Source organism: Salmo trutta, chromosome 35 (assembly GCF_901001165.1).
Source record: "Salmo trutta chromosome 35, fSalTru1.1, whole genome shotgun sequence".
Taxonomy (NCBI): Eukaryota; Metazoa; Chordata; class Actinopteri; order Salmoniformes; family Salmonidae; genus Salmo; species Salmo trutta.
Genome location: NC_042991.1, coordinates 12,653,387 through 12,714,780, shown reverse-complemented (window position 1 = coordinate 12,714,780; position 61,394 = coordinate 12,653,387). Strand labels below are relative to the sequence as shown.

The 61,394-nt window shown below is 41.8% G+C and overlaps 2 protein-coding genes across 3 annotated transcripts in view; one reads left to right on the top strand and one right to left on the bottom strand.

The window, feature by feature from the left end:
* Positions 1 to 27,711, bottom strand: part of chga (chromogranin A) — a 28,684-nt gene extending 973 nt beyond the window's left edge. The window contains exons 1-7 of one of the 2 annotated variants that reach the window (XM_029733362.1): positions 27,570 to 27,711; positions 14,632 to 14,681; positions 12,785 to 12,878; positions 11,194 to 11,262; positions 10,690 to 10,782; positions 5,325 to 5,708; positions 1,568 to 2,049 (exon numbers count right to left, since the gene is read on the bottom strand). In XM_029733362.1, coding sequence (XP_029589222.1) covers positions 1,568 to 2,049; positions 5,325 to 5,708; positions 10,690 to 10,782; positions 11,194 to 11,262; positions 12,785 to 12,878; positions 14,632 to 14,681; positions 27,570 to 27,690 — 1,293 coding nt within the window. In that variant the 5' untranslated portion in view covers positions 27,691 to 27,711. Of the gene's footprint in view, positions 1 to 1,567; positions 2,050 to 5,324; positions 5,709 to 10,689; positions 10,783 to 11,193; positions 11,263 to 12,784; positions 12,879 to 14,631; positions 14,682 to 15,108; positions 15,408 to 27,569 lie in introns of those variants that run through there. The other variant, XM_029733364.1, reaches the window with a different exon arrangement.
* An 8,199-nt stretch (positions 27,712 to 35,910) lies between these two features.
* Positions 35,911 to 59,994, top strand: LOC115174634 (guanylate-binding protein 1). The gene is made up of 11 exons (XM_029733361.1): positions 35,911 to 36,414; positions 39,209 to 39,426; positions 45,222 to 45,349; positions 45,608 to 45,717; positions 52,005 to 52,195; positions 52,654 to 52,896; positions 53,967 to 54,247; positions 58,268 to 58,480; positions 58,620 to 58,722; positions 59,025 to 59,218; positions 59,690 to 59,994. The coding sequence occupies exons 2-11, from the start codon at positions 39,231 to 39,233 to the stop codon at positions 59,906 to 59,908; spliced, it is 1,878 nt and encodes a 625-aa protein (XP_029589221.1). The 5' UTR covers positions 35,911 to 36,414; positions 39,209 to 39,230; the 3' UTR covers positions 59,909 to 59,994.
* The last annotated feature ends 1,400 nt before the right edge of the window (positions 59,995 to 61,394 follow it).

Below are 61,394 nucleotides of genomic sequence, written 5' to 3'. Positions count from 1 at the left end.
AAAATAATCAGTCAAAAACAAGGAGGGGGAATAATAGAATGGAAATAAAGAAATGGAGGGAGACAGAGAAATGGATAAATAGAGGAAAAGAAAGATTAACATGGGTAAACAGTGGAAGATAAAAACGAGACAGACAGAAAAGAGGGAGGTGAAAGAGCGAGATGAGAGAGAAGTAGAGGTCAGAAGAGAGGGAGAGGAAAGGACAAAGGGCGATGATAAGAAAGGGAAAGGAGGGAGTGAAGGGAGGAGGTCATTACTCAATATTACCCAATGTTACCTTCTTCTGAGTGCACTTAAACAACTCTACCCAGAGTGCCATGTGTCGTTCTCTAACAGGCTATATTTGTGTGGACAACAAGTGTGTGCGCATGAGTGTATGTGCGCATGCCAACTAAGGCATTTCTGTATGTCAGTATCTGTGCCAAAACTTACCTGCATAGGCGTGTGTGTGTGCATATGTGTGTTCCCATATGAGAGCCCACAGGCGGTGAAAGCCCTGTGGATGAACCATCCATCCAGCGTGGTCCGATTGCTCTAGTTAGTAGTAGAGGCTCCTGAGGTGGAACCAGCACACTTTTCCTACTTTTAGACAAGTGAGGGACTCTAATTGGTGTTGCACTGCTGTATGTCACAGTCATATTCACTAAGAAGTAAACAGACAAAATGGGGAGGGACTACCTTAACTTGTCCAATAAGAAACAATACATTTTTTATTTTGGTTGCAAAAGGTTTTGCTACGATGTGCACTAATATTAATACAACCAAGTTGAATCGGCCAAGAAGGTGTGAAAAAGCCTCAGGGGCCAACACATTACACAGCGTTCTACCGAGCGGCTCCTCTACAGGATGAGTTTAAGGAAGTGGACAACGACAGCCTAGCGTACCGTGACAAAAAGAACAGACAAATGTCAGCTGTGTTGTTAGCCTGTTCAAGTGATGCACTGTGATGTGTCATGAAAGTGGACTACAGTAGACCGAAGAGAATACAGCATTAGATGCGAGGTGGGTAGTGAACATACCCACTGGGCACAGACGTCAATTCAACGTCTATTACACGTTGGTTCAAAGTCCTTTCATTGAAATGACGTGGAAACAACGTTGATTCAACCCGTGTGTGCACAGTGGGTAGGCTCTCAGAGCACAGAGTGTTGTGTTTTTTGTTTAGTTCAGCGTTTCTTCTCGATGCATTCTCAGTGTAGCCCAGCAGTTACCCATCAGGGGCCTTATGTATTATGCGTCTAAGAGTAGGAGTGATGTTATAGAATGTTGCCTTTTAGATCCCAATTATTAAGATTACATGGACATGGGGGACCTGATCCTCAATCAGCACTCCTACTCTTGACACGCTTGATACATACGGCTCCTGATTCAACTAATCCATCGCATGGTGATTAGTTGATTTGTTGACGAGTTGAATCAACAGTGCAGGGCAAGAACAAAAATGTGCACCTCTCGAGGTGGTTCCTGATAGGGGATTGAGCGAGAATGCTAATATAGCCAGGTACCATTGCATTTCATTGGATTTGGGGATAGTTCATCCAATTTTAATAATTGGGGGGGAATGTACCTCAGTCTTCCTGCTGGTGCTCCCTTCTTCCTCCTCTCCCATTCTCCTCTCCTGCAGTTCCCTGCGTGCCATCATCTGGAGCGCCTTCACTTCGGGGCTCTTCCGTGCCTCTCCCACCTTCCTCCTCTCCTCCACTTCCTCTTCCACCACCTCCTTGGAGTGATGGGGCACTTCACGTTGACCTCCGACCTCCAGTTTCTTCACTTCCTGCAACTTTTCTTCCTCTCCCGCTCTCTTCTTTGTTTGCAAACTCCGGGCTAGCTCATTCATTCTGCTCCAGTGATTCACACTGGCGACCTCGCGTTTCACCTCCCCCTCATCATCCTCCTCCTCCTCCTCCTCCCACTCCTTCTTTGCCTCGGCACTGTCTTGCAGAGGCAACGCAGACCTCTTCTCCTCTACCTCCTCTTCATTTTCCTCTGCAGATTTCTTCTCCTCAGATTTCTCTTCTGGTGCATCCGTAACCTCACCAGACTCTGCCCCTGTGTAAATAAAAATAATAGAATATACACTATATATACAAAAGTATGTGGACAACCCTTCAAATTAGTGGATTTGGCTATTTCAGCCACATTCGTTGCTGACAGGTGTATAAAATCGAGCAAACAGCCATGAAATCTCCATAGACAAACATTGGCAGTAGAATGGCTAAAGAACTAAAGAGCTCAATGACTATCAACGTGGCACCGTCATAGGATGCCACGTTTCCAACTGCCTCTGAAAGCAACGTCAGCACAAGAACTGTTCGTTGGGAGCTTCATGAAATGGGTTTCCATGACTGAGCAGCTGAACACAAGCCTAAGATCACCATGCGCAATGCCAAGTGTCGACTGGAGCTCGCCGCCATTGGACTCTGGAGCAGTGGAAACGCGTTCTCTGGAGTGATGAATCACGCTTCACCATCTGGCAGTCCGACTGACAAATCTGGGTTTGGCAGATGCCAGGAGAACGTTGCCTGCCCGAATACATAGTGCCAACTATAAAGTTTGGTGGAGGAGGAAGAAGGGTCTGGGGCTGTTCATGGTTCAGGCTAGGCTCCTTAGTTCCAAGGGAAATCTTAACACTGCAGCATACAATGACATTCTAGACGATTCTGTGCTTCCAACTTTGTGGCAACAGTTTGGGGAAGGCCCTTTCCTGTTTCGCCATGACAATGCCCCATGCACAAAGTGAGGTCCATACAGAAATGGTATGTTGAGATGTGTGGATGAACTTAACTGGCCTGCACAGAGCCCTGACCTCAAACTCATCAAAAACCTTTAGGATGAATTGAAACGCTGATTGCGCGCCAGGCCTAATCACCCAACATCAGTGCCTGACCTCACTAATGCTCTTGTGGCTGAATCGAAGTAAGTCCCCACAGCAATGTTCCAACATCTAGTGAAAAGCCTTCCCAGAAGAGTGGAGGCTGTTATAGCAGCAAAGGGGGACCAACTCCATATTAATGCCCATGATTTTGGAATGAGATGTTCGATGAGCAGGTGTTCACATACTTTTGGTCATGTAGTGTATCTTTATTCATCCATTTGCATGGACATTTCATTGTTTCTTGATAAAATCTTCTGCTGCCAGTTGGCTGAGCAGATCTCTGCCTTTTACATTCTAAATTATGGACACGTGGTCAAGGGCATCATTCCCGCAAAAACCTGAGGGGGCACAAAGTATTTTTCAAACACCCGAAACAGCTTTTTTCCTGCAATCTAGAGCCATAAACATTATGCTTAATTCTATGTCATAAATACATTTCATTATATCCAAGCATACTTCTTGAGTTGTCTGTATCCTCCAGTAGGGTGGATCTTTTTTTTAAAGAAAATAAATATGATTTTCTGCATCTCTGCCTCAATCCGGGTAAAAGATTGAAAGGAATGTGAATCTTATTCAGTACATTAGTAATTGCTTGCTTTTCTAAAATCTACCAAGCTAGCTACTCTAACTTGATTGCCTGAAATGGCTTATTGGTAGCTAGTTATGAGTTTGGGAGATTAGGAACCTATCTGGACTAGCTAAAGCAAACTTCATAAAGTGGCTAAGTGTCTGGTAGTATACAGAGAAACAACAAAAATGTAAAAGATAAATCTATATTTAGTTTTTTAAACATGACACATCTGAAAGGGTCTGTGCTTTCTGGGATCCGTGGGACGTCCCTACCCCCTATTAAAATGGTTAAGGTTTCTAGTTATGGTTAAGGTTTATGGTTAAGGTTAGGGTAGGGATTAGGGTTAGGGGACACGTGCCCGTGTCCCGTATGGGCATGACACCTCTGCATTTGGTTACAGCCCTTAGGGAGCCTCCTTCCCTGCATACAACCTATGGAGGTACAGAGATCATATTGTACCGGCCCTTGGAGTGACCTTTGTCCAAATGTTCCCTTATGCTCAGTTGAATAGTCACTAGGACTTGCTGGTCATGCTAGAACCTTATCCTGGCCTCAACCTTAGAAATAGCCAGTTGGCGGGTGGGCGGTTGAAGGACTGGGGATGTCTCTCTGTCCTAAAAATCTAGAAATAAAGTATACAAAAATAACATATGGCCTAGTTCACATGCTTGCTCATCGCTTATGATTATATTTTCATTTCTTTCCTTTGCCTAAATCTAGCCTTTAGATTTTAATTCCAGGGGCGTGCAGTCAATCCGTAGCCATGGAATGTATTCCAAATGGCACCCATTCCCTATATAGTGCACTACTTTTGACCAGAGCCCTATAGATCCTGGTCAAAAGTAGTGCACTATATAGGGAATAGGGAACATGGTGTCCTTTGGGAGGCAACCCTGCAGTCCAAGTGCTCTGTCTTGTTGGTAATGTTCCAGTATCCATTATCTAATCAAACCGGGCCGCTGTGCGGGGAGCACTCAAACTCATCAGATAGATGGAGCCGCTCCTATCCATCATCTGCTCCCGCAGTGCATGGTCACAGTCTCACCATCAGTCTCCACCTCTTTTTCTTTTCCCTCCCTCCCTGCATTCTTTCTCTCACTGCAGTGCGTCTCTCGTTCTATTCTCTTATATTTGATTCATTTTCTCTTTCTCGTACACACACACACACACAAACAATGCCTCCCTCCTGATCCTGCTTTCTCTGCCTGACTGACCTCAGTACCCCAGAGAACAGTGTTTATCTAATGGATTGATTTGGCACTTAGCTAGAGCGGTCCACTATTTAATCTTTATGACACCTCATCATCATAGTTAATCCTCCTCCGGGTGTAGTGTACTAGTGAAGTGTAGTCGAGAGGGAAGCTAACTGCAGCCACGTTCATGCTCACTTCAAAGCTTGCAAGTGCACTTACAAGATGATGGTACCTGCCCGCAGCCTGCATAGCTACCAGATACCCATTAAGGTAGCTAGTGAGAAGCGGGTAGACTAGCGATGTCTGGGTTTTTAGAAGAGTCTTTGCCTCCCTTTTTTTTCTTGGGTTCAACTGTGAACAATAGCCATGTAGGACATTCAATATATATGTCTAATTGGCCAATCATATGGTTCATTACAGCGCAAGTATTCAATTCGCTCCGCGGTGAATTTTCCCCTAGGTACAGATCAACTCCCACCACCCCAACCGCCAATCTTAACCTTTACCAGTAGTGGGTTAAAATGCAAAACTGACCCAAGATCAGCTTTTAGGGTCAACTTTACCCTACTCCACTCAATTCTACAGATGTGGTGTAGTCAAGAGATGTCCATGTACTCAATATGTGAAGGCCTGAAGACCTGCGTCTATAATGTCACCGTCAATGCGCTTGTACAGCAGTTCTTACCTTTCTTATCCAGAGTCACGTTTCCTCCCTCCGTTTTAGCCTCCTCGCCGTCTTCTCTTGAGCTCGCACGCTTCTCCTCATCCCCCTCTTCTTCTTCTTCTTCTTCTTCTTTCTTTTCAATCACATCCACATCCTTTCCTTCCTCTTTCCCCTCCTTGTTCATGGCATCTGAGATACGGTTGTCAGGGGTCTCGTCCTTTTCTCGCTTCTTCTCTTCGCCTTTTCTGATGATCTCGTTCCTCTCACGGGATGACTCTCCGTCCCTCTCCGCACTGTTCTCCGCCTCTCCTTCAGCCTCCCCTTCTCCCTCTCCTCCGGTCCGCCTCTTCTGGGACAGGATAGACCTCTCGCCGGGTCCCCCCAGAGCAGCCAACATCGATCGATCTACGAAGGAGATGAAACATAGAGAGATACCATTTCTCTAAATGATTTTGTCAAGGCAGCAAAAAGACATTCAATGAAGTTGTAAATCAAATCGACTTTTATTGGTTGAAAACACAGTTTAGCAGATGTTATAACGGGTGCAGTGAAATGCTTTAGTTGCCAGCTCCTTAAAATTGAAGTAGAATGTCAAACATTAGTAATAGTAAAAATAACTAAAGAAAAAACAAATATCAGAAAGAATCCAAACTACAATCCAAATAACAGACAGTATAATCATTTTTTTAGCCACTGTGCTTCTACATCTACATTGCTTGCTCTTTGTGGTTTTAGGCTGGGTTTCTGTATAAGCACTTTGTAACATCTGTTGATGTTGAATGATTGATAGCTACTTCTGAAGCACATGTTGTGTTCTAGAAACTAATATTTAACCCTGTAAAGACATTTGTTTATTATAAAAAGCTAAAATGTTGATACAAAAACCTTTGTCCTTTGTGGCCTTTGTGTTATAGTATACTGTGTGCTACAACGCGCCTCGTATTGAATCCCGGCCCTAGTGTTAAGAGTGTGAATAGCCACTGTCAAGGACAAGGAATTAAAAGCAGAGCACACGGACCTCCCTGCCTGCCTTTCAATTATGAAACTGGGAGCAATGATCCATTGCACTGCCCAAACATCCATCCAACAGATGGACTACATTTAGAAGGACAATAGATTGACTACACTTCCCAGCAGGCAGTGCAGTTAGCAATGCGCCACAAGGGTGTGAGGTGAACCGTTCTGAATGTTGCATATAGATGTTTTATGAATAGAGCGGACACAATTCCCTATCCTACCTAACCAACAATCACATCTGTTCTATACACTATATTTCGATCTGAATAGTCATGATTAATCTGAAATGTGAAAAGGAGAGGGTGGCCACATCCTCTGATGTCACAGAATGTGCAGATATTTTCTCTTTCATAGTTTAGATATGACATATTTAGAAATATTATATTGACATTTTGACATGTTGCTATGACATATTTAGAAATATGTCATAGCAACAACAGAAAGACGCAAAGGATGACGGTCACGTGTGGCAAATGGCTTCAGACACAGCCCTATGTCCCAAATGGAACCCTATTTCATATGTAGTGCAAAATAGGGTGCTTTTCATATCTAGTACGAAGTATGTATTTTTGACTATGGGATAGGGTGGCATTTGGCAATCACTTTTGCCTTTACATCCCCTGACGTACGATCAGACAGCATGCACAAGTGGCCGGCTTTAAAGCAGCGGCCAATCAAAATGTAAATGTGCTCTTTGACTGATGGCCAAGAGGCGAATCCCCTGTGTACTTACTTATCCTGACATCAGCAGAACTAAAACTGACGGTGAATATACTACGGGAGCTGCCGAAATTAAATTGGAAATGCAAATTGAATAATGAGTAAACCTTGTCACTTACCTTAATGCAACCTATGGCAACGAGCCATAAATAAGTCCTAGTGCTGTCATGACATTGTGCATCAAGGCCCGTTTTCATAAAGTGTCTCAGAGTTGGAGTGCTGATCTAGGATCAGTTTTCCCTTTTAGATCATAATGATTAAGATTGTATGGACATGGGGGACCTGATCCTAGTTCAGAGCTTTTGTAAATACGGGTTCAGATCATTTCAAGTCCCCTAAGCTTACTTACCATGTGGCGCATAAGGCCCACAGAATTAAACAGAACACAGTATATTGTATCTCTACGATAAGACCTCCACAAGGATGTGCTAGAATACCATATTAGGCAGGATCAAAGAACTTTCTATTCCCACAAGAAGAAAAAAAAATCTGCATGATGATTAATCATATCCTGACTTTTGTGTTGTTAGGTAATCTCTCGTAGACAGACCTAGTAGTTCTGGGTTGCTGAGCTTAGTTGTTAGGCAGTGTTCATGCTTAAATGTGCCTGTAGATTAACAAACCTCTCGTGTGTGTGGGCAGTGGGCCATGTTGGATGTACCATCTGGAAAATTTGATGGATGAAATCTTATCACAAACATGTTACCTAGTACCTGCTAAAGTTAAACAATTTGACTAAAGTTAGCCAACGTTTGTGAACTTTGTCTGGCTGAACAATCCTTTTTAATTCTATGGGGTTTAGAGAAGAGAGAGAGAGAGACAGAGACGCCCTGTCCCAATTCTGTCTATCAGAACCTTTGGAGCCTGTGTGTGTACCAACAGCTCCCTTCTCCCAGATGCCATCTACTCCACACAGCACTGTGGTCAGACCTGCTTAGCTGACACAATGTCCCAGAACATTGCACAGCAAAAATAAGGGATGTATCAATTTCATAGTGTGCCTTTTGGCTTGTCCAGAATTGAACTGCATCTTTGTCTATAAACAGGGTCTGTATCTCTCTCTCTCCCCCTCTCTACCGCACCTGCTGTCTCGACCTCTGAATGCTCAGCTATGAAAAGCCAACTGACATTTACTCCTGAGGTGCTGAACATGTTGCACACTCTACAACCACTGTAATTATTATTTGACCCTGCTGGTCATCTATGAACATTTGAACATCTTGAAGAACGATCTGACCTTAATGGTCATGTACTCTTATAATCTCCACCCGGCACAGCCAGAAGAGGACTGGCCACCTCTCAGAGCCTTGTTTCTCTCTAGGTTTCTTCCTAGGTTTCTGCCTTTTCTAGGGAGTTTGTACTAGCCACCATCCTTCTATATCGGCATTGCTTGCTCTTTGGGGTTTTAGGCTGGGTTTCCGTATAAGCACTTTGTGACATCTGCTGATGTAAAAATGGATTTATAAATATATTTGATTGAATAACTACTTTTGAAGCAAATGCCACTACCATCCGTCCTATTGGCCAACGTGCAATCATTGGAAAATAAACTGGATGATCTACGATCAAGACTATCTTTCCAACAGGACATGAAAAACGGTAATATCTTATGTTTCATCGAATCGTGGCTGAACAACGACACGGATAATATAGAGCTGGCTGGGTTTTCCGTGCATCGGCAGGACAGAGCAGCTACGTCTGGTAAGACGAGGGGTGGGGGTGTGTGTCTATTTGTCAATAACAGCTGGTGCGCAATGTCTAATATTAAAGAAGTCTCAAGGTATTGCTCGCCTGAGGTAGAGTACCTTATAATAAGCTGTAGACCACACTATCTACCAAGAGAGTTCTCATCTATATTATTCGTAGACGTCTATTAACCACCACAAACCAATGCTGGCACTAAGACCGCACTCAACGAGCTGTATAAGGTCATAAGAAAACAAGAAAATGCTCATCCAGAAGTGGCGCTCCTTGTGGCCGGGGACTTTAATGCAGGCAAACTTAAATCCTGTTTTACCTCATTTCTACCAGCATGTCACATGTGAAACCAGAAGAAAAACAACTCTAGACCACCTTTACTCCACACACAGAGATGTATACAAAGCTCTCCCTCACCCTCCTTTTGCAAATCTGACCATAATTCTATCCTCCTGATTCCTGCTTACAAGCTAAAACTAAAGCAGGAAGTACCATTGACTTGCTCAATATGGAAGTGGTCAGATGATGCTAAGCTACAGGACTGTTTTGCTAGTACAGACTGAAATATGTTTCCGGGATTCCTCCATTGGCATTGAGGAGTATACAACCTCAGTCACCGGCTTCATTAATAAGTGCATTGACGACATTGTTCCCACCAAGACTGTACATACATATTCCAACCATCTGGAAAGTTTGATGGATGAAATCTTATCACAAACATGTTACCTAGTAAGTGCTAAAGTTAAACAATTTGATTAAAGTTAGCCAACGTTTGTGAACTTTGTCTTGCTGAACAATCCCTTTTAAGTCTATGGGGTTTACACCTGTGGAACTGGCACCCAGAGAACGAGAGAGACAGAGAGACACAGAGGGTAACTGACAGCCATTGGAAAAGACATGGGCAGAGAGAGATAGCGAGAGAGAGAAAGAGATGCTCCCTGTCTCATGCTCCCTGTCCCAATTCTGTCTATCAGAACCTTCAGAGCCTGTGTGTGTACCAACAGCTCCCTTCTCCCAGATGCCATCTACTCCACACAGCACTGGGGTCAGACCTGCTTAGCTGACACAACGTCCCAGAACATTACACAGCAAAAACGAAGGGATTTATCGATTTCATAGTGTGCCTTTTCGCTTGTCCAGAATTGAACTGCATCTTTGTCTATAAACAGGGTCTGTATCTCTCTCACACACACACACACACACACACACACACACACACACACACTGGGCTGGCCCTAAGCATAAGGGACATAAGAGACTGCTAAGAGGCGGCCATGGGGCCCCTGATCCCCAATTTTTGTTTTAGGAACTCAGTCCGGGTCTCAACTTACTGTTGAGAGTTAGAATAGTAGAATACACACGGTGCAATTTGTGCATCAGCAGTTTTTCTCTTATGTCAGTCACTGACAGTCACTCAATTATCCCTTATCAGCTAACATTTTTTTGATTGGTAAATTAGCCATCTAAACTTATAGTATTCATGGTGGAATTACCGACTGGCATGCAGGGCACGTGCCCAGGGGACCTGATTTTGTTAGTCACTCATATCATAATTAGTCATGAAATTTGCTTCAAAACTGCTAAAAAAAAAATCTCTCCACCCTATGGCAAAATGTGTAGAATTGCAGGAAATTATCTGTAAAATTGCAGATTTTTCTCTCTGCCCCATGGCAAAATCTGTACAATTGCAGGAAATGAACCCTAAACCTTACATTTTTTCCACTTCTCAGTCAAGAGGGGGGCCACTACTTTCTGCGAGGTGGGGGGGGCAGCTAAATTCCACTTTATAGATCCCCCAAAAGGTTAGGGCCAGCCCTGCACATAGAGACTGTCACAATATCACAACTTGACTGTAAATTGGCAAACTTGACAGGGATTTGGATTTTCAGTCATCATGAGGCAATGCTGTCATATGGAAATTTCACTGAGAATGTGTGCTAGTGGGACTCACCTGCAGCCTCATCTATACCCTGAGGACCCTGTGGTTTCTTAGTCACATGATCTGCCGTGATGTCAACATGCTGCTGAGCTCTCTCATTGGCTCCTGTCATTTGGAGGGGAGATGAGTGGAGTTGTGACTGCAAATATTTAGACTAATTTATTTGACATATACTTACAATACATCTCCTAAAATACACTTATGATTGCTTATTGTAAAGTGTCTTTGGGTTTTAGAAATAGCTATATTATTATTGTGGCTGTTTACATGATTGACAAACAAAATTAAACAACAATCAAGAGAATTATATTTCAAACACTAAAAACGATTTACTTCATGCTGAAAACCATTTATGTGAAAGGGAACAAGAAACCCAATCAAATCTAAGATGAACACAACGAAGTGAAATTCTGATTACATCACAACAGTTGTGTGACATCACTCAAAGATGATGCCACTTCCTGATAGGGTTGCCTTGTATCACCCACCACAGTGAAAAGTCAGTCAATACCTCACCTTCAACGGCAATGTCCTGCAGCTCCTTGAGGAAGTTGCGGTGGCGGAGGATTGACACAAGCCTTTCATCTGCAAAGGAAACCATATTTCTTAACCTTTATTTATCAACAAAAATTCCATTGAGGTCAGAAAACCTATTTTACTAGGGAGACCTGGCCATTCAGCAACGCATAAATACTTTAATTGTCCAAGCAAGCCAGCAATGTCCCTGGGCAAATGTACAGGTATATTTCTCCCCTTTGGATGTTCGTGACAACTCAGCACATTTGCTCCCATCTCTAAAAAATTAATTACCCTGAAATGTACTGCCTCCAAAGCAGAAATCCAAATGAATCATTTTGGCCCAAAGAGTGGTTTCCAGTGAATTACAGCATCAGAGCTTTTCCCTTTCTGCTAACCCAGAAAGAGTGTACAGAATGAGGCAGGCATTCAAGAGAACTACTGCTTACTCTGTCTTTCTTCAGGGTCACTTTCTTTCGTTCGTTCTTTCTTTCTCTCCCTGCTTCTCTCTCTCTTGGTCTTCCCCTTCCTCCATCTCTAAAATCCATCTCTTTATGGTAAACACATTTCTCTTGCTGTTTCTCTTCTCTGTCTGATCTTACTACTAGGTAATCCTTTCTCCCTTGTATTTCCCTCCCTGCCCGTCTATACTGTATGTCTCCTGCTTTGTTCTCTCTTTTTAGTGCCCCTTATTTTTATTTTCCCTCTCCTCTGTACATATTACCTCAATTACCTCGACTAACCGGTGCCCCCGCACATTGACTCTGTACCGGTACCCACTGTATATAGCCTCGCTATTGTTATTTTACTGCTGCTCTTTATTTATTTGTTATTTTTATTTCATACTTTTTTTTAAAGTGTTTTCTTAAAACTGCATTGTTGGTTAAGGGCTTGTTAGTAAGCATTTCACTGTAAGGTCTACTACACCTGTTGTATTCGGAGCATGTGAAAAATACAATTTGATTTAATTTGATTTGCCTCTAACCAAATCCCCTCCAATCTCCCCCCCTCTCTTTGTCACCCCCTATCTCTCTCTCTCTCTCACATCTGCTCAGTCTATTTTTCCTACTGAGGGGTTTCATTTCCCAACCGCAGCCCCATCCTGGTAACAATAGCCAGTAATGAGTAATGCCCTGAAAGATTTTTCTCAACAAGGACAGCGTCAAGGTAACACAATGGCTGTAATTGAATAGCCCCGGCCCCGACTGCTCTGCCGAGTGCACATATGGAGAGCTCAGACCTGTGTCGCAAATGGCACTCTATTCCTTATATCGTGCCTTACTTTTGACCAGAGCCCTATGGGCCCTGGTCAAATGTAGTGCACTACTCAATATGTAGGGATAAGGTTCCATTTCAGACTTTCCTGAGTTGTGTGCATCCATGGTGAAAATGAAAGCAAATATTAACTTGCATTAGGTCAGAGATACCAGAAAAGATATGTCTCTAGACACTGATCTAAGGTGATTTTTGCATTTTTCTCTGTTAATGGAGTTGTGGTGATTAAGTTAGGGAGTGTGAGCTGATCCTAGATCTGTACCTAAAAGCGTATATCTGGAGCAGAGGTCCCTGGGAGGGATTGGGAGTGGTTTACCTGTCCTTAGTATGTTCAGGCACTCCTGACTGACAGCCAAACGGTGTGGCCTCGAGAGCACATCAGCGAGAACCTCCACGATGCATTTCATCACCTGAGGGGGGCAGAGCGGACACACGGTCAACGGATAAACATGGCATCAGTGTTTTCCCCTTCCCCGTATAGGCGGGCCAGGACCATCCGCCTACAAAAATGATCTTCTATTTAATGGATTCTATTAACAATGTTGGCTTTGAACCTTGTCGCCCCACCTGTAAAATAAACTATGGGAAAGACTGGATGCCACAGCAGCGATGGAGAGACAACCAGACCTCCCGTCATGGTGTTAGCCTCCAGACGTCAAATGCGCTCATTAAAGTATTGCCAGGGAGAGAAGGCTGCAGTAGCTTTATTCCAGTTGCAAAGTAGACAAAATAAAGAGACATGTATATGCATTATTCTGTTTTGATTGCTCACTGTCGTGGCAATAGCAGTGTCGCTGTGTTATTGTACATTTACAATACGTGAATAAGATATGTAAGTACAATATGTAAATAGATGATCGTACATGAAGATAGCACCCTGACATATTATCATTGTGTTGCATGAGAGACTGTAGCTTCACAGATTTTTGTGTTTGGTGATGCGTGAAAAATGATATCTGCACAAATCCCATTCAAGGTATGGAACTGATATTCACATTTTTCGCACATCGTGTTCAAATAAGTGGCTTTGTTGAGCTTCCAAATATATATTTTTTTATACTTTGTATTATTTGGTCATGATGCGCGAAGAGTGCTAATATCGGTACCAGGACTTGGATGGGATTTGTGCCACAAATGCTAAAACGTTCGCATTTGGAAACAGTGGCAGTGAAACTATACAAAAACTTGGATTGTTGTCAAACCTTGTCCATAGACTGCTTACAGGGTAAGGAAACCAATATGTTATTTAGGTGAACTATCCCTTTAACAGGTAATCTATGGTAACTTTATACTTGAATAACTTAAAATATATATATATATATATATATATATATATTCATATATAGTATTTTAGATTTTTTTTTATATCTGTGACCATATTGACCATGAGTTTTTAGTGGATAGACTATATGGTTAAAATGAAAATAGCCTAATTAATAAAGAAAACATCTAATGACCAGTGACATTATTTTCAATTAACTTTTTTCACAACTGCCACCAGTTTGGCACCAAAACATTAACAACAAAGACATATTGACACAGTAAAATAAAAGAGTGTAAAAAAATATTTACAAATAAAGGAAATTTCATGCATATTAAACCTAAATGGTATTCGCTAAGTTGATGGTTTATATTTAGGATATCTATTTTTAATTTTAGGATATCTATTTTTAATTTTAAAATCATCTTATTTTATTATTTTATCTATTTTACATGTGATAAAGAACAACAAAAAAATTGAAAGTTACCAAAATTCTGGTAGTTTACTGGTAAACTTTGAAAGTTATGAGAAATATACCCTCCCTTTGCAACTCTAGTCCTGAAACATACCAAACAAAGTGTTTTTGATACAAACAGGTGTGGACTGAGACCAGAAATCAGCTCTGCCATTTCTAACCCACCGGACCATTTTTTTCTTCAAGGCCCACACACTGGACCATTTTATTCCTTGAGGCCCCATTATTAGGTAGATAATGATCATTTTAAGCAGAAAAAAAAACAGGTTAGACAGGCCCACTGGGCAAAAAAATGACCAGCCCATCTGGCATTTGCCCCAAAAAATGCCAGATGGCTGCCAGTCTGGCCCTGATTACAAACCCCATACACAAAATGTAACATAAAGCTGACAATATCATTAAGCTATTCCTTGAAAACGATTCTTACCTCGACATCCTCTTTCTCAAGGTAAGTTGGAGTCACGGGCAATGAGAGAACTACGTGGGGAAAGAAAAATATGATTAGCGAAAACGTCATGTCTCGCAGCCACCCATAGTTATTAGGTTGAGCTCTACCAATCAATAGGTACATTGTCGTCTTTAGTTTAGGATACGTTATTCCTAAACATTTTCAGCTAAATATATGGTCAATTATATAGCCTACAGTTGGGACGAGGGCAAACATATTTCTCATGAAAAATATCGACTTCTGCACTTCTGTCGCCAAGCGGATAGGCCTATATGTTCAGATCGCCCATAGCGCCCATCCGAAAAGGATTCGGGAGCGCTTGCCGCTGTCCTTGGTGCTAGACCAAATGACAACTTCAGACATTTACGCAGCTACACAACCCGCTAACTTTAGTGGAATCACAGCTATAACTCGAAGAAATATGAGTCAATCCCAACATAATACAATTTCTCTTACCGCGATTAACCAATATTGTCAAAATGAGGTATCCTCTCGCGATCATCGTTGCAATAAAACGGGCAGGAATAGCAAACGTCAAAAGCTTATTCAGAATGGTAGCTCCCCTTCGATTGTGTGTGGAAAGAGTCGATCAATTATGGGTTCATTCTATGTGCAACTTGACCGCCCTGGTTATTTCTGGCGAGCTGCGTTTTTCAGTATCAGGGGTCTACCTCGCTCAAGCCTTAATGTACCACGAACAACTTGCTGCAACTGCACCTGCATTTTTATATGGAGCTTGCTGAGGAGGAAATGACATCACCGCTAGGAAAATAAATGTTTAGCCTACACCTTTCAACCAACACACCTTTGTTGATATTTAAGGCGAACAGAGGTGGGGAGCAGTTCAAGACTGGGTGCTACAGGGGGGTCCCGGGATATTTGTTTTGTGAAAGCAGCTGTTAATTGGGCAATTCTGAGGACTCCTAGGCATTTGACCAGGGTGGAATTAAAATACAATCACAAGTCAGGTGTATGCAGAATGCTTTGAACGTTGAATGGAAGCTTGTGCAACAGGGAGTGACAATTGAATGCAAGCTTCACACCAAAAAATGTAATTGCTAAAAAATGTATAGCCTGTCTATCTACAGTATGAGTAACATGGTTGACATGTTATGCTCAACCTGGTCAGTTTCCCACTACAATGCACCAGAAAATTGCCTAAAAGAGTAAAACCAGTCACCTGCTTTTACACTATGATTTGACTATTAGATGTTTAATGTTTTCTTTTGAAAAAAAAAATATTTGAAAAGGAATAGCTTCACCATATATAGTTCAGTTCAAGTAACAGGGTTAACCTTTACATGGATAGTTCGGGATTTTGGAAACGAAAGTCCTTTATCTACCTCCCCAGAGTCAGATGAACACATGGATAACATTTGTATGTCTCTGCATACAGGATGAAGTAAGTTAGAGATGGTTTCGCAAGCCAACGGTAACTAGCGTTATCGCAGTGGCTGGAAGTCTTTGGTATCTGCTAGCATGCTAGCTGCCTCTGGGGAAGTAAATAAAGGGCTTCATTGTCAAAATCCGGAAGTATCCCTTTAAAATGAGGGACAAATGAATCACTAATCACATGAAATAAATAATAAAACTTCAAAAAGGACTTTGTCCAAGCAACAAAATAATTAGAGATTTACCATGATGGTGAACTTGGAGAAATGTTTGGATAGAGTGGGTTGAAATCTTCCTCGAAGTGACACCGAGTTGACTGACGGAGGATGTCAAAAAGCTGCATTTTTAGCAAGCATGTTGGAGGTGGAACGAGTTAGAGCTGTCGAATTTACAAGCGGCTCCTTGCATTATACCTAAAGCAGATATTGCCATTGGCTGCACGGAGTCGCATTAAGAGACATTTCTTCATGTTTGGACACTTGAATTTGAGATGTAATCTTCACATCGATTATGCTGATCGAAGTCCTTATTATTTCGTTTAATGATTTTAAATGTGAACGTAATTATTTCTATATAGCCTACACATTCTCTTTCTGAACTTCTAACGTGAGTGGGGCAGTGTGGCTTATTCATGACAATAACCATGCACAACCGATTTGACAGCTCCAACGCAGTTACACCTCCAGACACCGCCAAAACATCAGCTATGGGGGTGTCGGCTTTGCCAGGTTAAAGCTTGATCTGATTGAATGTAGGCCTAATACTTTTAATGAGAAAGTAATCAAAAAGTCCAAAAAATTTTTTTTTTTAAAAACAGCATTCAAATGTTCAAACATCCAGAAAGATCAGCAGAATGTAGCTTTTCAAAACCCATGTTGATATTGATACAAAAAAAATCCCATCCGCTGGTATTTCTTCAACATATTCAACTTCCCATTGTTACACCTGAGACATGCTACAAAGCAAGTGTGTCATTAGAAACCTTACAATGTGCTCTGAAATATGACTAGCCTAGTTATTATATTTTGATCACAATTTTCTTCCATTGATTTATGATTACTGAAAAACATCAATATAATTTCAAAAGTACATCCAGCAATCACCAGCAGAGGGAGTTAATTTTCACTGTGCTGGTTCGTTAAAAATGGATAATAATGGATCGTAATTAAGAAAAAAACAGAAACGCCACTCTGGGCATTTTAATGTGATTGTGGAGTAAATTGTGTAAAACACCATTTTTAAATATGAATGTTTATATTTTTCAGTAGGTAAGTATCAACATCTAAACATCTAAACAATACTCATATTTCAGAGCACATGGTAAAGTTTGAAATTACAGCAAGTCTTGCTTAGATCTACGGACTAAGGGTTGTAGTGTCTTATAGGAGATCTGGGTAGTAAAGTCAAAATGTCACAAATATCCAAACTTCGATGACCAAAGTTAATCAATAATACTCTTAATGATTTTAAATACAAATGTAAAATATATATGCCTCCTTCAAAGTACCTTTCCTTGGATTACATTTCAGGAAGATCCAAAACGTCATGATAAGATTTGGACCAAATTCACATGAAATGTCTCATTTACAATGACATCACACATTTTAGCCACTCTTGGGGCTAGATTCAATCTGAACCAAGGAAGATCAGCGTTATAACGGATTGAGCCGACATATGCAACATTTACTGTGAATGCAGTGTCTGCGTACGAGGCATGGATCTTCTGCGGGCCGGATTGGATCAAGGCCTAAATCAGATTTGTTTGATACAAGACTGCCATCTGAGTGCTCAAAGGTTATAGTTTGACTTCAGTTTGTCACACATGAGAAAATTTTAGCTTAAATAGGTTAAAAGTTGCTCTTTCAAATGAATTAACACAGTTCATGTTCAATGCTAGCCCTATATCATATTAAATGTCAATCAACATGATTTAAAAATATATGTTTAAGTTTATTGATATCAATCTTAAAACACATCTCATATATTTAAACTACAAGACAAAGCTCTCATCAACAACATACTGAGGACAGCAACTCAAATGTCCTGTGTGTCAAACCAATGAGCAGAGACTCCTGTCGCTCAGAAATCCACTAATTGCAGTCTGTTAGACAGCGATGTGGGCTTCTTAAAACATTCTACTAGTTCAAGTGCATTAATTGACTCATATCTTATTCACCCAAGAAACATGTCTCCACAAAGTTAAATAATCTGCCTCTCAATCTTCTGTCTGACGACCTTCCCCTACTCTGCCACACCGTGATCTATTTCACCTGTCTTGTGCTTGTCTCCACCCGCCTCCAGGTGTCGCCCATTTCCCCCTGTGCATTTATACCTGTGTTTTCTGTTTGTATGTTGCCATTTTGTCTTGTCTCGTCAAGCCTACCAGCGTGTTTTTCCCCGGTACTCTTGTTTTTCTATTGCCCCTGTTTTTCTGGTTTTGACTACTCTGCCTGCCCTGAGCCTGCCTGCCGTTCTGTACCTGTCTGACGCTGCCCTAGATTACTGACCTCTCCCTGCCCTTGACCTGTCATTTGCCTGCCCCCTGTTTCATAAATAAACATTTGTTATTTCGAACTGTCTGCATCTGGGTCTTATCCTGAGTTCTGATAGTACGAACTGACCCAGCAGACTCGGACTAGCTCCGCAACGCTGTCTCCTCCCAAGAAGCCACCATTGGGAGGCACGAGGAGTTACTTCGAGGTCTTATGGAAGGATTCCAGACCTAGGCAGAATGCCACGACCGTGCCTTGAATACATTGCTGTAGCAATTCCGCGGATTATCTGTTAGGCAGCAGGCCACGGCAGTAACCTCCCAGCCCCTCAGTAACCCCGCTGTCAGCAGCGCGTCTCTCCAGGCCACAGCTGCTTCCTGAGAACCCCGCTTACCTCCCCCGGAACGCTTCGCTGGAGAGTCAGAAACCTGCCGGGCGTTTCTCTCCCAGTGTTCCCTCATCTTCGAGCTGCAGCCCTTCCCCTCGGAATGCTCGAAGATGACGTATCTCATAACGCTGATGTACGGGAGGGCTCTCGCCTGGGCTACGGCGGTGGGTGACCAACAATCTGCCGTGTGCTTCAGTCCGGAGAAGTTCGTGGCTGAGGTGAAAAAGGTTTTTGATTCTACATTGTCTGGGAGAGAGGCTGCCTGGAAGTTACTCCAGCTTTGTCAAGACTCCCGCAGTGTGCCGTACTATGCGGTTGATTTCCGCACATTGGTTACAGAGAGTGCCTAGAACCCGGAATCCCTGTTCGACACGTTCCTTCATGGATTATCCGAGGAGGTTAAAGAAGAGCTTGGAGCTCGAGAGCTGCCTACGGATCTCGACTCTCTCATCGCCTTGACCATTCGGATCGATGTCGAAGTGGGGGCAGTCCTGTCCCAGCGTTCTGCCCTAGACCTTAAGCTGTGTACCTGTGCCTTCTTCTCCCATCATCTTAATGCCGTGGAGAGGAATTATGATGTGGGGAATCGAGAACTACTCGCGGTGAAGATGGCATTGGAGGAATGGAGGCACTGGTTAGAGGGGGCAGAACATCCATTAATTGTGTGGACAGCTCACAAGAACCTGGAATATCTCCGCACCGCCAAGCGTCTCAACTCCAGGCAAGCTAGGTGGGCCCTGCTGTTCATCCGGTTCAACTTTACCATCTCCTACCACCCAGGGTCCAAAATTGTAAGCCGGATGAGTTTTCATGTCGCTATAGACCCACTGCTACACCCTTGGACCCCGAGACCATCCTTCCTACCTTGTCTCTGGTGGCTACACTCATCTGGGGAATAGAGAACCAGGTCCGTGAGGTGCAGCGTTCCCTGACTTCATGGTCCTTGACATCTCCGCATTTGTCGCTGCCTGTATTGTCTGTGCTCAGAATAAGTCTCCCCGGCAAGCTCCGGCTGGCCTCCTTCAACCTCTTCCTGTCCCTCACCGTCCCTGGTCACATACAGTTGAAGTCAGAAGTTTACATACACTTAGGTTGGAGTCATTAAAACTCGTTTTTCAACCACTCCACAAATTTCTTGTTAACAAACTATAGTTTTCGCAAGTCGGTTAGGACATCTACTTTGTGCATGACAAGTAATTTTTCCAACAATTGTTTACAGACAGATTATTTCACTTATAATTCACTGTATCACAATTCCAGTGGGTCAGAAGTTTACATACACTAAATTGACTGTGCCTTTAATCAGCTTGGAAAAATCCAGGAAATGATGTCATGGCTTTAGAAGCTTCTGATAGGCTAATTGACATCATTTGAGTCAATTGGTGGTGTACCTGTGGATGTATTTCAAGGCCTACTTTCAAACTCAGTGCCTCTTTGCTTGACATCATGGGAAAATCAAAAGAAATCAGCCAAGAGCTCAGAAAAAACATTGTAGACCTCCACCAGTCTGGTTCATCCTGGGGAGCAATTTCCAAATGCCTGAAGGTACGATGTTCATCTGTACAAACAATAGTACGCAAGTAAAAACACCATGGGACCACGCAGCTGTCATACCGCTCAGGAAGGAGACGCGTTCTGTCTCTTGGAGATGAATGTACTTTGGTGCGAAAAGTGCAAATCAATCCCAGAACAACAGCAAAGGACCTTGTGAAGATGCTGGAGGAAACAGGTACAAAAGTGTCTATATCCACAGTAAAATGAGTCCAATATCGTCATAACCTGAAACGCCGCTCAGCAAGGAAGAAGCCACTGCTCCAAAACCTCCATAAAAAAGCCAGACTACAGTTTGCAACTGCTCATGGGGATAAAGATCGTACTTTTTGGAGAAATGTCCTCTGGTCTGATGTAACAAAAATAGAACTGTTTGGCCATAATGACCATCGTTATATTTGGAGGAAAAAGGGGGAGGCTTGCAAGCCGAAGAACACTATCCCAACCGTGAAGTATGCTTGGGGACAACATGCTTGGGGACAACAAAGGCAAGGTATTGGAGTGGCCATCATAAAGCCCTGACTTCATTCCCATAGAACATTTGTGGCCAGAACTGAAAAACCGTGCGCGACCAAGGAGGCCTACAAACCTGACTCAGTTACACCAGCTCTGTCAGGAGGAATGGGCCAAAATTCACCCAACTTACTGTAGGAAGCTTGTGGAAGGCTACCCAAAATGTTTAACCCAAGTTAAACAATTTAAAGGCAATGGTCTTCCCTGTGGCTCAGTTGGTAGAGCATGGTGTGTGCAACGCCAGGGTTGTGGGTTTGATTCCCACGGGGGGCCAGTACAAAAAAAAAATGCATTGTATGAATTCACTTCTGTAAGTTGCTCTGGATAAGAGCGTCTGCTAAATGACTAAAATGTAAAAAATGCAATGCTACCAAGTACTAATTGAGTGTATGTAAACTTCTGACCCACTGGGAATGTGATGAATGAAAATAAAGCTGAAATAAATAATTCTCTCTATTATTATTCTAACATTTCACATTCTTAAAATAAAGTGGTGATCCTAACTGACCTAAGACAGGGAATTTGTACTAAGATTAAATGTCAGGAATTGTGAAAAACTGAGTTTAAATGTATTTGGCTAAGGTGTATGTAAACTTCCGACTTCAACTGTATTTCCCTGGACTTTGTCACTGGTTTGCCTCCGTCTGATTGCAACACCACACTATCCTCACGGTGGTGGACAGGTTTTCCAAACCCGCCCTTTTCTCTCCCCTCCCCAAGCTACCCTCTGCCATGGAAACGGCCCCGCTCATGGTGCCGTCCGGATCCATGGACTTCCGGTGGACATGGTCGCCGACCCTGGTCCTCAGTTCTCGTCCCAGTTCTGGAAGGCGTTCGGCACGCTCATTGGGTCATCGGCCATTCTGTCCTCCGGGTTTCACCCCCAGTCTAATTGCTAGTAGGAGCGAGCCAATCAGGACCTGGAGACGACTCTTCGTTGCCTTGTCTCCGCCTACCCCACTACTTGGAGCCACCCTCCTCTGCTCAGCCACTGGCCTATCGCCTTTCGATTGTTCGATGGGTTTTCAGCCACCGCTCTTCCCTGAGGAAGAGGTCAACATACCCTTGGCCCAGATGTTCGTCCGCCGCTGTCGCCATACCTGGAAGAGAGCCCGGTCTGCTCTTCTCAAGACCATCTCCAGGTATCGACGACAGGCGAATCGCCACCGGACCCTGGTTCCCCTTTATCGTCTCGGGCAGAGGGTATGGCTGTCCACTCGGGATCAGCCCTTCCGGGTTGAGTCCCGCAAACTTTCCCCCCATCTTATCGGCCATTTCCCCATCTCTAAGATCCTTAGCCCCTCTGCTGTTTGTCTTCTGTTGCCCCACACCCTCCGTGTACATCTCACTTTTAATGTCTCATCGACGGCCATCCGGCATACACAGTGAGGCGTCTCCTGAGTGTTCGACCTCGGGGCAGGGGATTCCAGTACTTGGTTGACTGGGCGGGTTATGGTCCAGAGGAGAGGTGCTGGGTCCCAGCTAGGAGCATCCTGGACCCAGCCCTCATTGTTGAATTCCACCGCCAACACCCCAGTCAACAAGGTATGTGCCCGGTGGCGTCCCTAGAGGGGGGGTATTGTTACACCCTGATCTGTTTCACCTGTCTTGTGCTTGTCTCCACCCCCTCCAGGTGTTGTCCATTATCCCCTATGCATTTCTACCTGTGTTTTCTGTTTGTCTGTTGCCAGTTTGTCTTGTCTCATCAAGCATACCAGTGTGTTTTTCCCGTACTCATGTTCCTCCCTTGCCCCTGTTTTTCTTGCTTTTCCGGTTTTGACTACCCTGACCCTGTGCCTGCCTGCTTTTCTGTACCTTACTGACTCTGCCCTGGATTACTGACCTCTGCCTGCCCTTGACCTGTCGTCTGCCTGCCCCGTTTTGTTAATGAACATCTGTGATTCAAACACACACACACACACACACACACACACACACACACACACACACACACACACACACACACACACACGGTTTTCACTCCATGTATTCTCTCAGGCCTTGCATTGTTTTGAAGCATTTAACAGTCATTGCAATACGGTTTCTTCTCAATGTGTATTCTATGTTGACTATTAAATGCTCCTCATTCCCTATAGCATTATTAGAAATACATGACACAAACAATATGATTTCTCCCCTGTATGAATTATCATAAGCACTGTGAGCACAAAGCCAGTGGTGTAAGACTTGCCACTATCTGTCCTTGAGCTGTTCTTGTCTATTGATGATCTGTATTATGTCATTCTGTATTATGTTTTGTGTGGACCCCAGGAAGAGTAGCTGTTGCAACACTCTTAAACAAAATAAACAAACGACGAAAACAGTTCCATAAGGCTCCCAGGCTATACAGAAAATAACCACCCACAAAACACAAGTGAAACAAACACAACTAAATATGGCCTCCAATTAGATACAACGACAACCAGCTGGCTCTAATTGGAGGTCATTGCCAAAAACCCAACATAGAAATAGAAAACTACATATAAACATAGAAATAGAGAACATAGAACCTAAACCCAAAAACACCGAAACACACAAAACAAACACCCCCTGCCACGCCCTGACCAAACTACAATGACAAATAACCCCTTTTACTGGTCAGGACGTGACAGTAGAGGCCTTGTGTGGTGATTATTTCTGTATTATCAAATCCGGAGAGACAAACTTATCACACAAGTCCGAGTTATACTTAATCATAACATTTTATTCACTTATTAATAAGGGAGCAAGGTCACTACATGCACACAGAGTGAATAGAGTGAGCACTCAATGATTCTGAGTTGGGGATGCCTGATACATTCCAACTTTTTTTTTTGTCAAACCAATCCATAGTCTTCTGTGTTCTCGTACTAAGAAGTGTTTGTTCTTAGAATAGAGGATAAGGAGAGATTTGTTCGCAACAGAGATACCTCGTTCCGAACACGCAAGTTTCATACTTACAGGGGATGGGGGTAAGAACACGAGATGTGCACAGCCGTGGTGGATTTAGATACAGTTAGGTGACAACAGAATCTTACACAACCAGAGTAACAGGATTGTACATACCTATCATTTAAAGTAACGCTAATACTAATCCCCCCACACATTCCCCTCTCAGGGGACTACGTTCCTTCCAGGAAACATTATGAACAGTAGCATGGCAAATCTTACTAACATTTGTTGCAGAGTATATAAATTATAAAAAAAATGTAAAACTGAGAATCGGTTTTACATCAGAATACCTTATTTCCATGTAAGCTTCCTCCGTTTGGGAATTAATCATACAGAATAATACATTGTTGAGGAAAATACAGAAATAATAAACAGAAAATAGAAATGCTCCCTAAGTTACGGGAGAACCAGTGTCTAAACACAGGCCTCATCACAACAGATAGGACAGTCATCTCTCTGATAAAAAGCACATTGATAGGGGTAATGATGAAATCATTTCTCGTGGCTTCACCCCAGGGGGGTAGTGGTGGCTCTTATTTAAGTCCTGCCATGGGACTGAGCAGTCATCAGTCGAGTCCGTACCATTTTGTTTTTCTTCCAGGACAGGTTGTCCTTGAGTCACTGTTCATATGGCAACTGTAATGAGAAGGCTCGAGACAAAAGCAAAAAAACATGATGCGTAGAGTCTATGCCAGATTCTCCCATGGCCATTTAGTCGGTGACTTCCGACATCTCGGGTCCTCCATCCTCAGGGTCTGGTGGGCAGTACGGCACCTTCCTGCAGTGGCTGGCGTGGATCCAAGTAGACCTCTCAGCTACATGAACGATAGTGGGGGTAATCAGCAACACCTGGTATGGTCCAGTCCACCTCTGCTGGTTCCAATGCTTTCGTCCAAGGTCTTTCACCACCACCCAGTCACCTGGTTGCAGTTTGTGCAGGATACCCACCAGAGGCTGGGGCAGAGCTGCTTTCACCCTGGGGAAAATCGCCTTCAGGACAGTGTTTAGAGCAGTACAATAACGTCCCATGTCATCGTCACAACCCATCAGTGTCAACATGTTCTGTGGGAAAGGGGAATTGATCATTCTCATTGGTCTACCTGTCAGAACCTCATGAGGAGCCAATCCAGTGGTTCTGTGGGACTGCCCTCGCATGTACATCAGAGCCAGGGGCATCACAGTTACCCAGGGAAGCCCTTTCCCTGCCATAAGCTTCACCCTCTTAGATTTTAGGGTCTGATTAGCACGTTCAACTAAGCCCCCCGATTACAGCCAATAGCTACAATGGGTCCTGAGGTCTATTTGCAGACTCTCAGACAAGTTCTGTATCACCAGGTTCACAAAGCGGGAGCCATTGTTGCTGGTTAATTTGGATGGCAACCCCACCTTTGGGTGATCCAAAGGTGGGATTCTTGGCCACTGCCATAGCAGTGGAATGTCGACAGGGGAAAGCCTCTACCCACTTGGAGAAGGCATCCACTATCACCAGACAATATTCTCCCCTGGCAAGGGGAGAGTTCAATGAAATCAATCATTATGTGTTCAAATGCTTCTTCAGAGGTCGGATGAGCCAACAAAGGCATGGGAATCCCTCTTCCCATGTTGTTGGTCATACAAAGCACACATTTTGCACAAAATTGTTCAGCCAACACCGAAAACCCAGGTGCAAACCAAAATGTATTTACAAAATCAACCACTCCCCCCTTTGACACATGATCCTCACCATGTGACAACTTAGCTATGTAGGGGAAACAAGAACGTGGTAGGACTGTTAGCCCAGCCAGGCCCAGCCAGAGTTTCTCCAAGTGTTCATATGTACATAGTCATTTCCACTTCCTCAACTCAACAGGATTTACAGAGGATAGTACAGAGGGGGAAAAAAGTACTTAATCCCCTGCTGATTTTGTACGTTTGCCCACTTACAAAGACATTATCAGTCTATAATTTTAATGGAAGGTTTATATGAACAGTGAGAGACAGAATAACAACAAAAAAATCCAGAAAAACGCATATAAAAAATGTTATAAAATGATTTCCATTTTAATGAGGGAAATAAGTATTTGACCCCTCTGCAAAACATGACTTAGTACTTGGTGGCAAAACCCTTGTTGGCAATCAGAGGTCAGACATTTCTTGTAGTTAGCCACCAGGTTTGCACACATCTCAGGAGGGATTTTGTCCCACTCCTCTTTGCAGATCTTCTCCAAGTCATTAAGGTTTCGAGGCTGACGTTTGGCAACTCGAACCTTCAGCTCCCTCCACAGATGTTCTATGGCATTAAGGTCTGGAGACTGGCTAGGCCACTCCAGGACCTGAATGTGCTTCTCCTTGAGCTACTCCTTTGTTGCCTTGGCTGTGTGTTTTGGGTCATTGTCATGCTGGAATAACAATCCACGACCCATTTTCAATGCCCTGGCTGAGGGAAGGAGGTTCTCACCCAAGATTTGACAGTATATGGCCCCGTCAAATGATGCGGTGAAGTTGTCCTGTCCCCTTAGCAGAAAAATACCCCCAAAGCATAATGTTTCCACCTCCATGTTTGACGGTGGAGATGGTGTTCTTGGGGTCATAGGCAGCATTCCTCCTCCTCCAAACACGACGAGTTGAGTTGATTCCAAAGTGCTCCATTTTGGTCTCATCTAAGCACAACACTTTCACCAGTTATCCTCTGAATCATTCAGAAGTTCATTGGCAAACTTCAGACGGGCATGTATATGTATTCTTGAGCAGGGGGACCTTGCGGGCGCTGCAGGATTTCAGTCCTTCACGGCGTAGTGTGTTACCAATTGTTTTCTTGGTGACAATGGTCCCAGCTGCCTTGAGATCATTGACAAGATCCTCCCGTGTAGTTCTGGGCTGAATCCTCACCATTGTCATGATCATTGCAACCCCACGAGGTGAGATCTTGCATGGAGCCCCAGGCCGAGGTAGATTGACAGTTCTTTTGTGTTTCTTCCATTTGCGAATAATCGCACCAACTGTTGTCACCTTCTCACCAAGCTGCTTGGCGATGGTCTTGTAGCCCATTCCAGCCTTGTGTAGGTCTACAATCTTGTCCCTGACATCCTTGGAGAGCTCTTTGGTCTTTGCCATGGTGGAGAGTTTGGAATCTGATTGATTGATTGCTTCTGTGGAAATGTGTCTTTTTTACAGGTAACAAGCTGTGGTTAGGAGCACCACCTTTAAGAGTGTGCTCCTAATCTCAGCTCGTTACCTGTATAAAAGACACCTGGGAGCCAGAAATCTTTCTGATTGAGAGGGGGTCAAATACTTATTTCCCACATTAAAATGCAAATCAATTTATAACATTTTTGACATGCGTTTTTCTGGATATTTTTGTTGTTATTCTGTCTCTCACTGTTCAAATAAACCTACCATTAAAATTATAGACTGATCCTTTCTTTATCAGTGGGCAAACGTACAAAATCAGCAGGGGATCAAATACTTTTCCCCCCACTGTAAGTCAGAGATATCAGTGGAAGAGAAAAGGTTATGAGCAGGAAGCGGCTTTAGCTGCCAAGTCAGCCATAGCATTACCTTTGGAGACATGGTTAGAAGAGTTAGTATGAGCGAGGCACTTACAAACAGCAACTTCAGAAGGGAGCAAAATAGTAAGTTATCAACAAGTTTTGAATGAGAGATTGTCTTACCGGAGGAGGTCAGAAAACCGCACTGTTTCCACAGAGTACCAAAATCATGTACCACACCAAAGGCAAATCTGCTATCTGTATTGATAGTAGCAGACTGGCCTTTAGCTAATATGTGACTCATCACCTGGATTCAGTTTTATGTAGCAACATTTGAATTTCTGTTTTTCACATTGGATAAAAGCAGAGACTCAGAGCTACAAAGTGGAATAGCATACACTGCGTTTGAGGAAACAATGGGAAAGTAATTATTCTTTGAAAGTTGATCAACTTGTAAAGTCACTTTTGAGAAAACCGTCTTTCAATGTTTTGGTACTACTATTGGAGAACACTTCTTTGTCTATACCCATTCAGCATTGTTCACACCCTCTTAATCCTTAGCCACACCCATCTATTTAAGGGTTGATCTGTGCGTTCTGTACCAACTTGCCAGCTGCTTCCAGATATGAGAGAGAGTTAACAGCTCACTGAACATGACTTGCCATAGCAGAGCTGGTTAGGCTGTTACAGTATGTTATCCAGAGCATTGTTGACTGCAACTGTGCTGTCAGATTGTCCGTTTGTAAATTCATAGTGTTTCGCGTTCAGAGCACACACTTAATGCTCTAGCCAATAAGTAGGGTTGTTCCGAAAGTTCTGACCTCCCAACGGCAGTCAAGCACCCAAGCTAACTGGCTAACATTGGCTAGCTACTTCCAGACACATAATGAGAGAACACCCCACTCTGACCATTTTACTCCCCCTAGCAGAGCTGGTAGGAAAATGTTCATGTCATCCAGAGCGTTGGTGACTGTAACAGTGCTGTGGCAACAATTGAATTATGCTTTGTTGCTGACGTTTACTGACGTTTACTGACACTGGACATATTCAACGGGTGTTGAGGGTTCAAAAATTAAACAGTTATTCTGCGCTCTGGCACACTAAGACGAGAGTCTTTTGTTAAGAAATGTAGCTAGATAGCTAGCTAGGTAAACAATGAATCTCAACGCATGACGTAACGTTAGTTAGCGAGCGAGCCAGCCAGCTAACGTTAGCTAGCTAACAGTACACTAACTTGAAATGAAAATACTTTGTCAAAATTAGAGTGGAGTCTTTTGTTAAGACATGTAGCTAGCTAGCTAGCTAAAGAATGGACCATAATCACAACTCATGACATTACTGCCCTGCATGAATCTGCAGGTAGCTAACCAATCAGGTTCTATGGTTATAACTAGTCAAGCAAATGTGTCTGAGACATGAAGAAAAAGATCATACACATAACATTAGCTAGCGACCCAGCCAGCTGGGAGTCTTTTGTTAAGACATGTAGCTAGCTAGCTAAAGAATGGACCATAATCACAACTCATGACATTACTGCCCTGCATGAATCTGCAGGTAGCTAACCAACCAGGTTCTATGGTTATAACTAGTCAAGCAAATGTGTCTAAGACATGAAGAAAAAGATCATACACATAACATTAGCTAGCGACCCAACCAGCTAACGTTAGCTAGCTAACGGTACACTTGAAATGAAACCACTTTCTGTCAAAATTAGAAACGTGTAATATCTGAAAATGTAGCTAGCTAGACTATCTTACTAGTGTACATCACGGTTGGACGCGTCTCCTGTCTGAAGCCATGCACGATGTAATCCAGATTGGTGTTTTATCGATCTCCTTAGCTATCATACTCGAATTCCACTGATTTCAAAACTCGGTCCTACAGAAAGTGGAGCACATACACATAACTTTAGCTAGCGAGCCAGCCAGCTAACGTTAGCTAGCTAACAACACACTTTAACTTGAAATTAGGTTTATGCAGTTTTACTACACATTACATTTTTAACCCTCCTGCTGTATTCTGGTCGAATTGGACCAATTTACAAGTTTTGTCTCTGAAAAATGTAGTTCATTTAATCTGATTGTCATAAGGTTCCATGACTTCGTCCACACAGGGCATCTGAACACACAAAATACATTTTGATGAATTTCATTCAATTTTTATTTAACTTTCGTACACCTGTGGTGTTCCTGGTCAAAAATGACCGGTTATCAGAAATGAATGGGTGTGTTACGGGCGTCGTATGGAGGAGACCAAGGCGCAGCGTGTAGAGTGCTCATCATTATATATTTTAATGGAAACGAACACTAGACAAAATAACAAAATGACAGCCAACAGTTCCGTCAGGTTTACAAACTAAACAGAAAGCAACTACCCACAAAAACAAAGGGAAAAACGGGTTGCCTAAGTATGGCTTCCAATCAGAGACAACGATAGACAGCTGCCTCTGATTGGAAACCATACCCGGCCAAAACATAGAAAACAAAACATAGAATGCCCACCCACCTATCACACCCTGACCTAACTAAACAGAGAAAACACAGCTCTCCTAGGTCAGAGCGTGACAGGTTGAGACTACAATTAGTGTATAAAATTGAGGTCAGGCACATGCCCATTCATCAGATGGACACACCCTCTCCCAGAACCCCACATGCATGTGTGTTTGAGCACACACACACACACACACACCCACACACCCACACACATCTTATTCCCCTTCTTGGCTTCCATGGCAACCCCCACAGGAACCTTTCCCCAATAGAATCTTTCCCCCATGGGAACCACACCTGTTGGCATTCACACAAACAATCGCAACATTGTTTCAATAACATATAGAACTTTTCTCACAGATCTGGTATATAAAGCTTTTATGAGGCCTTGCTCACAATACATTCTGTGGCAGCATAATGACCAAACGATATACTGTATGTGAGGCTTTTGTGTAACGTGCGTCATATAGAGGGGACCAAGGCGCGGCGTGTTGAGTGCTCATGATTCTTATTTAATGAAAAAAATGAAACCCTTTACAATGAAACAAAAACGACAGCAAACAGTTCCGTCAGGCAACAATTACAAAACGGAAAACAACTATGCACAAAACACCATAGAAAAACCAACTTAAATATGATCTCCAATTAGAGACAACACGAACCAGCTGGCTCTAATTGGAGATCATCCCAAAACACAACCTAGAAATAGAAAAACAAAACATAGAAACAAAAAACATAGACTGCCCACCCATATCACACCCTGACCTAACTAACCAGAGAAAAAACAGCTCTCATAGGTCAGAGCGAGACAGTAACCCCCCCCCCCCCCCCAAAGGTGCGGACTCCTGGCCGCAAACCTGAACCTATAGGGGAGGGTCCGGGTGGGCATCTGTACTTGGCGGCGGCTCTGGTTCGGGGCATAGCACCGCCACCGCCCGCTGATCCCCCCGCTTCTGTATGTCCGGAGGAACCAGACCGTGGATCATCGGCTTTGTACCGCCAACCGCCGCTGAAGACACTAGGATAAAGGCCACCGCTGAAGGCTCTCGGCTGCGGACCTCCGCTGAAGGCTCTGGGCTGCGGACCGCAGCTGAAGACTCCGGGCTGCGGACCGCCGCTGAAGACTCCGGGCTGCGGACCGCCGCTGAAGACTCCGGGCTGCGTACCGCCGCTGAAGGCTCCGGGCTGCGTACCGCCGCTGAAGGCTCCGGGCTGCGTACCGCCGCTGAAGGCTCCGGGCTGCGGACCGCCGCTGAAGGCTCCGGGCTGCGGACCGCCGCTGAAGGCTCCATACTGGGGAGCGCCGCTGGAGGCTCCGGACTGGTGAGCGTCGGTGGAGGCTCCGGACTGGTGAGCGTTGCTGGAGGCTCCGGACTGGTGAGCGTCGCTGGAGGCTCCGGACTGGTGAACGTTGCTGGAGGCTCCAGACTGAGGATCGTCGCTGGAGGCTCCGGACTGAGGAGGGTCGCTGGAGGCTCTGGACTGAGGAGCGTCCAGAGCCTTGACAACAATGTCAAATCCGACACCATATTAAGGCTGTAAGAATTGTAGGGGTATTAGGTTCCCCAAAGACAACACATAAAGTAGCTACAGTAGTTCCATGACTTTGTGAGATTTCTGAAGCAAACCGAATACTTGCACACAAAAAATGATGTTCCACTCGGTTATTGCTCTGGCTACAGTTTCACTTTCAGTCTTTTCGCTAATATACAACCAGACAGCAAAGCAAATTACAACTGAAGCTGATAAAAGGAGTAAAGAAGTAATCAAAGTTTTAAAAGTTAATTTTAAAATACCTATTTAACCTTTATTTGATCAAAAGTCATACTAAGACCAGAGTGTCTTTTAAAGATGAGACCTGAATTACATAAATTACAGAAAATACCACAAATAAGGTGAAACAAAATTTACCTAACTCAGAGACCAAAGGAATTTCCAGTTACCCATCCCTGAAACTGGGTGTGGTGACTTGTATGTCTAAAGTTTGGTAATGATGTTAGGTACAATGGGACTTTTTGCAAAGGGCTTTATAAATGAAAACATAGCAATGTATCAACCTATATGACATCAAAGAGGGCCAACCAACTATCTAGTAGAGAATGCAGTGACGAGTACTAAAATTGTCAGCGTAATAAATCTTAGTGCGCAATGTTCCCTCTAAACCGCACACCTCCTCCAGGACTGCCATGCAGAAGAAATGTAATGTCAGGCAGAGACTCAAGAGATTGAGCTTCACTGATTTCACCCCATTAGTTTGCACTAACTATATAGATCAAATTTTTTTCTGTGATCGAATCAACATTATATCAGCCCTTTTTCAATGCAACAAACCAAAGCAAATCTATCTTTGCAAGTTTGAGTCTGTGATTTTGTTGTAGGAAGAGCCAGAGTGCAATTGGAGTAGAGTTAAATTGTGCGGGACGAGTGGACTTTCAATCACTTTGATCACTAGTAGGTAATACACATGATTGAGGTATACTACAGTGTGTAGTATAATTGTCACACCCTGATCTGTTTCACCTGTCTTTGTGTTTATCTCCACCCCCCTCCAGGTGTTGACCATCTTCCCCATTATCCCCGGTGCATTTATACCTAGTTCTCTGTTTGTCTGTGGCCAGTTCGTCTTGTCTTGTCAAGCGTACCAGCGGTTTTTCCTGTACTCCTGTTTTTTGTTAGTTCCTGTTTTCTAGTTCTCCCGGTTTTTGACCATTCTGCCTGCCCTGACCCTGAGCCTACCTGCTGTTCTGTACCTCTTGACACTGCCCTGGATTACTGACCCCTGCCTGCCCTGACCCTGAGCCTGCCTGCCGTTCTGTACCTTATGGACTCTGACCTGGATTATTGACCTCTGCCTGCCCTTGACCTGCCGTTTGCCTGCCCCGTCTCATAAATAAACATTTGTTATTTCGATCTGTCATCATCTGGGTATTATCCTGAGGTCTGATAGTACGAACTGGCCATGACTGACCCAGCAGACTCGGACCAACTCCGCAACGTCATCTCCTCCCAAGGAGCCACCCTTGGAAGGCACAAGGAGTTGCTTCGTGGTCTTATGGAAGGTTTCCAGACCTTGGCCAAACGCAGTGAGTGCGCATTGGATACATTACTGGAGCAATTCCGCGAGTTGTCTGTTAGGCCGCCTACCACGACCATAATCTCCCAGCCCCTCAGTAACCTGGCTGTCAGCAGTGCATCTCTCCCGTCCACCCCGGCTTCCCGAGAACCCCGCTTACCTCCTTCGGAATGCTTTGTTGGAGAATCGGGAACCAGTCGGGCTCAGTGTTTCCTCATCTTTGACCTGCAGCCCTCCTCCTTCCCCTCAGACTGCTTGAAGATAGGATACCTCATCACGCTGATGTTCGGGAGGGCTCTCGCCTGGGCTACGGCAGCGTGGGAACAACAGTCTGCCGTATGCTTCAGCCTGGAGGAGTTCATGGCTGACGTAAAAAAGTTTTTGATTCTCAGTTGTCTGGGAGAGAGGCTGCCCGGAAGTTACTCCAGCTTCAGCAAGACTCCCGCAGTGTGGCAGACTATGCGGTGGATTTCTGCACATTGGCGGCTGAGAGTGCCTGGAACCCGAAATCTCTGTTCGACACGTACCTGCACAGGTTATCGGAGGAAGTTAATGACGAGCTAGTAGCCCGGGAACTACCGACAGATCTTGACTCACTCATCGCCTTGACCATCCGGATTGATGGGCGGCTACGGGAAGCTAGGAAGGAGAGGAGGTCTGATTCCACCTCACCTACGAGACATCCTGGAAGTCCCCGATGTCTACATTTCCAAGCAAATCCGAGGCTACCTGAGTTCCCCCGAGAGCCTCCAAAGTCTAGCGATTCAACTCTTCCTGAGCCGATGCAACTAGGCAGCTAGGTTGTCTCCAGCCGAACATTTACAAAGGTTTAACACAAACAGTTGCCTGTATTGCGGGACTATTGGTCATTTCGTGTCCCCGTGTCCACTAAAAGACCAGGCTCACCGGTAGGGGTGAGTATTCTGGTGGGCAATACGGAGAACTTTTCCTCTCCTTACTCGCACCCCTCTCCATGCCACCCTGCTGCGGGGGAATCCATTGAAATCTCTCCGGGTACTCATCGACTCTGGGGCCGATGAGAGTTTTATGGATTTCGAACTGTCTGCATCTGGGTCTTATCCTAAGATCTGACAATAATATTCTACAGTTTACTAGAGTATACTGCAAAATTCTATATTAAGTACTTCACATGATTGAGGGATACTACAGTTTGTAGTATGGTATGCTACAGTTTACTATAGAATTCTACAGTAAGTACTAAACTTGATCGAAGGATACTACAGTGGTTACCAGAGGTGTGGACTCGAGTCACATGACTTGGACTCGAGTCACAAATATAATGACTTGCAACTCGACTTTGACTTTAACACCAATGACTCATGACTTAACTTGGACTTGAGCCTTTTGACTCAAACTGACTTGATACCCTCCCCAAGCCCAAATATAAAAAATTATGCTATTAAAAAAAGTGTGCAGCGCATCAACTCTTAATTTAACGGATTACAGTTTGAATCGGACAGCAGCCAATCAAATTGTGCCAGCTGAGAAAAAGTTGCGTGTGGCAGTACAGAGGAACGTCAGCGAGTGAATTCAGATGGAGCCCTTGGAAAGATGATACCCAAAATTATTATTTTCGGATATAAAGACTACGCTGTATCAACAAAAAACGGATTGCAACTTGCAAAACATCCGGGAAGAAAATGACAAACGGAGGCACAACAACTTCCAACTTTGTTCGACATTTGAAGCTGCACAAAGAACGGTAAGTCGTGGCTAATATAGCCGACAGCTATATCAATCATAACTTTGCCAGTGTACCATGTTGGCTAACGTAACGTTAAATCAATGAGCCTCCACACAGTCAGTCAGTGCGGGAACGTGATCATTGTACCCAAGACTGAGCTACAACTGGCTAGGCAGTTGGTAGCCTAAATCCTGCCTGACGTTACTGCTGTTCCTAAAACCATTGACATACGTTAGCCTACTGTAACCACACAGAGAGAGTGTGTGTGTGTGTGTGTTAAGGTTGGGCGATTGTGTACAAGCCTACATCGCACGATTGCACCCCATAGCGATCCTCGATAGTCGATCGCTATTGGGGGGGGGGGTCTTGCTTATGGCTACCCATGTATTTCCATGGAAATATAAAGTTTATTTGTAAAGTAATAAAATTAAAAGCATTCATGATTTGTGTAAATGTAATATACTAACTATTACTCTTGTTAAAAATATGAAATGGTATTACATTTGGTGAAGAGCACATTATGACTTGTTTAGGACTCGAAACTCAAAGTTTAGGACTTGAGACTTGACTTGATACTTGTCGGTCTTGACTTGAGACTTGTCTTGGACTTGCCTGTCTTGACTTGGGACTTGACTTGGGACTTGAGTGCTAAGACTTGAGACTTGTGGCTTGTAAAACAAGGACTTGATCCCACCTCTGGTGTGTACTATAGTATTCTACAGTATACTACACAATTCTATAGTAAGTACTACACTTGATCGAGGGATACTACAGTGTATAGTACTGTATTCTACAGTTTACCTGTAACGATCGTCGTCGGGTGATGAGGAAGCGGACCAAAGCGCAGCTGGGAGCGAACACATGTTTATTCTTCACACTGAAATAAACACGTACACAAAACCAAGAAAAATGCCGATACGTTAACTGCTCAAACACAAAGAGGCAACACCCCACAAACAGCGTGGGGGAAAAAGAAACTTAAATGTGATCCCAATCAGAGACAACTAGCGACAGCTGTCTCTGATTGGGAATCGACAGAACCCAACATAGAAATAACCCACATAGAGCTAACACAAGGCTATAACGCAAACATAGAAAACAAACCAAGGAAAAATACCCAACATGACACACCCTGACCAAAATACCCGAGTTCACCTAGTCAGGGCGTGACATTACCAAAAAATTCTACACTAAGTACTGTGGGGTGGCCTCATCAATATGGGTGGGACCAATCGCAAAACTTGTGCAGCACAGCGTATCACAATGTTGTTCAACTGGTTGTTCTGTAGGGTACCTGGATTATCTTTCACAAACACAAAATACAATTAAGTCAACCAAATTACCGTAAACGCTTCTCCTTCACACGAACAGAAAGTTACTTGCACAGTATAAACTAAGGTTTGTTCCACTGGTAAGCACTTCTAAATTGATTTGCAGTGTTTATATGAAAAAATTTGATATTTTATGATGTACTCTGCTACCTGGTTGGACTTTATCTTGTAAAACTGAAAGAAACTGTAGCACCCACTATGCAATAACAAGATGCATGTTCTCACACGTAACAATTAAGGGGAGGTTTCCTGAACAGACGTTAGTCCCTTACTGTGTGCCAGGAAACCAACCACTTGACCTGCTTTCTTGGAAACATCAGAAAACCATTCTGTTTCAATATTAGAACAAACTTTGTATTGTAGCCAATAGCTCATTAGAACTCTGAACAACAAGCATACTGCACAGCAGAAGCTAAGCTCTGGTCTACAGGTAAGATCTTCTTCATTTATTTGTAATTAGTTATCTTAATATTAGATTCTATATATTACCTCATGTTAGGTCATGTAAAATGCATCAGTGATAATATGTACTGTGTAGTGATTTTATTTATTACTGCAACATGTCAGTTCTTCATCTCTGCTCAGGTTCTAACTTCAAGGTGACATTTTGTGTGAGCATAAGTATGTCCAGAGTTAGCAAAATAACCATCATATTTCAAGTTCATAATATTGCAAGTTCCAGATACTTCAACTCACAATTGCATTTACAGTGCCTTCAGAAAGTATTCACAGACCTTGACTTTTTCCACATTTTGTTGTGTTACAAAATGGGATTAAAATGGATTTAATTGTAATTTATGGTCAACGAGCTACACAAAAAACTCTGTAACGTCAAAGTGAAAAAACAAATTGAATGGATGCTTGTTTTGGAATATTTTTTATTCTGTACAGGCCAAAATGTAATTAATAACTTCACCATTCTCAAAGGGATTTTCAACATCTGCTTTTTTATATACTCATCTACCAATACGTTTCCTTCTTTGCGAGGCATTGGAAAACCTCCCTGTTATTTGTAGTTGAACCTGTTTTTGAAATGTACTTCTTGACTGAGGGACCTTACAGATAATTGTATATGTGGGGTGCATAGATGAGAAAGTCATTCAAAAAGCATATACATTTTTATTTTTATTTAACTAGGCAAGTCAGTAAAGAACAAATTCTTATTTAGAATGATGGCCTACCCCGGCCAAAGCCAGAGGACGCTGGGCCAATTGTGCGCCGCCCTATGGGCCTCACAATCCCGGCCGGTTGTGATACATCCTGAAATCGATAACAGGGTCTGTAGTGAAACCTCTTGCACTGCGATGCCTTAGACCACTGCACCACTCAGGAGTCTCTTGAATTGAAGTTAACCTGTTTGGGATAGGGGGCAGTATTTTCACGGCCGGATAAAAAACGTACCCGATTTAATCTGGTTACTACTCCTGGCCAGAAACTACAATATGCATATAATTAGTAGATTTGGATAGAAAACACTAAAGTTTCTAAAACTGTTTGAATGGTGTCTGTGAGTATAACAGAACTCATATGGCAGGTCAAAACCTGAGAAGATTCCATACAGGAAGTGCCCTGTCTGACAATTTATTGTCCTTCTGTAGCATCTCTATCGAAAATACAGCATCTGTGCTGTAACGTGACATTTTCTAAGGCTTCCATTGGCTCTCAGAAGGCGCCAGAAAGTGGAATGAGATGTCTGCAGTCTCTGTGCTAAGTACAGCAGCTCTGTTTGTTACTGGTCAGGCTGGGAACAGTGACACTGGAGATGCGCGTCCACGAGACTACTCCATTTTTTTCTTTCAGCCTTTGAATGAATACAACGTCGCCCGGTTGGAATATTATCACTATTTTACGAGAAAAATAGCATAAAAATTGATTTTAAACAGCGTTTGACATGCTTCGAAGTACGGTAATGGAATATTTTGACATTTTTGTCACGAAATGCGCTGGCGTGTCACCCTTCAGATAGTGACCTCAACACACGAACAAAACGGAGCTATTTCAATATAACTATGGATTATTTCGAACCAAAACAACATTTGTTGTTGAAGTAGAAGTCCTGGGAGTGCATTCTGACGAAGAACAGCAAAGGTAATCCAATTTTTCTTATAGTAATTCTGAGTTTAGTGAGCACCAAACTTGGTGGGTGTCAAATTAGCTAGCCTGTGATGGCCGAGCTATATACTCAGAATATTGCAAAATGTGCTTTTGCTGAAAAGGTATTTTAAAATCTGACACCGCGATTGCATAAAGGAGATCTGTATCTATAATTCTTAAAATAATTGTTATGTTTTTTGTGAAAGTTTATCGTGAGTAATTTAGTAAATTCACCGGAAGTTTGCGGTGGGTATGCTAGTTCTGAACATCACATGCTATTGTAAAAAGCTGTTTTTTGATATAAATATGAACTTGATTGAACAAAACATGCATGTATTGTATAACATAATGTCCTAGGAGTGTCATCTGATGAAGATCATCAAAGGTTAGTGCTGCATTTAGCTGTGATTTTGGTTTTTGTGACATATATATGCTTGCTTTGAAAATGGCTGTGTGATTATTTTTGGCAGGGTACTCTCATGACATAATCTAATGTTTTGCTTTCACTGTAAAGCCTTTTTGAAATCGGACAATGTGGTTAGATTAATGAGAGTCTTGTCTTTAAAATGGTGTAAAATAGTCATATGTTTGAGATATTGAAGTTATAGCATTTTTAAGGTATTTGTATTTCGCGCCACGCTCTACCATTGGATATTGGTGAGGTGTTCCGCTAACGGAACGTCTGTCCCTAGCACTATTTTTGCACACAGAGTCCATGCAACTTTGTGACTTGTTAAGCAAAGTTTAACGCTGAATTTATTTAAACTTGCCATACTAAAGGGGTTGGATACTTATTGACTTAAACTTTTTTTTTAGTAGTTTGTAAAAATAAATGTAAAAAGCATCATTCCACTTTGACATTATGGGGTATTGTGTGTAGGCCAGTTACAAAAGAAATCTCAATTTAATCCATTTTAAATTCAGGCTGTAACACAACAAAATGTGGAAAAAGTCAAGGGGTGTGAATACTTTCTGAAGGCACTGTACCAGTATGATAAGGCCTACCAGCATAATAATTCACATGTCAAGTATTACTCCACTGGAAGAATGGTGCATTTGTCTGAACCCAAACAAAATAAACATCATTTATTTGTTCTGTTTATATTGTTATTTGTTTATGTCTTTGCCAGTGTGTTTCTATAGGACAAAGTCATGGCAGGCCAAACAGTGTCCATGAAGGGGCCGGTGTGTCTCATCGAGAACGAAAGTGATGGGAAACTGTGTGTGGTCCGCAGCGCACTGGAAACCCTGATGCAGATTGAACAGCATGTGGTAGTGGTGGCAGTGGTCGGCCTGTACCGCACCGGAAAGTCCTACCTCATGAACAAGCTGGCTGGAACCAACAAAGGTGGCAACATGATAATAATAAAATATATTATTTTTCGCTGTTAGTGGGCCTGAGTAATAATTATATATGCCTCAGAAAGTAGATGCTCTGCTTGTGACTTACGCACAGGAATTTGAAACTCTACAGCTGCTCTACAGTTGGAATAGGTGGCTCGACATGCTTTCTAAAATCGACATTGATTTTGTTTTTCTGACAACAATGTCAAATCCGACACCGTATTAATAAGGCTGTGAAAACGTTATGGGTATTAGATACAACACATACATTAGCTACTGATATTCTCTAGGTTTTCCATGCATTATATGACTTTGAGATTTCCGCAGCAAACATAATACTTGCACACAAAAAATGATGTTCCAGACTACCTGTATTCAGCCACAAAAACTGCCTAAACCAACGGCCTCAGATTTGTCCTGTTCTAATCTTGTGTGCTAGATAACTACAGTGTACTGTGTATGCAAACGGTAGTCAAACCAGACGGTTTGTCTGAGTTTGCAGTATTAGCAGACACACACACCTGGCTTTGCAAGATTAGTCCTGCTGTGACCACATTGTACTTCATGCATTCTTTCTTTCACTAAATGATTGAACCAATGCACCCTGTTATTCCATGTGGATGCTACAGTTTCTCTTTCTCTCATATTATACAACCAGAAATATTTTTATAGTTAAACTGTGACACTCGATTATCGCACATTTTCACTTCCAGTCTTTTAAGCTAATATACAACCAGACAGCAAAGCAAATCACAACTGAAGTAGATTAAAGGAGAAAATAAGTTTATTAAAGTTTTAAAAGTTCATTTTAAAATCCTTATTTATTTAACCTTCATCATGGAGTCATACTGAGACCAAGGTCTTTTTTACAGATGGCCTCTAAATCACTGAAAATACCACAAATAAGGTGCAAGTAGAGACCAAAGGAATTTCTAGAGTTAGCCATCCCTTTTTCTGTGATCGGATCAACATTATATTAGCGCCTTTTCAATGCAACAAACCAAAACTAAACTAACTTTGCAAGATTGAGTCCGCGATTTTGTTGTAGGCATTGCCTGAGTGCAACGGAGTTTAATTATATTGTCAGGGTTAACACACGAGCGGACTTTCAATCACCCGCAAGTTAATTACTTTTCAGATCTGTTCAGATCAAACTGCACATTTGTTTATATTTCATTGTTAGTTAGCGAGTTACTAGCCCAGTTATAGATACGTATAGGTCCGCAATGGGGAGTTACTGCTTCCTAGAAGAGCTCAAAACGTGTAGGCTCCATTTCAATGTCTTTTAAAAGCCAGTCAGGTAAAACGCTTATGTCTTAATTAAAGGAGCAGTGTTGTATTTTTAGACAGGCTTGAATATGCCAACAATGTCTAATTCTCTTTATGGGAATAATAATTCATTTTAGTTTGTAAAGTGATTTCTTGCATCATACAACACAATACAATGCAATTTACAGTCATGTATTTATCCCATGGTGTTACAGACCAAGTAAAAAATCATTAATTCATGTCAAGCCCTTCATAATGTAAAACCCTTTTTTCAAAGTCTCATGCAATGTAAGCCTGCATTGAACACCACATACAGTACATTCGGAAAGTATTCAGACCCCTTTCCTTTTCCACATTTTGTTATGTTACAGCCTTATTCAAAAAATTGATTTTTTTTAAATCCTCATCAATCCACACACAATACCCCATAATGACAAAGCGAAAACAGTTTAGATTTTATGCTAATTTATTATAAATAAAAAACAGAAATATCTTATTTACATAAGTATTCAGACCTTTTGCTATGAGACTTCAAATTGAGCTCAGGTGCATCCTGTTAAAAATATTTTTAAAATAAGTATCATTAACTCCCCCTCTTTTCTGCATTTTACATATACATTTTACATACACATTTTGCATACACATTTTACATACATGGTACTTTTATATAAAGCAATCATATAACAATAATACATTACCAAACATAAGCTCTTTAATCCCAACCCTCAGCCACTCTCAGCCCATCCCACCTATCACCATAGACCACCCTCGTTTGGTTTCCATGTGCCATATATTTTTTAATTGTGCTGTGATGTTTTACATAATTTTTTTATCTTTCTAATCGTGTAGCATCCACATATTGTGAGCTAAAGATGAAAACCTTTCCTACGAGTATTATTATATTATTTATTGACTGACTATGGCTTTCCAAATCCCCAAACACTGCTATTTGTTAGGTTAATTTAAGTTCATGTTGTGATTTTTTTTAACCATTCCTGAAACTGTGACCAGAAACAAGCTACATAGGGACCAAACCACAATAAACGATCTATTGATTCTGTCTCTTCACAGCAAAATCTACAGAGCTGAGATTTTTGTATAACTCATAGCATTCTGTTGGTGGCAAGAATTGTGTATAATCATTTAAATTGAAAAACACTAAGTGTTGAATCTAGTGGTCTTTTTTTGTACCAGGGTGCAAAAAAAATTGCAAAAAAAATTGCAAAAAAATGTCAATTATTAATTATTTTATCTTAGTTAAGAACAAATTGTCATCCAATAGGCTTTGATTACATTTCCAATATCCCTATCCATGTGGAAATTCTGTAAGTGTATTATGAAGGCCAATTATATAGTGGTCCTATTAATACTTTTTTTTAAACGTTTGATGGCAGCAAGAATGAGACTAGGAAGTAATCAAAACGGCTAGCTTGATTAATCCTCCTCCATGTACAGTTGAAGTCGAGTCAAGTAATTTTTCCAACAATTGTTTACAGACAGATTATTTCAATTATAATTCAGTGTATTACAATTCCAGTGGGTCAGAAGTTTACATAAACTAAATTGACTGTGCCTTTAAACAGCTTGGAAAATTCCAGAAAATGAGGTCATGGCTTTAGAATCTTCTGATAGGCTAATTTACATAATTTGAGTCAATTGGAGGTGTACCTGTGGATGTATTTCAAGACCTACCTTCAAACTCAGTGACTCTTTGCTTGGCATCATGGGAAACTCAAAAGAAATCAGCCAAGACCTCAGAAAAAACATTGTAGACCTCCACAAGTCTGTTTCATCCTTGGGAGAAATTTCCAAATGCCTGAAGGTACCACGTTCACCTGTACAAACATAAGTACGCACATATAAACACCATGGGACCACGCAGCCGTCATACCGCTCAGGAAAAAGACGCATTCTGTCTCCTAGAGATGAACATACTTTGGTGTGAAAAGTGCAAATCAATCCCAGAACAACAGCAAAAGACCTCTGCAAGGAAGAAGCCACTGCTCTAAAGCTATGGTTTGCAGCTGCACATGGGGACAAAGATCAAACTTTTTGGAGAAATGTCCTCTGGTCTAATGAAACAAAAATAGAACTGTTTGGCCATAATTACCATCGTTATGTTTGGAGGAAAAAGGGGGAGGCTTGCAAGCCGAAGAACACCATCCCAACCGTGAAGCACGGTGGTGGCAGCATCATGTTGTGGTGTTGCTTTGCTGCAGGAGGGACTGGTGCACTTCACAAAATAGATGGCATCATGAGGATGGAAATTATGTGGATATATTCAAGCAACATCTGAAGACATCAGTCAGGAAGTTAAAGCTTGGTCGCAAATGGGTCTTCCAAATGGACAATTACCCCAAGCATACTTCCACAGTTGTGGCAAAATGGCTTAAGGACAACAAAGTCAAGGTATTGGAGTGGCCATCACAATGCCCTGACCTCAATCCTATAGAAAATTTGAGGACAGAACTGAAAAAGTGTGTGCGACCAAGGAGGCTTACAAACCTGACTCAGTTACACCAGCTCTGTCAGGAGGAATGGGCCAAAATTCACCCAACTTATTGTGGGAAGCTTGTGGAAGGCTAGCCAAAATGTTTAACCCAAGTTAAACAATTTAAAGCAAAGCTACCAAATACCAATTGAGTGTATGTAAACTTCTAACCCACTGGGAATGTGATGAAAGAAATAAAAGCTGAAATAAATCATTCTCTCGACTATTATTCTGACATTTCACATTCTTAAAATAAAGTGGTGATCCTAACTGACCTAAGACAGGGAATGTTTCCTAGGATTAAATGTCAGGAATTGTGAAAAACTGAGTTTAAATTTATTTGGCTAAGGTGTATATAAACTTCTGACTTCAATTGTATATCTCACTAGGTCAGGGTTTTTCAGCCTCCATATATCCACTAGTTCTAATGTATCCATGATCTTCGTGATCTCCTTTAGTGCTTGAGGATGATAGTTTTTACAGTGATTTATGATCCATTGAGGTACTTAAAACCGTATTATAATCTCCCACCATAATAATAGACTCATTCGTTGCTTGTGAGCTCAATAGATTATTATGTTTATTTTTTAGAAGAAATGTAGATCATCATTACTTGGCCCTTATATCCAGATCTGTTTTTGGTCCAATAGCATATTTAAAACAATCCATCTTCTTTGCGGATCTGTTTGCACAGTTTGCACAATCTGATCAAAATTTGTATTAAGGTGCATCCTGTTTCCATTGATCATCATTGAGATGTTTCTACAATTTGATTGGAGTCCACCTGTTGTAAATTCAATTGATTGGACATGGTTTGGAAAGGTACACACCTGTCTATGTAAGGTCCCACTGTTGACAGTGCATGTCAGAGCAAAAGCCAAGCCATTAGGTTGAACGAATTGTTCGTAAAGCTCAGAGACAGGATTGTGTCGAGGGACACTGGGGAAGGGTACCAAAGAATGCCTGCAGCATTGAAGGTCTCCAAAACCACAGTGGCCTCCATCATTCTTAAATGGAAGAATTTTGTTACCATCAAGAATCTTCCTAGAGCTGGCCGCCTGGCCAAACTGAGCAATCGGGGGAGAAGGGCCTTGGTCAGGGAGGTGACAGAAAACCTGATTGTCACTCTGACTGAGCTCCAGAGTTCCTCTATGGAGATCCACCAATCAGGCCAATCAGGCCTTTATGGTGGTGGCCAGACGGAAGCCACTCCTCAGTATAAGGCACATGACAGCCTGCTTGGAGTTTGCTGAAAGGCACCTAAAGGACTCTCAGACCATGAGAAACAAGATGAAACCAAGATTGAACTCTTTGGCCTGAATGCCAAGCGGCACCATCCCTACGGTGAAGCATGGTGGTGGCAGCATTATGCAATGGGGATGTTTTTCAGTGGCATGGACTGGGAGGCTAATCAGGATCGAAGGAAAGATGAATGGAGCAAAGTACAGAGAGATCCTTGATGAAAACCTGCTCCAGAGTGCTCAGAGTGAATGTCCTTGAGTGGCCCAGTCAGAGCCCAGACAACCACTTGGTTTGGAGCGCAGTGTGGCTGGCGAAGTTGCAAAGTCTCCGCATTTGTAGGCTGATGATGTGAATGATGCATGGTGTGGACTGCATCATGTTTTGCACTACTCTCATCAGAGTTTTGCCAGACCCCAGGGTAGTGGTTGGTGCTGTGTAGAACTGGGCTGAGTTGAGGTGGGCCTGGTCTGGTAAATCTGAACACTGAAAAGACATTTCGAATAAGTCCATGTATAGGGGCAGGAGAATTATGTTTATGGTAAGGACCATTGCACAACCATCCACCTGGTCGCCCATGTCTGTTGTCTGCATGTTTGTACTGGCCTATTTTGTGTTTAGCACATTACCTTTGTAATGCTCTTTTTGCACTTGTTTTTTGCACTTAAAGAGCTTTGCTTTTTGCCTATAAATTGAAAGCGCTATACAAAAAAAAGGCAAATTATTACACTTCATTCAGCTGCCTCTAGAGTAAAAGTAAATGTACTAAAAATGTTGTTCTATTACCCTCATTCCTCAAGGTTTTGCCCTTGGAGCCACAATTCAGTCCCAGACTAAGGGCATCTGGATGTGGTGTGTGCCCCACCCAATAAAATCAGACCACACCTTGGTGCTGCTGGATACAGAGGGGCTGGGGGATGTGGAGAAGGTGGGGGGATCAAAGTTATACATTTAACACATTTACATGCAAGGCTCCTACTGTAATAATTTAAAAGAGGCTCTTCGTTGTCTAAATATTGTACGCAATGAAAATACATACAGTACATATAAAACATACAGCAGAGTAAAGACTAATTTTAGAAATTATACAAACTTTAAACTTTTTCTCCTTGAACTTTGAACTACTCCCTGACTTTATTTCACTCATCACTCCAGTAACACCTAACTCGTCTTTCTGTGTTGACAGGGTGATGATAGTAATGACAACTGGATCTTTTCCCTGGCTGTTCTTCTGAGCAGCACCCTGGTGTACAACAGCAAGGGCACCATCGACAACTACGCCCTGGAGAAACTGCAGTATCCTTCAGCAGAGATGGGGAAGGGGAGATAATGCCCAAAGCAAAGGGTTGTTTTCTAGCCTGGTCCCAGATGTGTTTGTGCCGTCATGCATAACAATAGAGTTAGGAGTTGGCAAGACAGCATGAACAGATCTGGAACCAGGCTATTACTTTTCTGCCACTGTAATAAAAAATAGCAGTAGCTGTGGTAAGGTTTGGGTGACTTTGGGAGACTTAGCTTTGGAGACTTGACTTTGCAGAATCGTTAAAGGGTTACAGGCTACACCCTCAAATGAGATATTATGTATTTTGCCACCTGGTGGCATTATACTATTCAATAGAATCTGTGAAAGCTCATGTCTCACCCCATGTAAACAGCAAATATGTTTGTTTTTGTAGCTCACTGCATACCTTTCTACAAAAAAAATCAAGGGTAACACTTTACATTAAGTTGTCCCTATTACTATGTAACTAACACAGTAATAACTGTGTTAACAACATGGTAGTTACAAAAGTTTTTACCATGTAATTACTTGGTACTGTAACAAGGTTGTTGCGGAATCAGTTATTACACAATTGGAAGCTTATTCCACAAGTGTAACTACTGTGTTCCACATGTGTTATTACACTATGTAACTAATGTTTTGTATTTACACATTTGAAAGTCACCCGTGAATTACCATGTTAATGACTCAAACTGAAATCTGACCTAGTTACATGTAACTATAAGGTGCCGCTACCATTGAATCCACATGTAATACGAGGGTTAATAAATAGGCTAGGTAACAACAATTGTAACAAGGCACACCCTGTTATTAACTACTGGTCATTTTCAATTAGTTTATTTCTGTGTTATGACCTGGCTCAAAGGCTATACCAAATCAAGTGTAATGTAAGAACAATGTAGTTACATAGGATATACTTGTAATGATCATGTATCTACCAAGGAGCAAGCAACTTAATGTAAAGTGAACCCCAGTAGGGTATAACCTTTATTATTACTATGTAGTAACAATGGAACAATCTTTGCAGACAATAGGCTAACCAGGAGAAATTGAGACAGGAGAACGTTAGGTATAACACGTTTACTTACATTGTACATTGTACAATCTTTATCAGCCAACTCTGTAATTAAAATGTTGGGATGTATTTACAAAGTATTTATCCAGGAGCAAGAAACTTAAAGGTGCAATATGGACGAAACGCTCAGCCATTTCCTGGTTGCTAAAACTCAAATAGTTTGCCTAATTTCAGTTTATGTGATAACACAAGCAATGTATAGACAATCATTGTACCATCTAAACCGATACTTAAGAACGGGAAGCATAGAAATAGATATACCACTTCTTAGACTTGCTTTCAATAAGAATTACATATCTGTATCTTATATTTCTATGTGAATTTGGTTGGGTCGCCCACTAAGTTACATAGGAACGCTTTATTATAAAGTGAAGTCAAATGGTTTATGACTTTGTAGTTACAATGTAACAATCTTTGCAGACAATAAGCTAACCAGGAGAAATAAGGAGACAGGAGAACATTTGGACTTTTCTTTAATTGATTTGACAAAGATTCATATTCAAACCATTCAAATTCAATTCCCCATTTCAGACTCAAAGCAAGAACTATTAGTAAAACTTACTAACTAGTTAGTAAAACCTAATAACACAGGGTGGTAAAGCTAGCTAGCTAGAATATTCCAAATTAATGTTGTTAGCTAGCAAGCTAAGCACTGGCACAATGCCAAAGCGCTTTCCAACTTGGTCAATAAACATTACAAAATCGTCATTAAACTTATGAAACATTTATTATTTCACTGTTTTGAGATTTACATTGCACTTTTGCACATTACAAACCATTATAAAAAGAGAAATAACATGTGGCTTCCATTTTGGCTGCAGATGAGACTGTGAATGTGAGAGGTCAGTATGACATCACTTCCTGGTAAACTCTCACTTCTACAAAATTGTTACATATGCAACTACGGTTATGCAAGCTATTGGATCACTCCAATATGGTATCCATCTAACTGTTAAATGTGCCTGGCTTTATAAATGATCCATACATACAGTACCAGTCAAAAGTTTTGACACACTTACTCATTCCAGGGTTTTTCTTTATTTTTACCATTTTCTACATTGTAGAATAGTGAAGACATCAAATAACACATATGGAATCATGTAGTAACCAAAAACGGTTTTAAACAAATCAAAATATATTTTATATTTCTAACACTCTTCTAACAACAACTTTATTATAAGATTTGAAAAAAAAGCAATCAACCACTACTAAGAATAGTTCAGAGTTGAAAGCTCAACGAACATAGTTAGGTCTCAGCTTTTCTAGAAAAAGTACCACCTCTTTTGTCTACGTGGCAGTTTAGCAGATGTGAGGAAACAGGGGCGGAACATAGTGTAAAAGGTGATTGGTTTATCTGTGCAGATTAAGACAGCCCGAGGTTGATAGCACGAGGGCTCAACCATATAACAGTTCACACTAGAATGTGCTCCTTCCTGCAAGGTTCCATACAGCTGACTTCCTGCAGATAGTACACCCAAGGGATGTCTCACGTGCTGCAGTCGCGCCTAAACAGATCTTAGCTATACGCCCAGTCTTATGACTAAGTCACACAATGACAGGTTTGTATCAGGTTTATCAGGTTTCAGGTATGACCCAGATGCAGACAGTGTTGAAGAAACAAAAGTTTATTTCTAGTACAGGGACAGGCAAACGACAGGTCAAAGGCAGGCAGAGGTCAGTAATCCAGAGAGGGTGCAAAAGGTCCAGAACGGCAGGCAGTCTCAGGGTCAGGGCAGGCAGAGGTCAATAATCCAGTGAGGTGGGGAAAGGTATAGAACGGCAGACAGGCTCAGGGTCAGGGCAGGCAGAACGGACTAGAAAACAGGAGAAAGAACAGACAGGAGCAAGGGAACAAACACTGGTAGGTTTCACGAAAAAGAATTAACTGGCAACAGACAAACAGAGAACACAGGTATAAATACACAGGGGGTAATGGGGAAGATGAGCAACACCTGGAGGGGGGTGGAGACAAGCACAAAGACAGGTGAAACAGATCAGGGTGTGACAAGGTTAGAAAAAACACTAGCATATAACAAGAGACTATTCTTTAAGCAGTAAAACACGGGGTAGCATGACTAATTATGTAATTTTCCACGACACTCCTTACCTTATTTTTCTTGGTCTCCAGTATTTTCCACAAGTAGTCAAATTTATTCCACACATCTGACTTACCCTTTACCTCCTGAGTAACCAGTGAACATTACCCTGTTTGAAGTTTATTTGTCACATCCTCTGCATCCATTTTGCTGTCACATGTGTTACTGTGTTCAGAGTTTGTTATAACCAATTTATTGATGTGATTATGATATGCTATAGGTCAGGCCCTATTGGTCACATGCACGCGATGCATACACGTGTCATGTAAAGAGAGCAAGTGTTGAGGGAATAGGACATATTATTCTGAAACAAAGTAGGGATTTTGGTAACGAAAGATTTCAGTCAGAAATGGCTGTAATTATGTTGCAGCTTCAGCAACACGGACAGCGCGATAAACACTGTTAATATTCTGAGGAGGTTGATACAGCAGGGAGGAGAGCGAGACAACGGGTGCTAGTCACACAGTCACTCGCTGTCATTTTTTTTTACACAACGCAAGTCTGAGCCCGGCACAATCAAATCAGACAAGCTCAGTGCATATAGTTGATTTTATTAAAACACATAGGATGTGTCTATATGGAAAAATACACATTTAAAAATGTCTAACAATCGATTAGTCGAAAGAACAGACGACTCTCGGACAGCTTTTTTAGACGGGGACAAGACCTAATCTCTATACACTTTTCTGTTTCCAAAACTAGAATCTGTTATAAACAGAGTGGACAAAATGTTTGTAGACTTTACCCTTTGCCAAGTTTTAAAAATGTGCGTTGCTTAGAAGGAGTGCAAGAGCAAATTGAGTTATTGCACACGTGCACTTCACAGAGTAGGCGTTCCCTAACGGAAATATGCAAATACATGGTAGAACACGCCAATAGGCTCTCGCTAGCTCGTGCTTGTCTCTGCCCACCTCTCTGTTGTTCTGCTTACTATGATTCATTTGCTCACATAGGAAACAACAGGCTGTGGTCTATCTTGGGTTAGTTATACAAATCTTTGGCTAAGCTCATTGATAGAAAAAACGTCATTGGGTCTAATGGTCGTCTCATGCCAAACTGCCATGTGTAGGCTGTCAAATCAAAGGCATTCCTTTGATATAAATGTGTTTTTGATGAAAATGTGTCAGTTTGTCACTTTCACAAGGTTGGAGTAATAACATGTTCAACTACTTAAGACATTGGCTCCAATCTAGGTTGTGCCTTTAGATTCCGAGAAAATGAACAACTAATGAATTTCACTTCTCTAAAGAATTTTTAAATTCTCTCATTGACTTCTCAAAACCCAAACCCTAGCCTGGTCTGCTTGTTCTGCTTCGCAAGCGTTCCCAGAGGTTTTGTGATGTTGCGCCTCTGGATTTAGAAACTCTTGTGCTATTTCTGTCTCTTAATTCAAATGGTTATACCAACTGTTCTCCTGGATAAATACATTGTAAATACATCCCAACATTTTAATTACAGAGTTGGCTGATAAAGATTGTACAATGTACAATGTAAGTAAACGTGTTATACCTAACGTTCTCCTGTCTCAATTTCTCCTGGATAGCCTATTGTCTGCAAAGATTGTTCCATTGTTACTACATAGTAATAATAAAGGTTATACCCTACTGGGGTTCACTTTACATTAAGTTGCTTGCTCCTTGGTAGATACATGATCATTACAAGTATATCCTATGTAACTACATTGTTCTTACATTACACTTGATTTGGTATAGCCTTTGAGCCAGGTCATAACACAGAAATAAACTAATTGAAAATGACCAGTAGTTAATAACAGCGTGTGCCTTGTTACAATCGTTGTTACCTAGCCTATTTATTAACCCTCGTATTACATGTGGATTCGGTGGTTGTGGCGCCTTGTAATAAGATCAGATTTAGTTTTGAGTCATTAACATGGTAATTCACAGGTGACTTTCAAATGTGTAATTACAAAACCTTAGTTATATAGTGGAACAAGATAGTGGAATAACACGTGGACACAGTAGTTACACATGTGGAATAATGTGGAATTACACATTCCTTGCTCCAATTGTGTAATAACTGAGTCCACAACAAACCTATTACCATGTAATTACATGCTAAAAACATATGTAACTACAGTGTTACTGACCTCCGAGTGGCCAGCGGTCTAAGGCACTGCATCTCAGTGCTTGAGGCATCACTACAGATCCGGGTTCAATCCCAGGCTGTGTCACAGTCAGCCGTGACCGAGAGACCTATGACTGGGAAGCACAATTGGCCCAGTGTCGTCTGGGTTAGGGGACGGTTTGGCCGGCTGGGATTTCCTTGTCCCATCGCACTCTAGCGACTCCTTGTGGTGGGCTGGGCGCCTGCAAGCTGACCTCGGTTGCCAGCAGGACAATGTTTCCTCTAACACATTGGTGCGGCTGGCTTCCAGCTTAAGCAAGCAGTGTGTCAAGAAGCAGTGCGGCTTGGCAGAGTCATGTTTCGATGGATGCATGGCTCTCGACCTTTGCCAGCGATGGGACAAGACTGTAACTACCAATTGGATATCACAAAATTGGGGAGAAAAAGGGGTAAAAGTAAAAAAGACTCCTGTGTTAGTATTAATGTGTTAGTTATATAGTAATGAGGCCAACTTAATGTAAAGTGTTACCAAATTAGGAACTAAATAGCAGTACCCTGTAGAATTTGGTCACAACCTCAGTGTTGGGATCATAGAGACAGATAGAGATCCCTACATAACCTGTTTTTGCATGTACATTGCCATTGAGGACTTCCACCATTTTAAAGCAGACAACTGGGTGTGGCTTCCTATGGGTTAAGAAAGGATCAGACAATTCCATCCAGGTCATCAGGAAGGGTCAGCAAATTAATTATACTTATGAGCAAACATTCCATAACTGCAGGTGACAGTAACTCAACAACTTTGGCTTTATACCTTTTCAAACAACACACTCCAGGTGGCAGTATGTACCCTTTCAGTTTATTTACCATCTCATAGAAGTAGTAGTGGAAGAAAATGTACTACTTCAAAATGGTGATGTCATCAATGGTGTTGCCCATGCTCTTGCACAGACGCCATATTGGGATAGACACAAAAATGTGTCATCTAACTAAGTCTGTGATGTGGATATGTCTGTGTTAATGTCCTCAATACCGCTCCCTAAAGCTATGTGACAGAACTGACAGAGCTCATTAGGGTGAAGTCGGTCGAAGGAGACGTTGATGAATCTGCAGACTATGTTCGTTTCTTTCCCACTTTTGTGTGGGCAGTCAGAGATTTTGAACTGGAATTGAAGCTTGATGAAAAACCCATCACAGCATATCAGTACCTAGAGAATGCTCTTAAACTGAAACAAGGTGAAAATACTACAGATGGATTAATGATACTGAATATAAATAAGTGCTACTTAAAGTTCTACTTAAAAGGACAGTTCATCCAAATTACGAAATTACATTTTAGTTTCCTTACCTTGCAAGCAGTCTATTGCCAAGGTAAGACAGCAATCCATGCTTTGGTTTAGTTTACCTGGCTACTATTTCCAAATGCTAATGTGTTAATATCAATGGTCCTGATATTAGCATTTTTCACATTTCATGTCCAAATCATCCTAAAGTGTCTTCAATTGATTGTGCAGCTCAATTAAGTTACTTTAAGATGATTTGGACAATTAGCATTTGGAGACAGTGGCCAGCTAAACAAAACAACAACATGGATTGCTGTCTTTCCTTGTTCATATAGCACTTACAGGGTAAGGAAATTTGCGTGAACTGTTCCTTTAAGTTCTATCTCTTTCTTTATGTTATGTTTTTCAAAGGTACTAGCAAGAAGATTGTTCAATACAACCTGCCTCGTGATTGTCTACGGCAATTCTTTTCCCCCCGCTGGTGTTTTGTCTTTGAACGACCTGCCAACTCTGAGAAAATGAAACGCATGGAGGAGTTGACAGATGCTGACTTGGAACCATCCTTTGTGAAGCAGTCCAAAGACTTCTGTGACCACATATTTAAAGAAGGCAAGACTAAGACCATGATAGGTGGCCTGAAAGTCACTGGTAAAAGTGAGTGTTCAAACATTTATATAGGGGTGAGAAAATATAGTGTGTGTCTATTGGGTATAATTAAAAAATATTCCATTACAACTACTTTTTCCAATTGTGCTGCTGCTACCACAACTACCATGTCTACTTTTACCTCTTTATTACTACAACCTCTATTTCTACTACCATACACTGAGTATACGAAACATGAAGAAAACCTGCTCTTTCCATGACATAGAATGACCAGGTGAATCCAGGTGAAAGCTGTGATTGATGTAACTTGTTAAATCCACTTCAATCAGTGTAGATGAAGGGGAGGAAACTGGTTAAAAAAACGATTTTTAAGCCTTGAGAAAATTGAGACATGGATTGTGTATATGTACCATTCAGAGGGTGAATGGGCAAGACACAATATTTAAGTGCCTTTAAACAGGGTATGGTAGTAGTTGCCAGGGCGCACCGGTTTGTGTCAAGGACTGCAATGCTGCAGAATTTTTCACTCTCAACAGTTTCCCGTGTGTTTCAAGAATGGTCCAACACCGAAAGGACATACAGCCAACTTGACAACTGTGGGAAGCATTGGAGTCAACATGGGCCATTATTCCTATCGAATGCTTTTGACACCTTGTAGAGTCCATGCCCCGGCGAATTGAGGCTGTTCTGAGGGCAACTCAATATTAGGAAGGTGTTCTTAATGTTTTGTACACTCAGTGTAATACAACAACAATCCACCACTAAAATCACAACCACAACTACTACCACTACCTTTCATCATCACTACTTCCACTAACACCATCTACTACTACTACTACTACTACCACCACCATCGTCACTACTACTACAACCACTACCACCATCAATTACTGCTAAAATTATTACCAACATCACTGGTACTATTACTACTACTACTACTACAACAATAACCACCATCATTAATACTAAAACCACTTCCAACATCCCTACTACTACTGCTACTACCATTATTACTACTACAACCACTACCACCATCACTACTTAAACTACTATATCCACCATCACTACTACTACAACTACTACTGCCAGATGTGCTGAGCCCGATCTTTCCTATGCAGTGCTCGGGAACCTGACAGAGATGTACGTGGACATGATACGGAGTGGGCAGGTACCCTGCCTGGACAGTGCTGTGGTGGCGTTGGCCCAGATTGAGAATTCCAGTGCCAAAGAAAAGGCCAAGGCCCACTACCAGCAGAGCATGGCAAAACTGGTGGTCTTTCCCACTGAGACCCAGCAGCAGCTGTCTATGGCTCATGCTTCCATGGAGAGGGAGGCAGTGGCCATCTTCATGAATAGTTCATTCAAGGATGAAGACCAGAAGTACCAGAAGGAGCTCATGGTATGGGAATATATTCATGGGTTGCACATTGCGTCACAATATTGTCATTAAGGTTCTCTTCAGAACTGAGTGGTGTACCACGAATCTATCTAGATGTACTCAGGATTTTCTAAAGTTAGCTAGCTTCAGTGAGCTTCACATTCCAGCTCAAACTTCATCCATGTTCCAGGCTTGTTAGCGCGTGTTCATGTCGCACGTGGCAACATCAATCCATGGGCGAGTCAGTGTACATTTACATTTTGGCTGAAATCTCTTCTGTGTGAAGTTGCAAATGCATCCAGTTATTACTGAAATGTACAGTTGAAGTTGGAAGTTTACATACATCTTAGTCAAATACAACTAAAAACTCAGTTTTTCACAATTCCTGACATTTAATCCTAATAAAAATTCCCTGTCTTAGGTCAGTTAGGATCACCACTTTATTTTAAGAATGTGAAATGTCAGAATAATAGTAGAGAGAATTATTTATTTCAGCTTGTATTTCTTTCATCACATTCCCAGTGGGTCAGAAGTTTACATACACTCAATTAGTATTTGGTAGCATTGCCTTTATATTGTTTAACTTGGGTCAAACATTTTGGGTAGCCTTCCACAAGCCTCCCACAATAAGTTGGGTGAATTTTGGCCCATTCCTCCTGACAGAGCTGGTGTAACTGAGTCAGGTTTGTAGGCCTCCTTGCTCGCACATGCTTTTTCAGTTCTGCCCACAAATTTTCTATAGAATTGAGGTCAGGGCATTGTGATGGCCACTCCAATAACTTGACTTTGTTGTCTTTAAGCCATTTTGACTTACCACTTTGGAAGTATGCTTGGGGTCATTGTCCATTTGGAAGACCCATTTGCGATCAAGCTTAAACTTCCTGACTGATGTCTTGAGATGTTGCTTTAATATATCCACATAATTTCCATCCTCCTGATGCCATCTATTTTGTGAAGTGCACCAGTCCCTCCTGCAGCAAAGCACCCACACAACATGATGCTGCCACCCCCGTGCTTCATGGTTGGGATGGTGTTCTTCGGCTTGCAAGCCTCCCCCTTTTTCCTCCAAGCATAACGATGGTCATTATGGCCAAACAGTTCTATTTTTGTTTCATCAGACCAGAGGACATTTCTCCAAAAAGTACGATCTTTGTCCCCATGAGCAGTTGCAAACTGTAGTCTTGCTTTTTTATGGCGGTTTTGGAGCAGTGGCTTCTTCCTTGCTGAGCGGCCTTTCATGTTATGTTGATATAGGACTCGTTTTACTGTGGATATAGATACTTTTGTACCTGTTTCCTTCAGCATCTTCACAAGGTCCTTTGCTGTTCTTCTGGGATTGATTTGCACTTTTCGCACCAAAGTAGGAGACAGAACGTGTCTCCTTTCTGAGCGGTATGACGGCTGTGTGGTCCTATGGTGTTTATACTTGCGTAATATTGTTTGTACAGATGAACATGGTACCTTCAGTCATTTGGAAATTGCTCCCTAGGATGAACCAGACCTGTGGAGGTCTACAATTTTTTTTCTGAGGTCTTGGCTGATTTCTTTTGATTTTCCCATGATGTCAAGCAAAGAGGCACTGAGTTTGAAGCCTTGAAATACATCCACAGGTACACCTCCAATTGACTCAAATGATGTCAATTAGCCTAACAGAAGCTTCTAAAGCCATGACATAATTTCCCAAGACACAGTCAACTTAGTGTATGTCAACTTCTGGTCCACTGGAATTGTGATACAGTGAATTATAAGTGAAATAATCTGTCTGTAAACAATTGTTGGAAAATGTACTTGTGTCATGCACAAAGTAGATGTCCTAACCGACTTGCCAAAACTATAGTTTGTTAAGAAATTTGTTGAGTGGTTGAAAAACGAGTTTTAATGACTCCAACCTAAGTGTATGTAAACTTCCGACTTCAACTGTATGTGTAATGTGATAGGCATTTTAATATTATTTTTAACACAATAATACATTGATTAATACAATATTTGATCAGCCATCTTCCTCAACTGAAGAGGATGATGACACAATCTTTTTGAGAGGGAGGGAATCTGATTTCATTGGTCCTCATCTCGCAACAGACCCATAGCCCATAGACTTAGATAGAAATTGCATTATTGTATCTGTCCCATTATGGCATCTGTGAGGCCATCTCCATTTTTAAGTAGTCAATTGTCTTCTTCTCTAACTTCTAAAAGGGGGCATACTGGCACCTAGAGTGTGTTGTTTGAACAGGTATAAAGCCAAGGTTTGCGATTTACTGCCACCTGCAGTTATGGACTGTTTGCTCACGAGTATAATTCATTGGCCGATCCCTCCTGGTGACCCAGATGGAATCATGTCATCCTTCCTTAACCCAACGGAAGTCCCATCCAGTTGACTACATCAACATTTTGAAAGTCTTTAATGGACGATGCCCATGCAAAACTTTTGGGCATTAGAGTCCACTTTCTGTCTCTATGAGTTAGTCCTGCGTTACACAGACCCAGAGCAGGTTAGTTGTGAAGGATCCGTAGCCATATAAATGTACCTGTCTAAAAGTTGAGCCACTTTCGTGTCACCAGTTATCCAGAGTTGAACTCAGAGTTGACCAAAGTTAAATAGCTTACTCTTCTGTCTCGCGTCGTAGTACACCACTCTGGTGGAATGAACGTTCTACTCAATTCATTCTCAATTGGCGCTGATGAAGGTTTTGTCTGACTTGCATTATAGTGGCTTGGAAACGCGATGACATTTCAATGGGAGGCTAATAATTAGTAGGAAAACCTTTTGTCATCACTGTGATGTCATCAGATTGACTTTAGATGTTGTGTAATGTTAGCTAGCTAGCTAAGAGTGAGGGGAGAGCACCGGGTTCAAGCTAGCTAACATTAGCATTACTAACTATTTTTGACTAACTTTGCTAGCTAATGGTAACATTGCCATCAGTCTAAAGTAAATTTGATGACATCATAATGATGACAAAGTTGTTTCTTACTAATAATTGGCTACATTAGCAATGCCATTGTATTTCCAAGCAACTGTAGTGTAATTTAGATGAAACAATCAAAAGCCGTTAAGAATGACTGAGCACCACTCGACTTTTGGGAGTCACTGTGGCTGAGACGTCTTTAGAATGTTCATAACAATGGCATGGTGCGACCGAGTGATGGAGGTGCAATCCATGATTACAGTCTGTACTCATTTGGGAGGATGAAAGGGGATAGTATACTACGTTCGTTTTTATTTTGGTGCGTCTTAGGAAACAAAGTCCCATGCTCTCGAGACAGTTAACTGGACAGTTTGCACTTTGCAAAATAGCCAAAACATATGTCTCCCCTCATGCAACACATTTGCGTTTATTAACGTATATGGAAATTGGATTTTATATCTGCTGCACTCTTAATGGACGGTCATAAATCATTGGATTGGATCTTGAACCAATTAATGAATCGATCAATACTCATGCAATCATTTATAAATTAAAGGGATAGTTCACATCACACAAATATACCCAAATATCCCAAAGTATCCAAAATGTATTAGCATAAAAAAGTTAGATTAAGATTATTGGAGCATGAAACACGTAAAATGCTAATATCAGATATATCAACTTGCATTTGTTTTTGGACAAAAAAAGCTAAAACGTTAGCATTTGGAAACAAAGGTAAACCAAGACAACATGCTGATTGTTGTCTTATCTTGTACATAGACTGCTGACAGGACAAGGAAACCAATATGTTTTTGCAATTTGGGTGAACCGACATTGCTCGTCCTAATATTAATATATTTCTTAATTCCATTATTTTACTTTTAGATTTGTGTGTATTGCTGTGAATTGTTAGATACTACTGCACTGTTGGAGCTAGGAACACAAGCGTTTTGCTACACCTGCAATAACATCTGCGAAAAATGTGTATGCGACCAATACAATATGATTTTAAATCATAACATTATTTTAATTTTGTTAGGCCAAAGTATGTCATAAACATCACAGTGGAGTTCAAATGCATATTTGGACCTGACCTCTTTTCTCTAACCAACCCAACCATGGTTTTTTTTAGAAAGCGCTTCAAGAAGTGTATTCGACAATCTGTGAGAAAAACATAGAGGAATCCCAGAGGGCATGCAAGCGCATCATCGAACACATATTTGCTCCCCTAAAGGCCCAACTTAAGGATGGTTCCTACATGACCCCTGGAGGATACAAACACTACTGTGCTGACCTCAAAATGATGACCAGCGAATACAGATCAGCAGGAGGCAAAGGAGTGAAGGTATGATGGACTTGCATCTAATGCAACCTCACTGATTGGTCAAAATGGAAGACTGGTGCCGTGTGTATTGGAGGTTGAGGTTCTGTTCTTATTGTCTCTTATCGCGTGTGTGTGCGTACATACATGTGTGTGGTTCTAGGCTGAAGAGGTACTGAAGGAGTACCTGAATGACAAGGAAAGCACTGGTCAGGCCATCCTGTCAGCAGACCAGTCTCTAACTGAAGCTGAGTTGAGGGCCGAAGGTGAGGACCTTTGTTGGAATTATCCATCCAGTAAATGCGAGTGGCAAACAACATTCTTTGCAACCTTACCTTTAATAAAAATACAGTAGTGCACAGTTTTGCAGATAGTATCTCCCGTTTCAACACGTTTTCTTCTAGACACTACCCCCTACTGGCCATTTCAGAATGGCAGGTTTTTCAAATCTGATCTACTATGGTTTGCCTAAAATAATTAACCAACAGATGAGGAAAATGTAACCCATTGTGTTGCCCAAAATTATATAAATGAAATACATTTTCTTGGTTTCTCTCTCTCTCTTTAGAGGAGAAAGCGAAAAGGGAGGCATCTGAGCAAGAGAAACGAACCATGGAAGAGCAGATCAGAGTCCAGGAATTGCTGATGGACGATCAGAAGAGAACATATGAAGAGCATAAGAAACAGCTGTTGGAGAAGATGGAGGCTGACAAGGAAAATGCTAAAGTAGAGTACAGGAGCGTTCTGGAGGCCAAACTCACGGTAGGAACTGTAATAATGGAGACCAGCAGGCAGTATATTGATTGTGGGTTAAGGGATAGTCTCCTCAAAATACACCCTAACATGATTTTCCAAAACAGTCGATTCATTAAGACAGTTTTGTTTACTGTTTTTGTCATAATTTTAGTCAACGTTTGCACCTAGAAATTTTTTACATATTTCAACGTTTTTGTAAGATTTCGTTAGCCTCACATCCTAACTATGACACAGCAACTTATTTTTGTTGTAGTAACTGCTTGGTACTTTTGATAGACTTGATTTGTGTTTACCGTATTGTCAAGATATACAGCATTAATATACATGTATTGCATACTACAGTAGCAAAGTATTTTTTTTCAGTTGTGAGTGACATTCTTCATTGGTAGTTGGGCCTATTCATTCATTCAGACAAGAATACAGCTCAATACAGTTGTAAAATGCTTTAAGTAATTTAAGCAATGTTGGTCATTTCAGGAGAAGGAAAACCTCCTCAAGGAAGGGTTTCATTCCAAAGCAAAACAAATGGAGGCACAGATAAATGACCTCAGGCGTGAGCAGGAGGAAGTGGAAAAGGCTAAGCCCTCAAAATTTAAGAAAGCTCTGAATGACATTGGAACTACTGCTCTAATGATTCCGGGATGGGCCAAAATCATTGGAATTGGTTTGAAAGTTGGGTCACATTTCTTAAAATGAAGGTCCATTAGAGGGGAGGATGATATACTACCAAAATATACAGGGTTTCACCGCCACTTTAATAAATGGAACACTAGTCACTTTAATAATGTTTACATATTTTGCATTACTCATCTCATATGTATATACTGTATTCTATTCTACTGTATCTTAGTCTATGCTGCTCTGACATTGCTCATCCATATATTTATATATTCTTAATTCCATTCCTTTACTCAGACTTCTGTGTATTGTGTGTATGTTGTGAAATTATTAGATATTACTTATTAGATATTACTGCACAGTTGGAGCTAGAAACCCAAGCATTTTGCTACACACCCGCAATAACACCTGCTAAACACGTGTATGTGACCAATACAAATTGATTTGATGTCCACCTTTGAGAAATGTCTGGATAAATTCTAAACTTTTTTACCTGTGAATCATTAAAGAGAAATTACTTTAAATTAAACTCTCCATTCAGAAAGTGTATTTATTTAGTTTAATGTTTGTTTAGAAGGTAGAAAAACACGAAAGAGTATTTTTTTACAAAGTTATAGCAGAAAAGTGCCTAAAAGGCTGATGAAGGACTGTTCCTTTATTTAAAACATTGATCAGTTCCCTTGTTTTAATAAACTTGCACCGGATATGCTGGAATAGAGTGTGTAGATTGGGATGTTTGTAATAGGCTCAGAGTTAGTCATGGCTTTATTTGAACTTACAACAAACACTTTTATTTTCATTGATCCTGTCTTGATTGGCTTTGACAAATGAACAGGATCATTTGTAATTATGTGAAACACTTATTGAGGTACCATTTCCAATTAAAATCTGCTAAACCAAATAACTCATGACACAACTATTGTTTATTTTCGTCATTAAGCTTCATGAATATCCATAGTATGCGTCTCTGGTTAAGTCATATTATACAGACTGGCTTTGTTGAATTATTTTGTTCTGATTTGAGATAAATAAGAGATTATGGTCAGATAATACATAATCACATACACTACATGACCAAAACTATGTGGACACCTGCTCGTCGAACATCTCATTTCAAAATCATGGGCATTAATATGGAGTTGGTCGCCCCTTTGCTGCTGTAACAGTCTCCACTATTCTGGGAAGGCTTTCCGCTAGATTTTGGAACATTGGGGACTTGCTTCCATTCAGCCACGAGCATTAGTAAGGTTGGGCACAGATGTTGGGCGATTAGGCCTGGCTCACAGTCAACGTTCCAATTCATTCCAACGGTGTTTGATGGGGTTGAGGTCAGGGCTCAGTGCAGGCCAGTCAAGTTCTTCCACACCAATCTCAACAAACCATTTCTGCATGGACCTCGCTTTGTGCAAGGGGGCATTGTCATGCTTAAGCAAGAAAGAGCCTTGCCCAAACTGTTGCCACAAAGTTGGAAGCACGGAATCATCTAGAATGTCATTGTATGCTGTAGCGTTAAGATTTCCCTTCACTGGAACTAAGGGGCCAGCACGAACCATGAAAAACAGCC

Coding starts and splice junctions, on each gene's coding strand:
- LOC115174634 (XM_029733361.1), top strand. CDS start 39,231: ATGGCAGGCCAAACAGTGTCCATGAAGGGGCCGGTGTGTCTCATCGAG. Junction 45,350..45,607: donor GGCTGGGGGATGTGGAGAAG/GTGGGGGGATCA, acceptor CTGTGTTGACAG/GGTGATGATAGTAATGACAA. Junction 54,248..58,267: donor AGTACCAGAAGGAGCTCATG/GTATGGGAATAT, acceptor GGTTTTTTTTAG/AAAGCGCTTCAAGAAGTGTA.